At 44.0% G+C, this 71730-nt stretch overlaps 1 protein-coding gene across 9 annotated transcripts; it reads left to right on the top strand.

Annotated features, from left to right (window-relative positions):
* Positions 1-42660: 42660 nt before the first annotated feature.
* On the top strand, positions 42661-67170 carry ATP23 (ATP23 metallopeptidase and ATP synthase assembly factor homolog). 9 transcript variants are annotated; one of them, XM_060306348.1, is made up of 8 exons: positions 46102-46239; positions 46569-46835; positions 55283-55356; positions 57757-57802; positions 58508-58589; positions 62204-62341; positions 64277-64360; positions 66446-67170. In XM_060306348.1, exons 2-8 carry the CDS (start codon positions 46669-46671, stop codon positions 66647-66649), a joined length of 795 nt encoding a protein of 264 aa, XP_060162331.1. In that variant the 5' UTR covers positions 46102-46239; positions 46569-46668; the 3' UTR covers positions 66650-67170. The 9 variants fall into 9 exon arrangements, with proteins under 9 accessions (XP_060162332.1, XP_060162333.1, XP_069902550.1 ...); XM_070046447.1 differs by having other exon boundaries at positions 46226-46248; XM_060306349.1 differs by lacking the exons at positions 46102-46239; positions 46569-46835; positions 55283-55356 and adding an exon at positions 42661-42686.
* Positions 67171-71730: the final 4560 nt, after the last annotated feature.

The following is a 71730-nucleotide window of genomic DNA, read 5'->3' as shown; positions in this document are numbered from 1 at the left end:
CTTTTTTTAAAAAATAAATTTATTTATTTTTGGCTGCATTGGGTCTTCTTTGCTGCATGCGGGCTTTCTCTAGTTGCAGTGAGCAGGGGCTACTCTTTGTTGCAGTGCGCGGGCTTCTCATTGCGGTGGCTTCTCTTGTTGCGGAGCACGGGCTCTAGGCGCATGGGCTTCAGTAGTTGTGGCACGCAGGCTCTAGAGCGCAGGGTCAGTAGTTGTGGCGCACGGGCTTAGTTGCTCCATGGCATGTGCGATCTTCCCGGACCAGGGCTCAAACCTGTGTCCCCTGCATTGGCAGGCAGATTCTTAACCACTGCACCACCAGGGAAGCCCCAGACTTCTTTTTAAAAACAATGAAACCAGAAGTCAATGGAGCAACATAGTTAAAGTACTGAAAGAAGAAACTGTCACCCTTGAATTCTATACCCAACAAAAAATACCTTTCAGAAATTATGGTGAAATGAAAACTTTTTTAGACAAAATGTGAAAAAATTCATCATCAGCAGACCTGCACTATGAGAAATGTTGACATAAGTCCTTCAAGCAGAAGGAAACTTATACTGTTGGATTGGCCAAAAAGTTCATTTGGGTTTTTCTGTAAGATGGTATGGAAAAACCTGAATGAACTTTTTGGTCAACGCAATATATAGAAGTTTGGATGTAGATCCAGTTAAGAGCAGTAGAAATGAGATGTTCCAACTAATAAATGAAGAGGGAATGATATAACTAGAATATCACAATTTTAAAATTATTTATTTTTGGCTGCATCAGGTCTTAGTTGCAGTGGGCGGGCTCCAGAGCGGGTGGGCTCTGTAGTTGCGGCACTTGGGCTCTCTAGTTGTGGCTCAAGGGCTTAGTTGCCCCGTGGCATGTGGGATCTTAGTTCCCCAACCAGGGATTGAACCCGCATCCCCTGCATTAGAAGGCGGTTTCTTAACCACAGGACCACCAGGGAAATCCCAAGAACATCACAGTTTTGAAACCCCTACTGAATTAATGGATCTAGGCAATGAAGAACAATGGCTGATAGTATGACAAAGAGAGACAACCAGGTATTATACACGTTGTTAGAGGCACACTTCACCACCTATGTGCTATCAAAAAACAAAAACAAAAAGATAATACTAAACCTGAATCTAGCCTCGAGATCTAACTACCAATTTACAAGATATCTAAGGGGAAGAGAAACATGTTAAATGACGCCACTGTGTTTTAATTAAAAAAAAAAAATCTAGGGGCTTCCCTGGTGGCGCAGTGGTTGAGAGTCCGCCTGCCAATGCAGGGGACTCAGGTTCGTGCCCCGGTCCGGGAAGATCCCACATGCCGTGGAGCAGCTGGGCCCGTGAGCCGTGGCAGCTGAGCCTGCGCGTCCGGAGCCTGTGCTCCACAACAGGAGAAGCCACAACAGTGAGAGGCCCGCGTACCGCAAAAAAAAAAAAAAAAAAAAAATCTAGGCTTGGGCAATTCTGTAGGATAAACAATCAGATTGTTTTCATCAACAGAGAGATTGACATTTACACGGATGGGGAGCTACAGACTACAAGAGACTTAAGAGCCACGTAAGAGCCACGTCAACAATCCCAAGGTATGGACCTTTAGATTCCTAATTCAAACTAACGAAAAAGGGACAAAAAAAAAAGATAAGACATTTAGGGAAATGCGAACACTGACAGATACATTAAGGAATTACTGGAGGAAAAAAAAAGTTATCCAGGCCAAAGAGAGGAGGAAGATCCCTTCAGTGGGTGGGGACAGCACTGGCAAAGGCATGGCCTCTTAGGGAGAGGGGCGGAGTTGGCATTTACAGGAGAAAAGACTCCTGCTGCATATGCGTCGCGTCCTCTGACCTTGCCCCCGGGCTAGGGCTGGCTGGGGTGCTCTGGCTTCTGACAAAGGAAAATGCAGAATATTGATGTGGAGACTATTTCTGTTGACTTCTTCTGGCCTCCCTGGGTGTAGGGACCACCTGGGGGAAGAAATCTCGTTGAGGGCTTTCAAGGCCACCCTTAGCAACAGGGGACAAGCACCCAGCAGCCTGAGGGAGACAGAGGCTTTGAGCACTTCAGCCTCCTCCCACCTTCTCAGCTCTGCCTGGGGGTAGAAGACCAGGAGAGAGGAGAGAACTGGCCTGAAGGAGAGGGAAGGAGAAGAGGGAAGAGAACAAGGAGAGAGAGCTCAGCGTGCACTCAGATGCTTCCAAGTACCAACTGACTTCAGCCTCTAGACGTTAGGTGGAACACTCCCCTCCTCCCCTCGTGCTGCCTGCAGTTCAGTCCAGAGACAAAGCTGCTTGTGAGGAGGGATAAAGGGGCTGCTCCGGCCACAGAGATTAAGGAGTTTGCTCAGGTCGATGGGCAAGTTGAGATGACGAAAGGGCTGAAGGACAAGCCCGGGGCCCTGACCCCGTTTTATCCACGATCACTCAGGGCTGATCTTGTACTCTGTGGTGCCTCTGTCCTGTGGTCCCTTGCTGCACCAAGCGCCCAGTGACAAGTAACAACCAGACTCTTATTAGCCAACATTACTGAGTGCTCACTTTGCCAGGCCCTATTCTAACTGTTGTACATATTAATTCATTTCATCTTCTCAACAACCCTTTGAGGAAGGTACTGTTATTAAGCCCATCTAATAGATGAAGTAACTGAGCTCAGAGAGCGTAAGTTGCTTACTTGAGATCACGCAGAGAGTAAGTGGCCCCCCTGTAACTGAACCTAGGAGAGGTCTGGTTGCAGAGCTCGTGCTCTTCACAGCCACCCCAACAGCAGTGGGGACTTCGGCACACTCCCCCAGGGGCCCGTCCACGTGCCTCCTTTCCCCCCTGGGCAGCTGAGGCCCAGGGCTGGAATCAAGGCTTCCCGGGGCTCTGAAGGAGGCCTTGGGGCCACCCTGGAAAAGCCACCCTGTGCATAAAAGGCTGGGGGCCCCCAAAGCTGGGGAAGCTCTTGCCCAAAACAAACTGCATGCCTGCCCTAAACTGTTCTCAGCTGAACAGCCTGGATGCGGGGCTGCTCGGCCCGTGATGCTTATCAGCCGTCCAAGAGAGAAATCTGCGTCGTGACATTCTGATCCCAGGGTATGAAGGGGACCTGGGGAAGGGGGCGTGAGGCAGCGCCGTGTCGGGAGGGCTCGGGCCTGGAGGGCCGCCCAGCCCAGCTCTCGGTGGGCAGCTGGGTCTCCTCCCCACGTTCTGGCAGAACACCCTTGAACGATTTAGCCTGAAATAGCATAAGAACTTCTTTCCCATTTTTTCCAGGCTTTTGGATGAAATTATATTTTACAAATGACTCATTATTATATTTATAGCTTCTCTCCAAATGATTCAAATTGTGGTTTGTCGCCTCCCTGTCTCTCAGCTCCCCCCAGCTCGACAGGAAGAAGTGCTGTTTACTGTACGGCCAGGTGTGGCCCCGAGAGCTGCTGGGCCCCCTATAATTACGTGCCCTGAGCCCTGACAGGCACTCGGGCACATGGAGTCACGCGCAGCCTTTGTTGCAGCACGTCGTCGTGGTCGTGGTGGTGGTGGTGGTGGTGGTGGGAGCTCGGGCTCGGAATCCGCCGCTGTAGGAAGTGCCTGTGTGTGCCGGTGGTGCGGGGGGGGGGGCGGGGGGAGTGGGAAGGCTGTTCCCCGGAGGCTGTGACAGAGGGTGCCTTTGTGAGGGCAGAGGCTGGAGGAGCCAGAGCTGCACTTCCTCAGAGCACCCTGTGAGAAGGCTGGGGAGGGGGTGGGATCTGGGCCTAGGACCCCCCCCACGCCGGGCGCTATACTCCTTCCCGTCCCCCAGCCTCCACTGAGGAGCTGAGAGGGTGGCCGATGGAGGAGGTGGCGGCTCAGACATTTCAGGCTGTGCTAGTGTCTGCTTATTGACACTTGACGCTTTCTTGTGAGGAACCACTCTGGCTCTGTGTCAGGAAGGATGGGGGGTGTGCGTCTGGTGCTTGAGTCCCCTCCCCCTTCCAGGCTCCGCGCCCCCATCCCTACCCTCTTACCCTGGCTCCCCCCAGCTCCCAGGAAACTGTGGTCAGGTTAGTGTGAGAGCAAATTGCTCTTAAACAGGCCACCTTTGAAAGGAAGAGTGGCGAGAAGGCCCCATTTGCACTGACAGTTTATTCCACCAGGTGCCTGTGGGATCAACGTCCCCTTGGTCTGCTCTGCTGCGTACTTAGAAAAGTTGAAAGCCCACAGAACAGGACAGAAAGACATTCTGGAACTCACAGTGTTAGTCTCAGAGCCCTCACGACAACCCCCTGTCCCTGGGGTCCTTGGACCTGAGGCGTGGTGACCCACAGAGGCCTGTGGCTGGCTGTGGGGTGGGGGCCCTGGGGCCGCAGCAACGACAGGCCGCCCGGGCGCCCGGAAGGCCCAGAGTTGAGAAGGGAAACAGGCCACCCTAGAGGGAGCTGGCTTCTTGGGACACATCTGCAGACCCCTCCCTGTGCCTCAAGGGAAGAATTGGCTCCTTGATGTTACAGATTCTGCAGCTGAGGGGCAGCGCGGGGCAGGAGGCTGGGCCCCGACCAGGTCGGAGCTTGGAGTTGAACGCAGTCCAAGCCTCGGGCTCTGGTTGTGTCCCCAGCTCGTCCACCAGGGTTCCTTCGGGACTGCTTCCATTTTCACATCTTGGCACCGCCTGAGGGAGTGGGAAGGTGGCTCCGGAGGACGTGCTGTGGGAATGGGTGTGGACGAGCATAACGTAATTATTGGTGAAATCAGTGTGGAGCCTTAACCGGATGACTTCCATCTGGGCTGAGCTGGGTCCCTGTGAGGTGTGTGAGGCTGTCCTGAGGAGCGGCCAGGGCCCTAGACGTGGAGGCCTGGGAACCCCTGCCTCTGGGGTGTTCCATGCAGGGGGGAGGGGCCTTGACAAGCCCCTCCTCAGAGGGAAGGGAAGGGAAGGCTGGGAGAAGGACCAGAAGGGGTCCTGGTGAGGTAGGAGTGGCAGCAGGAGGAAAGGGAAGGGCCAGGTGTGGACTCACCTGGGCTGTGGGTGACCTGAACGTCCTCCTTGGGCCTGAGGGACAGAGGGACTCTTGTTGGAGAGAAGTGCTGCCTCCTGCGTCCCGTGTAGAGCCGGGGCTGGCGGGCTTCCGACAGCAGCAAAGCCAGCTGGTGGTCAGACTGAGGGGCAGCCAACTCAGCTAACTGAAGCCACCTTTGGACCACCTTCTTTGTGGGGTTTGTGGTCCTGTAGCCGCCCTACTTGTGCTGGCACCTTTTCACCAGTCAAATTTTGACAGTCATGTCAACGAATTAGAGTACCTTGAAGATCGTTAGGAGATGCCGTTTTTGAATATGTGCTCGAGGGGTTCAACTCTCCCTGGCCTTTCGCGTACCCCTCCCCCAACTCTGCCCCTGCTTGGAACCCCACTGCACGCCTGGTGGAGGTGATGCGATGGGCAGTCTGTGGGCAAAGCTGGATCCCAGCTCTGCATTAAGAGCGAATCGTGGAGAAGATGTGTCTTGACAAAATGGGCCTTCATGGCGGAGATCAGACTGGGAAGGACTCGGCTTCATTCCACCTCTGATGAGGGTGATGGTTTAGGGTGTTGGTGGAAGATCAAAGTTATTATCTTTAGGTCGTATTTATGGAGTGATTTACTGTCTACCTCCCTATTTTCAGGCAGCAACTTCCTTCTAATGTTTGAGATGTTTCTAGTTTGACAAAGTGAAATTAGAGATGATGAAACCAACTTGCATGCACTCCTCAAACTGTGTTCACATCCATTATCTCATGCGGGGCGGCCTGTTCCCTTCTCCATTTCCTTTATAAGGATACTGAGATACAGAGACTAGATAATTTGCCCAAGAGCACACAGCTAGTTACTGACTAGGTTTAGAGCCAAGGTCTGAATACTCCTTTTCCAGTGATGTCTCCTCTGTGGTCCTTCTGCTTTCCATCAATTTGAAAAGGGAGCAGAAGCCTACAGCCATGTAGGTGGGGTCAGCAGAGAGATGACTGAGAGCAGGTGAGGGTGCCCTCCTTAGCCTGGAACTCTGTGACAGGTGTTCACAGAGCTGCTGAGATCCAAGGTGGCAGAGGGAAGAGCCCCCATTTGTTGAATTAACTGCAAGTCTCTCTTAGGGTCAGAGTGAATGTTGCTGACACTACGTTTTTACTGTGGTAAAGTAGGCATCATATAAAATTTCCTACTTTTACCACTCTTAAGTTTACAGTGCAGTGACATTAAGTATATTTACACTGTTGGGCAACCATCACCACCATCCGTCTTCAAAAACTTTTCCATCTTCCCAGACTGAAACTCATACCCACTGAACAATAACTCCCCATTCTCCCCTCTCCCCAGACCCTGGCAGCCACTATTCTACTTTCTGTCTCTAGGAATTTGAGTACTCTAGGGACCTCGTGTAAGTGGAATCATACAGTATTTGTCCTTTTGTGTCTGTCTTACGTTGACTTATTTTTTATTGGATCATCATTTTTAACTACAACTGGGATACTGATTAGCAGTGCTCCATGCCCATAAAGGGGTAAAAAAAAAAAAAAGAGAGAGAGAAGAAGAGAGAGAGAGAGAACAAAAGTGATTTGGGGTGAATTTCTCAACTGGGAGGGGTACCAGATGTAAGGGGGCGGTGGTGGGGAGTGGAGAAGGAGAAAGTGTTACATAGAAAAAAATGGCGCGCTTTATCATTCCAGGGGAGGGGTGCATCCCCCCTGGAGATAGATGCCTCTTTTTTGAGGATTATGAACCCTGATGGAGAAGCCGCTTTGTCTGGTGAGAACAGTGTGCCCCTCTGGGCATGCTGAAGGCAAGACAAATTGTTGTGTGAGAGAAATCCACAGGAACTTGGAGTTTGGATAGAAGGGTCTAGAGGAGAAGAGAGAGGTTGGAGAAGATAGTATAAGTTGGGACTTAGGAAATAGTGAGAAATTTTTCAAGGCTGGGAGATGGTGGATCTGGAGAGTAATGTCTACTAGTAGATTTGAACGTGCTTACTGTGATTCCCCTCCATTTCCCCAAACTTTAAGTAAATGTCTACTACTGTGACCATTAGCCTGGTGGGAGTTGGAGGGGTGGCTGGTGGGGAAGTGGGAAGGGAGCATTGCACGGGTGATAGAGGGGTGCTGGGGGAGCACGGCAGCTACAGGAGGTGAGATGCAGAAGGAGGGGAGAGGCGGACAAGCAGGAAATAGAGCCAGAGGTCGCCAGAGGAAGCATTAACCTTCTGAGGGTCCTGCGCACACGGTCCGTGATGGAGGCAAGAGGCCAGAGGGACTGTGAGGCTGAGGGGGGCGACACAGTGATGGGGTCCCCATAGTTGGGATGGGGCTCAAGTCGTTTCTTGAATATTAGGGGCAGGCATTCCAGTTAGATAGCCTGAAGGAATGAGTGGCTGTGGATTTCTCTTCTTGGAGACCTTCTGGCAAAATCTAGACAGGGCACAGCCTGGTTCATTAGGAAGCAGAGGCTCTCTGTGGTCCCGTCAGCTAAGCTCACTGCCTCCAGGATGTCCAGATTCACGGGGAAGAGAACTGTTTTTCTGAGAGATGGAGATGGGGCTGGAGCCAAACCCAAGCCCAGAACATGTCTTGAGCTTTCAAAACACCCTTCTCTTTAAAATCGTCTGAAAGCACAGATCTGGGGCCGTGACTGTCTCTGATGGAGACAGATGTTTTTGGGAACTTCCAGACATAGCAGGAGCCCAATGAGAGGGTCTGGTTGCTCCCACCCAGAGATCCCAGAGGAATCTGGCATGGAAGGCGAGCTTCGTGTCACCGGGAACGTTGGAGATTCCCTCACCAGGTCCTGGGCTAAGTGTGGGCTGGGGATGGAGCCCTGCCTGGAATTACTGATGCATCCAGAGATCTCAGGACCAGCCTGCATGGTGGAGGTGGGGCCGACCGAGGACATTTCCCTCTGGTCCTCTCCAGCCTTGGCCCAGAGAACCAAGGCTCAGGGCTTGACTAGCTGGATCCCATTTTGGTCCCAGCCCAGCATCCCTTCGTTAGCTGGGTCCTGGGGAAAAGGGCCCGGCTTGGCTCACACTTGAGGAGGTTTGCCAAATGTGTTAGTTGCCACTAAAAGCTTGTAAACTGGGGTGCAGGGTGCTGAGGGGCCTGGGCTGGCCCGAGGATGTGCCGTTTAGAAGTTCCAGAAGTTCCCTGCAGGTTGGGAGGGAGGAATGTCGCTGCAGAATCACAGGCAAGCCTGTCCTGGGGCCAGGCCAGCTTTCCCTTTGATGGGCCCCTCTGCTCTGGGGGAGCTGTGTGTTCCCTTCTACTCAGGCAGCTTGGGAAAGACCAGAGGCCCTTTCAGGGAAAGGAGAAAGAGGGAAAACAGGCCTGAAAACACTGTAGTGAAAGCTTAATTCTGAGCTTCAGCTGCGGACCCAGGCCCAGGGCACAGATGCATTTTCTACTCCGTTAGGAGAATGTGGATGGGTTCTGAAATAGGTTGTTTAGGGGAACTGCAGAGCCTCAGAGCTTTGGTGCTAGAAGGATGTTGAAGACCAGCTAGTACAGCCCCCTCATTTTGCTGGGAGGCTAATTTGAAACAGAATGGAATTTGGCAGGGGCTGGGATGCCTTTTTTCTTCTGAGGCCCCGTTTCCTGAAAGAGACAGTGTCCGAGATGAGTTGATTTCACTCATTCACTCATTGGCCTCCTTGGTGCATTAAAAAAAACAAAAACAAACACAAACAAACAAACAAAACAGCCCTCAGAGGTCCAGATCTGGCTTCTTTGAAACTAACAGAGTTTGTGGCTTCCAGGGAGTTTTCAGTTTGGAGCCATCATTTCTGTTTGTTCATTAAATTGTTTGTTCACCACAGGCTTCTTGCCAGATCTCCTTTTGCACGTTATCAGGCTGTGCTTGTGAATGGCCCAGGGAAGCCAGAAACCGAACTCAGGAAAGGACTGGAATAAGGCAGGGGCTGGTATGGTCTGGGTGGGGGTTGGAAGATGGAGGTTGGCAGGCCTGTGGTTAAGGGTGGAGGTCTGAGCACCCTCAACGAGGAGCCTTACGGCAACAGAAGAGACCTTGGCGCCGCATCTGCGCAGGGCTGGACGCTGGGGCCGCCTGTGGAAGCAGAGAGGCTGCCTTAAGAAGATGGCACCTGGATTAATAAGGGAGGGCTCTGAGGATAGGCAGGCCTCTGGCACAGGAAGCTTAGGAAAGAGGAGACCTGGATGGGGGACAGCCGGCTCTATCAGAAAAAGAGCAAAGAAAGAGAGTAAGGGGCGCGGAATGAAGTGGGGCCTGAACTGATTATAAGTTGTGGGAGGGGCCCAGGAGGCTGCCAAATTTGATCTCACTTTCTGGACAGGCCTTTGGGTTATTTCTTATACCCACCACCCAGTCACCAGAGAGCTATCACCTTCTGATATAAGAAGCTCTTGGCAGACAAGTGAGACATATGCAGCTGGAATTGGGGGCAACAGAAGCTGGGTGTGGGCTGGGGAGGGGACATACACATGCTGGTGGAGGAGAGGAAAGTCTTTCAAAGGCTCCTGTCTGGGGAGGCCAGTGGGGGAGGAGAAAGTCAGGGCTCAGGGCAGGGGCATTGTGTGTGCTGTTCCCATGGTCCCCCTGTGCCCGGCTCAGGGCCAGGCACCCAGAAGCTGCTTACTGAATAACTGAATGAATGAAGTTGGTATCTGTCCGAACGCATGGAGTGCTGTTCTCTTGAATCCCTATGTCAACTACTATTTTTCTTCTTCAGGATTTAAAGAATAATCAAGAATATTTGCCTAACTTGAGCCTTCTGCTTCAGGAAGGATCTTACCATTGGTGTGACAGAGGGCATTAGGCACTGTTCTGGAAACTGTCTCAGCATAAAGACCCTCCATTTGGGGAGGGAGGGGAGACAGGAGGAGGGCCAGAATGACCTCTCAGGGCCCAGCTGGCTCTGTGGGATACAGAGGGTGGACTGAAATTCGCCAAGCTGTGCTGGTGATGCGGAGGTCATCGCACGATGATGCGTTAGCAACTTCGGTAATGGCATCATGTTTTTCTCCATGTGACAGCGCCTGGCTTGTGCCTCATCCCCAGCAGATAACCAGTGGGGGAAAATAAAATGGAACTCAAATCTTTTCTCTGACAAGGTTTAACTCCTGGAACTGGTTACTCTAAGAAACCATGGGTCACCTTCCTTGGACAATTTCAGGGCCCATTACTGTGGTTTAGGGAAAAGACACGGCAGTGAGAGAGATATTTCCTCCCCTCCCAGCTCTATGCCTTGTGGGAGGCTCTCATCCCCCAACTTCGCTTGGGCTTGGTTTTGGAAGTGATGGTTAATCGTCTCCTGCTGTAAGCATTTCCTGGAAGGGCTTGGTATAGTGTTCCTCCAGAGACAGGGGGATGGCTGAGATGACCTCTCCAAGTCTTGCCCACTCTACAGTTTCTGCATCTCAGGAGGATCTAAGCATTTCCTTTCCTTCATAAGTTGTCAGAGTTAACTCCACGTGGGCGTGGGCCTGGGCTCCTTGTAGCTACACCACCCTCCCTCTAATATTTAAAAGATCTGTGCTGGTTCTTAGGGCCTTAAAATCATCGATTTATTTTCCTTGGCTCTGCCTGAAAAGGCCACATCGGTCTTTTTTTTTTTTTCCTGAAAGCTAGGTCCTCTGGGCTAAACACAACCGCCTCTCAGCTCTAGAAATGGCTGGTTTTCATCATGCCCTTTCCCGATCAAGTTATTTCTTAAATTGCATTCCCCCCTGCTGGGTGTTCCGGGACACAGGAGCCAGTCCGTGGGGGCCCCTGGTGTTTCTTTCTCCCGGAGTACTTGAGGGAGAGCCTGTTTCTCTGTCGCACACTTTGGCCCGAACGGGGCAGGCGGCCCCCGGCCCTGGGCAGGGGATGCTCGGGCGGCGCGGTCGCGGGCAGCTGCGACCCGGGGCGCAGACCGCGGGGCCGGGTAGGGGCGTCTCCAGCGCTCCTGAACGTGACCCACCGCCAGAACGCTGGGGAGCAAACCGCTGTGCCCCGAGGCCGAACACCGCCCTCCGCCGGCGTCTGGGGCCACCGGGCAGCGCCGCAGGAATGAGGCACCGTGGACCGAGGCCCTTCTCGGTCACGGCCGCGCCCCGGCTCGCGGGGCTCCGGCGCTCAGAGAGGCTCGGGGCGCCCCCTGGCCCGCCCGCCTGGCCCCCTCCCCTCCAGCCCAGCCCGGCGGCCTGGGCCCCTATGGGAAGGGCTGGAGGCGACACCGGGAGGGGGCCGGTGGAGGAGGGAGCGTTCCTGCAAATCACATGATTTTCCCGCTTATATAAATCACAGCTTGTTTTTCTCAACTGGCTGCAGACTTAAAGGTGCAGTGTCTTCTTTCTCTCCCAAGGGCAGGGATGCCCCGGGGTGTTTCTGACGGCCCCGAGCTGGCTGGAGGTGGCTTCAGTAATGAGAGCGTCAGGGTTTAGGGAGCCCCCCACTCCCATCCCACCCCCACCCCATACTCGGGGATGTTTCCTTTTAGCTGGAGACCGGGGAAGGACATGGAAGTATGATCACCAAAGGAAGCAGAGTCAACCCGGGTTGGCGGCGTGGGTCAGAGACCTCTCTGGAGACCAGCTCCCCCTGAAAGCTGCTGGCGCCCTGGATGCCCCTGGGGAGCCCTCAGCTGAGGGGTCAACATGAAACTGTCCTGTGGGAGATCTGTTGTGGCCAAAATCAGGCTTCCAAGGCTGACGCTTGTTATTCTGACCAGTCCTGGCTATTTGTCTGAGGCCAATGTATGTGGGAAGAAAAAGGAGATCAACACGTGTTGAGCACCTACTATCTAAGTATTAGGCACCGCAGGGAGAAACCTACTAGACCCATTAGACGGTCTTCTTCAAGTGGTTTATACTGTTTGGGGGTGATGAGATAGAGACTTGTGAGAGATTACATAGCACTAGCATGTTTCAAAGCCTGTTCCAGGCTAAATAGAAGAGTTACAAGGCAGTACATAATTACTGCCTGATGAACAGTACAGATAATGAGTCTTGCAGGCTTTGAGGGGAGGGCTGGCAGGCCTGAACTGAGAGGTGGCGGGAGGGAGGAGGGGACAGTCTCCTGGGGGCACTGGGGCCACAAGTGGGGAGGAGAGGGGAGGAAAGGAGCTTGGTGTTGGAGGGGTGTGTGCAGCAAGCAATCCTTTGCTAAACTGTGGAACAGAGGAGTGGAGGATGGGGCTGGAGGCTGGAAAGACACGGGGCCAGATGCAGGCAGCCTAGGGAGCAGGGCTGAGCGCGGACTCGATTTGATGAAGGCAGCCTGGCATCCAGTGAAGGTGAAGGGCAGGTACGAGGTGTGATGTTTCTGGCGGCAGTGTACAGGTGAACTGAAAACCCTGAGGGAACCAGCTGGAGGCTTCTGCGGGGACCAGGCAGACGGAAGGTTCACAGTGCTAGGCTGTGAAGAGAAAAAGTAGAAACGAAAAGTGAAGGGTAAGAGAGATTTTGAAGAAAGAATTGAGATCATTGAGGGGTTGTGTATATGCAGGAGAAATGACCAAAAGTGATGGTGATTTTGAGCTTGGGATGCTGGGAGGAGCGGGTATGTGAGTGGTGAGGTGAAGAGCTCCTTTTAGAAATGTTGGGTTTGTAAGGGGAGTGGATCTTAACTGGGAACTGTCCAAGGGGCTGGAAATCAGAACAGAGGATCTGCACGGAGATGACCCAAGGGGTGAAATGACCCAAGATGTTTTTTTTAAATTAATTTATTTTATTTTTGCTGTGTTGGGTCTTCGTTTCTGTGCGAGGGCTTTCTCTAGTTGTGGCAAGCGGGGGCCACTCTTCATCGAGGTGCACGAGCCTCTCACTATCACGGCCTCTCTTGTTGCGGAGCACAGGCTCCAGACACGCAGGCTCAGTAGTTGTGGCTCACAGGCCTAGTGGCTCTGCAGCATGTGGGATCCTCCCAGACCAGGGCTCGAACCCGTGTCCCCTGCATTACCAGGCAGATTCTCAACCACTGCGCCACCAGGGAAGCCCTGACCCAAGATTTTAAAGGGAGATAACAGAAAGGGAGGAGACCCAGGGCCTGGGAACACCCACGTTTAGGGGGAGGAGCCAGTGGGGAGGCTGTGGAGGAACATGCAGCCTCAGTGAGTAGTGTCTCTGCCTGACCTTGGCTACGTTGTTGATTCTCTCTGATCTGTAAAATGGGAGAAGCACACCTGTTATCATATTCTGTGCAGATTACGGGAAACACATGAAGCCTGTTGCACACTGCACGGTGTTTGGCACATAGCGTGCGCTTAATCCCAGTGTCCTCCCTCTCTGCACTGCCCTTCCCACCTCACTCCCCGCACCCCCATTTCATTTAAGTGACTGGCACTCGAACAGAGCCTCTCCCTTCTTAAATCGTAACTGAACTGTTGTTGCTGTGGTTTTTCTTCTTACCCAAGTCGCCTTCATCTTCTTCTTCTAGAAGAAACAGTCTTTGCGTGACTGATTATTTGAACCGGAGATACCCTCCGTTATAAAGGAAGGAAATAATCCATTTGTTTCCTAAGGATCTCTTAGCTGAAGATGGCTGTTACCTCATTTGATCCTTCCAAGCTGCCCTGCAAGGTTCGGGAGGGCGGTTATTGTCAGACCTTTTTGTCCCCCTGAGAAATGGAAGAAAGCTTGTAAAAGGTTTGATTATTATGTTTGAGAACCAAGCACGTGTCTAGCGGTACCCTCGAGTTCAAAGATTTCCACACTTTGGAAATCTTTTCAGCCCTTTATTTTTTTGAAATAAATTTTACCAGGAGTCAAATCAGATACAGGCAACCGAGTTCTGGTTTCAGTGGAATCAGGAGGCTCGATCGCTCGATTCTCGATCGCTGGGCTCTGCTCCTACTGCTGGTCCCCAGGCCAGGCTGGGAAATGAGGCTGTGCTTCTGGGATGGCCCCGCACCCAGAGCCTCTGTCTCTACACTCAGCTTCTTTCCCCTCCTTTTCAGCCACAAACTTCCTGACTTTGAAGGCCTGGCTGGAGCCCAAGAAGGCTTCACAGACCCCCATCATGCAGGTTAAGTGTTGTCTCTGGTGATGCTGCTGCCTGGAGCATGAACCAGCTGAGCAGGACCAGCAGGCGCTCGGACACGGAAGGCCTGGGGTGCTGTCTCTGGTCAGACACGATCAACAGCCACTCCTGGTGTCCCTGGTCCCAGGAACCACCCCGGCTGGTATGCCGGGGTGCTCTGCATACTCACTGTGCTTTGAGTCCTTATTTCCTTTTTGAATGTGTTTCTTGAAAAACAAACCCTTTGAGGTCAGAAAACAGTTTATGGTTTTCAGAACGGTGATTGGAAGTAGACAAATCGTGTAACCTGTTCTGCAGATAGTTATATAAAGCTGTGAAAGAGCCACAATAATGTACTCTCACTGCCGTACTGTTCAGCATCCTGTTCAAAGCAGCCACCTGTAGGATTCATTTCTTTGAGTGCTATCATTTCCCCAAAGAGATAAGCATAAAAAATGATTCAAAGAATTACATGTGATTTTTGCTTTTAAAATAAAATCTTGGTAGGTTAGCATCCTAATCTTATAGCTGTTATTTATTTTTTTCCACTGATTTATTTATTTGCATTAGAAAGGTAATACACACTAATGGTAAAAACAGACATACAAATCTTTCTGAAGGGTGTAAAATGAAAAGTAGAAGTCCCCTCTCATTACCCAATCTTACTCCCCTGAGACGATCAAAGTTAATGGTTTCTTATGACCCAGAAAGTTTTTATGTTGTGTGTGTGTATATACATGTAATATTTTAACACAAATGGTCTAGTTCTGTGATGATTTTTCCCACTTAAATATATATCTTGGCATACAGGTCTATCAGTCTTTTAAATGATTGTCTAGCTCTGGCATTTCATTGAATATTTTATATAATATTCCCATATTTAGGTTGTTTCCAGTTTTTTCTTTCCCCTTAAAAACTGCTATAATAAGCATCTTTGTATAGATTGTTGCATACTTGTATATATGCTAGTGTGTATGTAAGATAAATTCCTAGCAGTGGAGTTAGGTGAAAGTACGTGTACATAAATTAAAAAAATGTTGTTCTGCACTCCTTAAGACATATGAAAAGACATAAAGCATAAAAACAGCTTAAAAACATTGTTAACACACATAAATTCTCCTTTGTACAAGCCTGATCGCCATCCCTCTTATTCTACCCCGAGGATGCCAGGATCCTAAATTTGGTATTTATTGTTCCCATGCAATGCTTTGAATGTTTTTATTTATTTATTTTTTAATTAATTAACTTATTCGGCTGCAGCGGGTCTTAGTTGCGGCACATGGGCTCTTCGTTGCCGTGTGCAGGCCTCAGATCACGCGGGTTCAGTAGTTGCGGTGTGTGGGCTCTAGAGCGCGTGGGCTCAGTAGTTGTGGCGTGCAGCTTAGTTGCCCCGCGGCATGTGGGATCTTAGTTCCCCAACCAGGGATCGAACCCGTGTCCCCTGCACTGGAAGGTGGATTCTTAACCACTGGACCACCAGGGATGTCCCTGAATGTTTTTACTTTTACCTAAGTAGTACTTTGCTGTATATATTCTTCTGATACTTGCATCTTTTCCTCAGTATTATATTTCTGGGAGTCTTTCATGCTGATACCATTTCAGTACTGAAGTTATTCAGTACTGAAAAGAATACCAAGTTATTCTTTTCAGTACCAAATAACTTCAAATTATATGAATACACCACAAATTATATATCCATTTCCTGGTTAATGGACATTAAAGGTGTACCAGTTTCTTTTCTGTTACAAACAGTGCAGCGGTGAACATTCTTGTGTATCTCTCTTGATTGTGTATGTCTGGGGATTTCTCTAGGGTATTTGCCTATGAGGGAACAGCTGTTCACAGAATATGAGAATCTTCAATGATATTAGACATTGTTCTCCAAAGTGGTTCTACACTCTCACTGCAGTCAGTTACTGGACATCCTCACCAATACACTTGGTATTGTCCAATCATTTAATTTTGCCAGTTTGATGTGAAATGCTTCTTGTGGTTTTCGTTCACATTTCTTGGATTACTCATGAGATTGGGTGTCTTTTCACGTATTTTGTGGCCATGCATGTTTCCTCTCGTGTGAATTGCCTTTGCCCATTTTTTTCCTGTTGGAGTGTTTGTCCTTTGTGATCTCCGGTGGCCTCGGCCTTTAGCGGCTTGAAGCAGGATTTCGGTTACTTACCCAGCCAGAGACTGAAGTCAGGCCGAGACAGTGAGAGCGCTGAATCCTAGTAACTAGATCAGTGGCCAGTGACAAGGCCCTGGCCCATCGCTTTTGTAGAGATGAATTTCCTCAAAGAGACGGAAAGTAGTGAAACAAGTAAAGTGTTTATTAGGAGGAAAAAGTGTACGTGTGGATACACAGGGGCGGGCTCAGAGAGAGAGTCACGCCCTCGTGCTAGTTTGAATCACTTGTACAGGGCATTTCTTCCGGGTTTCCTCTGGCCAATCATCTTGCTTTGCCTGGCGCTGAGTCCGTATTTGGTTTATCTTAGGGTCCTCCCCTGTGCGGGCGTGGGCATCTCTTAGCCAAGATGGATTCTAGCGAGGAGGCCTAGGGGTAGGTTGACATCGCCTACTATGGGGTGGTGCCCCCTCCCTTTTTGATCCCTGAGGAGCCTTTCTGCGCATGTGTAGTCGGTAAGGTCTCCTTGACCTCGAGAATGAGAAATATGTGGTCTCTTTATCCTTTATCTGGGCAGAGCTCTGCTCCTCTTTGCCTCTGCCTTTACTGTTATCTTAAAGTGTCCACCGGAAGCGAAGTCCAGTTACTTACCGTATTCCTGCTGTTGTTTTTATCAGGAAGTGTAAACAGGAGGCTGGCTGTAAATGTCTAACCTGGAGCCCATCTATCTCCTGCCTCACTTTCCTTATTGATTTACAGAATTTCATTATATTTCGTGCTTACTGGTCTGTTATGGGTTAAATAATATCTTCTCCCAATCTGTTGATTCTCTTTTCACTTTTTTTAAATTTTTATTTTTTATAATTAATTTTTATTGGAATATAGTTGATTTACAATGTTGTGTTTCTACTGTACAGCAAAGTGAGTCAGTTATACATATATCCACTTTTTTAGATTCTATTCCCATATAGGTCATTACTTAGCATTAAGTAGAGTACCCTGTGCTATACAATAGGCTCTTATTAGTCATCTATTTTATATATAGTACTGTGTATATGTCAATCCCAATCTCCCAATTTACCCCTCCTGCCCCCCACTTCCCTCTTGGTAACCATAAGTTTATTTTCTACATCTGTGACTCTATTTCTGTTTTGTAAATAGGTTCAAATGTACCATTGTTTTAGATTTCACATATAAGCGATTTCATATAATATTTGTCTTTGTCTGACTTACTTCACTCAGTATGACAGTCTCTAGGTCCATCCATGTTGCTGCAAATGGCATTATTTCATTCTTTCTGTGGCTGAATAATATTCCAATTTATATGTATACCACATCTTCTTTATCCATTCCGCCGTCGATGGACATTTAGGTTGCTTCCACGTCCTGGCTATTGTAAATAGTGCCGCAGTGAACATTGGGGTACATGTATCTTTTCAAATTATGGTTTTCTCCAGATGTATGCCCAGGAGTGGGATTGCTGGGTCATATGGTAGCTCAATTTTTAGTTTTTAAAGGAACCTCCATACTGTTCTCCACAGTGGCTGTACCAATTTACATTCCCACCAACAGTGTAGGAGGGTTCCTTTTTTTCCACACCCTCTCCAGCATTTACTGTTTGTAGATTTTAAAAAAAAATATTTATTTATTTAGCTGCACCATGTCTTAGTTGTGGCATGCGGGATCTAGTTCCCTGACCAGGGATCGAACCCAGGCCCCCTGCATTGGGAGCCTGGAGTCTTAACCACTGGACAACCAGGGAAGTCCCATATTGTTTGTAGAGATTTTGATGATGGCCATTCTGACCAGTGGAAGGTGATACCTCATTTGTATTTCTCTGATCATTAGTGATGTTGAGCATCTTTTCATGTGCCTCTTGGCCATGTGTATGTCTTCTTTGGAGAAATGTCTATTTCTTTTCACTTTTCAAATGGGTGACTGAATGAACAAAAGCTGAACTAATGTAGTTGTTTTGTATTTAAATTTTTGATAGTGTTAATTGCCCAGCTTAGACTTCGGTCAAAGGTGTATAAGAATGCCTGTTTCTCCACACTGCTGCCAACACTGGGCATTATCGGTTTTAATTTTTATTAATCTGATACCTGAAAAATGGTGCCTCATGGTTTTGATTTGTCTTAATTATGAGTAAGCCTGAACATATTTTCATAGGGTTCTTTTTCTGTTCTTATGCTTCATTTCTTCTATTGGGTAGTTTGCTTTTTCTTAATTGACTTTCCTAATGGATTTGTAAGCGTTTCTGAAAGTGAAAGAAATTTGCCTGTTCTGCCATGTGTGTGCCTATATGTTGTACCCATAGCCCTTCACTGCGGCCCACTGGATTAGGGAAACCTTAGCCTCTATAACACATTTACCCTCTTTGGCCCTTGAACACTTGGCCACATTGAGCAATAAAGTAAAAAGTTGCAGTCGGAGGCTGTGGGGACGGCAGAGGGAGGAGTGTTGTTCTGTGTAAGTGGGAGCAGCTGAGGTAGGGAGCGCGCGTGTGCGTTGTGGACGGACGGCCATCTGATATTGAGGCGGTTATAAAAATGGAGGCTGGGGAGAGAGTTTGAGTTGGGGTGACGGTGATGTGGCCTGCGTTCTTATTTCTTAAGAAGTAGAATGTTACTAATGCCTGGATGAGTAAGTCTGACGTGTCTTGGGTGTAAGGTCGGATCTTAACAAACGGCACCGCGAAACAGAGGAAAGCTTCGAGTGAGCTTTATTAGGGAGCGCTCCCGGGCGAGGTTCACTGGTCCGAGAGAAAGGGGCCCGAGAAGTCGCGCCCGGGCGAGGGTTTGGGCAGAATTTATAGGGGAAGAAGGGAAAGGGGTGTGGTGAATCTGGGAGGGCGCAGGGTATTCCTTATTTGGTGGTCTTTTCGGGTATCCTGGGGGACCGTTAGTCCCGCCCCTCGAAAGGCGGGAAGGCTGGGCCGGGTGCAAAGTCCCCAGGTCAGTTCCTGGAACTGGGTGGTCCGGAATGTCTCCAGGTCAGTGTCTGGAACTGGGTGGTCCGGAGAATTTCGGTCTGATGCAACCTGTGAATCTGATTGTGTTCCCCTGCCTCGGGCCAGTTGGCCTTACATTGGGTAGCTTGGCTACTCTTGGCTGGCAGTGAGAGTAGGGGATTGAATAGTTCTGAGGGTCCACATGTGCCAGGCACATAGCCTGATGGGAGGCGTTACTGGGTGGGGAGATGGAAGCTTGAGAAAGCTGATTTGCTCCAGGTCACTAGGCTGCAAGTGGCCAAGCTGGGTCTCAGCTCGGGACTAGCTCCCTCCCCAGGCCAGGTCTGTGCAGTAATACTAATGGTTCTGCCATGATTAGGCTCAATTAGGGGAGGACTCAGCTTTTATAAAGAGATTTGTCAGGAGAACCTTCTAACAAGAGCATAAAATTAGGACACATTTTAAATAGATTGCCATCTCAACAGTGAAATTTCACATTTCTATGTTTTAATGTTAGTAATTGGCTTAAGTAGTCCTTCCAGGAGAACACAGGTAAATGAACAGTAATTATAATTGGACTCTATTGAAAAAGATCAGTCATCTTAATAGTCCTGTTCACTCCTGAAAGGATGTTCAACACAGGAAACCAGCCATGAATCTATTTTCCCCTTCTTGCATTTGGTAGAATTGGATGACACTAGACTTTCTCTTCACTCATTTTTTCACTCAACAACTCTTCACTAAGTGCTCACTTTGTGCCGTTTTGCTGAGAGCTGAGAGAGTGGTGAACAGAACTGACTCAGGTCCTGCCCTCAGGGAGCCTAGAGTCTAGTGGAGAAGATAATAAACAAGTAAACAAACAAATGAAATACTTAACGGCTGTCATCAGTGCTGTGAAGCACATTTGCAGGTGCCGTGACAGAGAACAATATGGGGACCACCTTTAGATGGGGGGAGCCCGGGAATGTCACATACATTTTGTGGGTGATTGGGTACTAACATTTAATTTTTGGTTAAAAATCCCTCCTGTAATCAGCCTGCCTCTCAACAGTTTTCTTTTAGCACAGGAGAAACAGCAGCACTCTATGAAGATGAAAAGCAGGACATGGAATGATTTCTTTTGGGGGCTACAAAACTAAGACAGTGACGAGGCTCCCTGGACAGCCTCTCCTGCTTAGGTCTTCTGAAGGGAAGTACCATGCACCGCCCTAGCACAGTCTTTTCTTACTATCTGGGTGTGAATCGTGATTTTTAATGGAAATCTCTTCCTTGAGGTAAATAACTACCACCCATCTTTTTTTTTTTTTTTTTTTTTCCCCGGTACGCGGGCCTCTCACTGTTGTGGCCTCTCCCGTTGCGGAGCACAGGCTCCGGACGCGCAGGCTCAGCGGCCATGGCTCACGGGCCCAGCCGTTCCGCGGCATGTGGGATCTTCGCGGACCAGGGCACGAACCTGTGTCCTCTGCATCGGCAGGCGGGCTCTCAACCACTGAGCCACCAGGGAAGCCCACTACCACCCATCTTTAATGGGAGGACCTGAAAGCATCTAAGGAGAATACAAATTCTAGAGTCTGTCTAGAAATAACATGAAAAATTCCTCTCCTGAGTTTGCTGCCCTTCAATAAAGCCGCTTCCTCCAAGCGCATCTGGAAGGTTTGCTTTCTGCTCCCCACCCCTTGCTCCCCTTCCCACCTGCCAGCCCACCAGGGGCCAAGTAGCAGGACACGGCTTAACCGTCTTCTTGGCCCAGAAGTCTCTGCCAAGCAGAAGTTTCCTCAGTTCATAAACACGTTCATTTTGGTTGTTTGAGCCATGATGAGAGCACCAGGTTTTCAAGGATATAATTTGATGATTGTGATTAGGATTCACCACCCATCTCCCAGGACTTTCTTAGAGAATTTTAGTTGGTGTTTTCCCTTTAGTTATGTGTATGTAGAATTTGGATGACATTAAACTTCCTCTTCACTCACTCACTCAGCCACTGTTTACTAAACGCACACTTTGTGCCATTTTGGTAAGAGCTGAGAGAGTGGTGACCAGAAAAGACCCAGGTCCTGCCCTCATGGGCAAAACACCATTCATCAAACCACCACCCTTAAGCAAAACACCATTAATTAACACACCTAAACAAATTAACGATAATTCTTTGTATTCACCTAAATCCTCAGTCCACATTCAATTTTCTGGTCTTTTATTTGGCCTGGAAGAGGGCCTCTCTTTCTAGCCAATTTTTAAAAAATTCTTAGTGTTGCTTCGCTTTCTTCCTATTCCCTCTTCCTAAGCAAAGTAACGTATAGCTCTAGACGATTTCCAGGTATTTGGTCACCTGTGGGAGAGATTTCACTTTTCAGGGAGAGGGACTAAAAGTAACCTGAGTCGGCCGTGCACGCGATGGAAATCAAATCCTTGCCGCCATTAAACTGGTGTTTGGGGTCCATCTTGTGGCCAGAAGGTTTTTAACACAAACGTGGACTCCCGGTTGCCCTCTCGTGGCAATAGGCAGCATGACACCCTAGGAACCTTTCCCTGCCTTGTGTAGGATTACAGAAGTAAAGATACAGATGAGGAAGGCAGTTAAGAGTTAACTTTTAACTTAACACCCATAAAGCAGATAGGACTCAGAGATGAGCCAGGAGAGTGCCAACACTGGCATGGCATTTGCAATTGCTGCCTGCTGCCCTGCAGGATATTTAAGAAAACCTCAAATATGAACATCCAAATTTACAATTTTGTGTGGCTGTGGTATGAATATATGACATATTCTCAATTATTATTTTTTGATCATTATCCTGTGTCTGAATCACAGAATTTTAGAGCTGGAAAAGATCTTAGAAATTAGTCAACAAAACTGTGTTGAATTTTTACTATTAGCCTCTGTACTAAGTGCTGTTAGAGACCTAAGATGGTTTAGATACGTATAAACCCTCTCCTCAAGGAGTTAAATGTGTAGAGGTAAAGACAGATGAATGAACGGGTAAATGCCACGTAGTGTGCAGTGACAGTGGAAGCCCATGCTTGCTGTAGGACAGAGATGTGGAATGGCCACTTCTACCTGGAGGTCAGGGAAGCCTTGAAAGAGAGGAGGTAGCACCGGACTTGTGTCTTGCAGAAGAGGGAGTTTTCCAGGTGGGCTGGGTGAGGGTGGAGATAGAAGAGGGAGGCCTGGGCAGTTGGAAAGCACACGCAGGGAGGCGGGACGTTGCCTTGGGTGTCCAGGTACTGCAAATACGGCTGTAGCGTGGGGTGGGAGGTAGATAATAGATGCTCCATAAATCCTTGCTGAATGAATGAATGAGAGAATGATGATGACGGGAGTGGTGAGAGAGGAGGGTGAAGAGGTTATGTGGGGGACAGATCATATGAACATTATGGAATATGTTCCATAATTATGTTCCATAATTCATAAGGAATATGAACATTATGCTGGAAGAGGTGAGGGAGGGTGGGGCAGGGACCATTGAAGTGCTTAAGCAGTGCAGCTGCAGGATCAGATTGATGTTTTAAAACTAATTTGGCGAGGACTTCCCTGGTGACGCAGTGGTTAAGAATCTACCTGCCAATACAGGGGACATGGGTTCGAGCCCTGGTCCAGGAAGATCCCACGTGCCACAGAGCAACTTAGCCCGTGCACCACAACTACTGAAGCCTGCGCTCTAGAGCCCGGGAGCCACAACTGCTGAGCCCACGCGCCACAACTACTGAAGGCTGTGTGCCTAGAGCCCGTGCTCTGCAAGAGAGAAGCTACCGCAAGGAAGAGTAGCCCCGCTCGTGGCAGCTAGAGGAAACCCGAGCGCAGCAACGAAGGCCCAATGCAGCCATAAATAAATAAATAAATAAATAAATAAATAATTTGGCTAGAGAATTCCCTGGTGGTCCAGTGGTTAGGGCTCCGTGCTTCCCCTGCAGGGGGCACCAGTTTGATCCCTGGTCAGGGAACTAGAGCCCGCATGCCACAACTAAAGATCCTGCATGCTGCAATGAAGATCCCGCACGCAGCAACGAAGACCTGGTGCGGCCAAAAAAATAAATAAATATTAAAAAATAATAATTTGGTTAGCAGTGAGAAGGAAGCAGAGAACTAATTAGCAGGCTACTTTAATAATTCGGTGAATGATAAGGGCCTGAGATGGTGGAAATGGAACATTGAGGAAGGAATGGATTTAAGTACTATTTATTATTTTTATTTTAAATTTTTTCCAGCTTTATTGGAATATAATTGACATATAACTGTGTGTTAGTTTAAAGCATACAACATAATGATTCGATAATATATGTATATTCAAAATGGTTACCATGGTGTGTTTAGTTAACATTCACCACCACCCATAGTTACAAATTTTTTTCCTTGTGATGAGAACTTTTAAGATTTCCTCTCTTAACAACTTTAAAATATATAATATTGTTAACTACTACAGTCACCATGCTGTATGTTACATCCCCAGAACTTACCTTATAGCTGGAAGTTTGTACCTTTTGATCACCTTCACCTAATTCCCCCACCTCCCACCCACCCCCACCTCTGCTGACTACCAATCTGCCCACTGTTTCTATGAGTTTGGTTTTTTTAGATTCCACAAGTGAGATAATACGGTATTTGTCTTTCTCTGTCTGACTTATTTCACTTAGCATAATGCCCTCCAAGTCCATCCATATTGTCACAAATAAAAGGATTTCCTTCTTTGTTATGGCTGCATAATAGTCCACTGTGTGTGTGTGTGTGTGTGTGTGTGTGTGTGTATATATATATGTATGTGTGTATATATATATATATATATATATATATATATATACCATATTTTCTTTATCCACTCAACAGCACATAGGTTGTTTCCATGTCTTGGTTATTGTGAATAATGCTGCAATGAACATGGGAGTGCAGATATCTCTTTGAGATGATTTTGTTTCCTTCGGTATGTATACCCAGAAGTGGAATTACTGGATCACGTGGTAGTTCTATTTATAAATTTTTTAAGGAACCTCCATATTGCTTTCCATAGTGGCTCCACTTTACATTCCCACCAACAGTGCACGAGGGTTCCCTTTTCTCCACATCCTCACCAACACTTGTTATCTCTTGTCTTTTTTTTTTTATAAATTTATTTTATTTATTTACTTTTGGCTGCATTGGGTCTTTGTTGCTGTGTGTGGACTTTCTCTAGTTGCGGCGAGCAGGGGCTGCTCTTCATTGCAGTGTGCAGGCTTCTCATTGTGGTGGCTTCTCTTGTTGCGGAGCATGGGCTCTAGGTGCACGGGCTTCAGTAGTCGTGGCACGCAGGCTCAGTAGTTGTGCCTCATGGGCTGAGTTGCTCCGCAGCATGTGGGATCTTCCCAGACCAGGGATTGAACCCGTGTCCCCTGCACAGATAGGCAGATTCCTAACCACTGTGCCACCAGAGAAGTCCCTGCCCATCTTTTAATTGAATTGGGTTTTTTTTGGGTTTTTTTTTGCGGTACGCGGGCCTCTCACTGTTGTGGCCTCTCCCGTTGCGCAGAGCACAGGCTCCGGACGCGCAGGCTCAGTGGCCATGGCTCACGGGCCCAGCCGCTCTGCGGCATGTGGGATCCTCCCAGAACAGGGTACGAACCCACGTCCCCTGCATCGGCAGGTGGACTCTCAACCACTGCACCACCAGGGAAGCCCCAACACCATTTATTGAAGAGACTGTCATATCCCATTGTATATTCTTGGCTCCTTTGTTGTAATTAATTGGATATATGTGCATGGGGTTATTTGTGAGCTCTTTATTCTATTCCATTGATCTATGTGTCTGTTTTTATGCCATTACCATACTGTTCTAATTACTATAGCTTTGTAATGTAGTTTGAAATCAGGAAGTGTGATGCCTCTGGCTTTGTTCTTCTTTCTCAGTTTCTTTGGTTATTCAGGGTCTTTTGTGGTTCCCTACAAATTTTAGGATTTTTTTTTCTGTTCCTGTGAAAAATGCCATTGGAATTTTGATAGGGGTTACACTGAACCTGTAGATTGCTTTGGGTAATATGGGCTTTTTAACAATATTAATTCTTCTAATCTATGATCATGGAATATCTTTCCATTTATTTGAGTCTTTTATGTCTTATAGTTTTCAGCTTTATCTCTCAGGACTCCTCTGCTCACTTCCTCCAAGCCAGACCCTTAAACACATTGGAACACATTTCCCCTTCCTCTGCATTGCCACCAAAATTCTTTCCATCCTTTAAGGTCAAGATTAACCTGTCCTTCATTCAACATTCCCTGATTCTTCCAGCCCAGACTTTTTTTGTTTTTTACTTTTCTGAACTTCTATAGCACTTAACACATACTTTCCTCTTCTGTAGTAATTTTTTTTTTTTTTTTTTTTTTGCGGTACGCGGGCCTCTCACTGCTGTGGCCTCTCCCGTTGCGGAGCACAGGCTCTGGACGCGCAGGCTCAGCGGCCATGGCTCACGGGCCCAGCCGCTCTGCGGCATGTGGGATCCTCCCGGACTGGGGCACGAACCCGTGTCCCCTGCATCGGCAGGCGGACTCTCAACCACTGCGCCACCAGGGAAGCCCTTCTGTAGTAATTTTGAATCCATTTTATTCCCTCTAAGCCTGTTAAGGTAGAAAAGTTTTGTCTTATTTTTCTTGTTTTCTCCTAAGAGCCTAACAAAATGTCCTATATGCTGTATGCTTAGTGAATATTAGAGGAATAATTGATTATACAGAAATCCTTAGGAAGTAGCTTAAGGGGGTGTGTGCTATGGTCTGAATGTACCCCCCAAATTTGTATGTCAAAATCCTAATGCCTGGTGTGATGGTATCAGTATACTGTAGTAGGTAGAGACTTTGGGAGGTGCTTAAGCCATGAGGATGGAGCCCTCTTGAATGGGATTAGTGCCTTATTTTTTAAAAAAATTATTTAATTATTTATTTATTTTTGGCTGCATTGGGTCTTCGTTGCTGCGCACAGGCTTCCTCTAGGTGCGGCGAGCGGGGGCTACTCTTCGTTGGTGCACAGGCTTCTCATTGCGGTGGCTTCTTTTGTTGTGTAGCACAGGCTCTAGGCATGTGGGCTTCAATAGTTGTGGCACACGGGCTCAGTAGTTGTGGCTCACGGGCTTTAGAGCGCAGGTTCAGTAGATGTAGCACATGGGCTTAGTTGCTCTGTGCCATGTGGGATCTTCGCGGACCAGGGCTCGAACCCATGTCCCCTGCATTGGCAGGCAGATTCTTAACCACTGCGTCACCAGGGTAGCCCACAATAGGCACTTTTCATCCATTGTTTCTGATCCTCAAAAATAATACTTCAAAGTAGGTATTATTATTATCCACCTTTCACAGGTGAGGAATATGAAGCTCGATGAATTTAAACATCTCACTCAGGGCCACATAGCTAATAAGTGCTAGAAATAGTCTTTAAATTATTTTCTCACCCTTGCAGAGGGAGGGCGAGGTGGGGGTGAGGAATGAAGTATGACTGGTGGAGGCCTGGGGAGGCAGTGAGGGCCTGTGATGAGGTGAGCAGAAATAGAACCAGGTTTTGTGGGGCTGAAGTTTTTACAACTTGGGGGGCCCTTTAAGGAAAAGATGCAAAAGTATGCACAAAGTGGCCTATTTAGATACTTACTTAGGATGAAAAAATAAACCACAATGAATGACTGATGCTTTGGAGACTCAGCATACTTTCCTCTGATTCTTTTTTAAATTTATTAATTAATTTATTTTTGGCTGCATTGGGTCTTTCTTGCTACGCGTGGGCTTTCTCTAGTTGCGGCGAGCGGGGGCTACTCTTTGTTGTAGTGTGCCGGCTTCTCATTGCGGTGGCTTCTCTTGTTGCGGAGCGTGGGCTCTAGGCGCATGGGCTTCAGTAGTTGTGGCACGCGGGCTCAGTAGTTGTGGCTCCCGGGCTCTAGAGCGCAGGCTCAGTAGTTGTGGCACACGGGCTTAGTTGCTCTGAGGCATGTGGGATCCTCCCGGACCAGGGCTTGAACCCGTGTTCCCTGCATTGGCAGGTGGATTCTTAACCACTACGCCACCAGGGAAGTCCTTTTCTTCTGATTCTTTTTAGGCAATTCAGTAGAATTGCTCACAGAGAAATACCTTCTGATTGCTTGGCCTCCCCATCTAGACCCTTGACAACTCCAACATGCCCAGAGGCCTCACAGGTGAGTGCCCTGAGGCTGAAACTTCCTTAGCCTCACTGTGAATCACCTTTGGAGGTGACTAGGGTGTGGAGTGAGGGTTGAGGGAGAGATCAGAGATGGGCTGTAAGTATCAAGAGAAGGATGTGTATACTACATGTTACCTGATGATTCTACAAAGTGAAGGGTTGGGGAGAGAGTGCGAGGAGAAATGATGCTTTGTCTTTCAGACTTAAAAAAAAAATAACTCCACATCAGAACAGCCATGTTAAAATGTGAAGTCCCCCTTTCCACCCTGGTGAGCCCTCGCCATCTTGTCTGTTGCGTCAAGGAGATGGTTTAGTGTAAGGGACCTGGAAACAGAGTTATGAAAATGAAATCGTCCATCAGCAACAAATCATTTTTAATATTTTAGGGGTGTGTGTGTGTGTGAGTGCAGACACTTGTGAGAGAGGGAGAGAGGGAGAGGAGAGAGTTTTTAAGCAAACCAGACTTCAATCTCTGGTTTTTTTTCTTCATAACTTTTTAGATTGGCTGCTAAATCTTGTTTTAAACTAAATATAAAACACACCTTCACATCTATACTGTGAAGACAATTATTCCCAATACCTGTTTACATTGATTATTTCTAAAAAACAAGGATGCTATGAGGAAATATCTAGGGCAGATATAAAGGAGACAGTTGAAGGTGGTCTAGGCCAAGAAACCTGTTTTCCCCTGTAATGCAGACTCCTTGCCTCGTTGTCTGTAAGCTTAACGATAGGCAGACCCGTAATGTTCTCTTGGAGACCTGTGAGCTGAGCTGGGCCTGAAGGTCTGGCCCAAAAGATGAGACCTAGAAGGGAGAGGGATGAACGGTAGTCCCCAGGGTACAACCAAGTGAGTGGGGTTGATTGCTGATGATAAGAAGAAAACAAAGAGGATGTGGGTGAGCAGAAGTATTTAGTAAGCCCTGGACACAGCTTAACTGAAATTCACAGACATTCAGTAATAAATTGTCTACATGATTTAAACATTTTTGAAAATCTGTTTTTTTGCTCTATATTATTAGGGAAGAATTACTGCTTATTCGTCTTCAACAATTTAGAGGGACTTATTTTATTAGATCCTTTCCAGACAGTAAATGTCGCACTTTATTTTTTTTAAAGAGGAGAAAAGGTGGAGAGTTGGGGGTCTAGCCTGGTCTGAGGAGCAAGAGGAGTGGGGTGCTGTTGGGGCCTACGTGCATTGAATCTTTTGTGGGGGGGGGGGACTTAGGTGGTACTTCGCTAATTAGGAACTAAAAGAAGACTGTGGAAGCTGTTGAGGACAAACATTGCCTCATAAACTTTCTGCTGAAGGACACCTTGCATAGGAACTGGTCACCAACCCCACTTTCTCTGTGATTAGAATGGAACAAGTAGCACCAATGTGGGTGGAAAGGTGTGGTAGATAGAATAATGGCCCCCTAATTCCTGGTGTCTTTGAATATGCTAAATTATACGGTAAAAGAGACTTTGCAGAGGGAATTAAGGTGATGAACCTTAACATAGGAAGATTATTCTGGATTATCCAGATGGGCCTAATGTAATCACATCGTAATCACATGAGCCTTTAGAAGGGGGAGAGAAAGGCAGGAAAAGGAGTCAGAGGTATGAGACTGAAGAAGAGGCAGGAGAGACTTGAAGCTTAGAAAGGACTCAAACCCTGGCTTTGAAGATGGAGGAAGGGGGCCACATCCAAGAGGGCAGCCTCTAGAGCAGCAAGGTGACAGCCAGCAAGGAAGTGAGGACCTCAGTCCTACAACCACAAGGAACTGAATTCTGCCAACAACCTGAATGATCAAGCAAACAGATTCTCTCCTAGAGCTTCCAGAAAAGAATGCAGCCCTGCCAACACCTTGATTTTAACCTGGAGAGACCATGTCAGACTCCTGATCTACGGAACTGTAGGATAATAAATTAGTTTTATGTTTCTAAATTTATGGTGATTTGTTACTGAAGCAATAGAAAATTAATACAGCAGGTCAGGCACTTAGTTTCTTTCATATATGTGTATATATATGTGTATATATATATTTTTTTTTTTTTAAATTTTTTTTGTTTTTTGGCCACACCACGTGGCACATGGAATCTTAGTTCCCTGACCAGAGATTGAACCCACACCCCCTGCAGTGGAGGCATGGAGTCTTAACCACTGGACCACCAGGGAAATCCCACTACTTAATTTCTTATGTCAGTAGTCCTTCACTTTTTGAGAGTCATAGACACCTTTGAGAATGTGATGAAAGCTACGGGTCTTCTATCTAGAAGAATTCATATACACACAGAACTGAATATAATTTCAAGAGGTTCATGAACCCACCAAAGCACCTCTCATGGCTCAGGTTAAAAACCTTTGCAGATGGTAGTGTTTAGTGGAGACAAGCAGGGTACAAGTGGCTGCCTTGTAATCTCCCACCGAAGGCTGTCGCAGTACCCAGGAGAGCACTTAGCTGGGTTGCATTGAACTAATTCAGTTTCAATGAAATGAATTTCATAGCTAGTGAAGCTAAAAGGCCACCATCTCAGCCTGCTCTTTTACTGATGAGCTCCTTGGGGGGCACACTGTTGAGTGTGACAGTCAGTCTTCATCAGATAGCCACTGATATCTAGTGATTTGAGGATCATCCAAAGGTTTAGAGAATAATGAAGCATTGAAATCAAATTTTTGAGGTATAAACATTATTTAAGGACTCATATATACACATATATGAGAAGAGCCTCAACAGCCAAAGTACTTATATGTAGAGGAATGATTGTCACTTGCTGCTCCTTTGGGTCATATACACAGTGATACCACTGGCAAGAATGTATGAAGGAAGGAAAAAAATGAAAATCTAAAGATTGTTTTTTTCAGCAGATTTTAATTTAATCTGGTTCACCTGAAGAAATTTTATGTGACCTTCTTTGCACATAATAGGCCTTTAGTATACATCTGTTTAATTTTTGCCATTAAAACTAGAATTTTAATATTGGGACAGACCTTTAAAATAATTCCTTTTTAAAGTGAGGAAGCACAGAATAGAAGGTGGAAAGAAGAGAAAGTATGAAGATACCTTTCTGGCTTTCCTTCCGTGGGCTTTTTATGTAGGAAGCTGAAGTTCCTTCTCTCCTCCTTCCATGACCACAACCACTACCGGTTATTATTTATTGAGCTACTAATGTGTCAGATATCAAAACCATCATTATTAATCCTACAGCAATTCTACAAAGTAGATCTTACTATCCCCACGTGTAGATGACAAAAGTGAGACCTGGTGGGACTGTTATGATGTTTCCAAGTTCATAAAGCTCATTAATGCAGAGGCAAGAGTCAAACCTACCATTTTTTAGTCCAGAGCCTGTGCTGTTACCCATATGCCATGCAGCCTCTGTCAGGCTGGGAAGGAGATGACCACAGTGGGCTTGGTGAAGTACCAGCGGATGATTGGTGAAGTGGCCAAGGGAAGCCGGGGTGAAGCATGAGAGAGAAAGAGCAAAGGAAAGACAGAAGAGATGTGGCATATGCAGAGAAAGGTGGCTGGATGAAGGGTGGGAGTTAGCAGAGTGGTTTCTTCCACCAGCCGTGGTCGATGGCTTGGAGGCCCTTCCTTGACAGCCGGCCAGGCAAGTGGGCTTTGAGGAGGTGTAAGGGGAAGACATTGATGAGTTGCTTGACTCCTTCAAAAAGGAGCTGTGCCTTGTGACTGGTTCCAAAATCTTTGTCTATTGACAGATACGCTTTTCCCTGCCTGGGATTCTATGGTATGAACGGTACCATAGAATGGTAAGAACACAATGAGGGTTAAAGGCATGTACTTTCTATTCATTCTATTCACTCAGCATCCTTGAGCTTCTTGGGGTTTGCAGTGTGCTTTTAGTCAAACCCAGGAAACATCTGCAGTATGCTGGCTTCTCCTTGCATGTATCTCTTGGTGACATTTAGTTTCAAACCCATAGGTTTAGCATTTCCTTGTTTCTTTGTGCCAGAGTTTCCAAAAGTGGAAACTTATTTTCTTACAGGATGAAAATATGTAAAGGAAACTAAGATACACGTTGCAGAGAAGATAAACAATAGCACCTAGTCTTTGAGACAATGATAATGACAGGGATGGGTGGGTGTAAATTTGAGTGGTTGTCCTCAGGTTACATTTCTACTGTAGCCTGCTGCAGGCTGATAGCCAGACTGACTACAAGTTTCGGACATGCACCATGCCTTTTTCCAGGTTTTCAACCACATTGTTCCAAAGCATAGCTGCCAAAAAAAAAGGAAATCCAATAGAAAATTCACGTGGTTCCAAATCCACATAATGAAAACCATGAATGCGAGGGGTGCTTATAGGTCTATGGACTTCCACCTAAAATTCTTTTGGGAAAAGTATCAATTTTAGAATATAAAAATAGACATGAATGATGGTTATGGTTGTTGTATTTTTAAATTTTTAATTCCTTAATTAATTTAAAATCATCACTAATTATTTTTAATTTTTCTTCCAGTTTTATTGAGATATTATTGACATACAGCACTGTATATGTTTAAGGTAGAATGATTTGGCTTACGTATATCATGAAATGATGATCACAATATGTTTAGTGAACATCCATCATCTTATATAGGTACAAAATTAAAGACATTGGGGCTTCCCTGGTGGCGCAGTAGTGGAGAGTCCGCCTGCCGATGCAGGGGACGTGGGTTCATGCCCCAGTCTGGGAAGATCCCACATGCCGCGGAGCAGCTGGGCCTGTGAGCCATGGCCGCTGAGCCTGGGCGTCCGGAGCCTGTGCTCTGCAATGGGAGAGGCCGCAACAGTGAGAGGCCCGCGTACCACACACACAAAAAATCAAAGACATAGAAAAAAATGAAAAAAAATTTTTTTTTGTTAGGATAACTCAGGATTTACTCTCTTAACAATTTTCATATATAACATAGAGCAGTGCTAATTGTATTTATCATGGTGTACATTACATCCCTAGTTCTTGTTTATCTTATAACTGGGAGTTTGTACCTTTTGACTGCTTTCATCCAATTCCCCCTCCTTTCTCACCCACCTCTGGTAACTACAAATCTGATCTCTTTTTCTATAAGTTTGTATGTTTGTTTGCTTTTGAAGTATAATTGACCTACGACACTATGTTATTCCCTGTCACACAACATAGTGATTTTTTTCTCTGCATTTCAAAATGATCACCACAATAAGTCTAGTTATGATTTGTCACCATACAAAGATAATCCTTAGTTATTGACTATATTCCCCACATTGTACATTTCATACTCATGACTCATTTATTTTGCACTTGTAAGTTTGTACCTCTTAATCTCCCTCATCTATTTCTTTCTTCCCTCCACCGCCTTCTCCTCTGGTAACCACCTGTTTGTTCTCTGCATCTATGACTCTGTTTCTGTTTTGTTATGTGTGTTCATTTGTTTTGTTTTTTAGATTCCGCATATAAGTGAACTCATACAGTATTTGTCTTGAAGAGGGAATTTGGCAATATCTAAGAAAACTACATATGAATTTACCCTTTGACCCAATTCTGTAGGAATTTATCCTGAAGAACCATCTCCAACAATACAAAACTACATATGCATAAGATTATATGTCGCAGTGTACTTGTAATTGCAAAATGTTGGAGCTAACCTCAATATGTATACATAGGAGACAGACTGAATATACATACTAGAGTGCTATACCCATCATAGGCTACCAGGCAGCTTTTATGGAGTGATTTTCAGGATTTACTGTTCAGTGAAAAAAGCAAAGAACAAAAAAGAATAAATAGTATGCTACATTTGGGGTAAGAAATAAGGAGAAATAGGGCTTCCCTGGTGGTGCAGTGGTTAAGAATCCACCTGCCAGTGCAGGGGACACAGGTTTGAGCCCTGGTCTGGGAAGATCCCACATGCCGCAGAGCAGCTAAGCCCGTGCACCACAACTACTGAGCCTGTGTGCCATAGCTCCTCAAGCCCGGGCGCCTAGAGCCCGTGCTCTGCAACAAGAGAAGCCACCGCAATGAGAAGCCCGTGCACCACAACGAAGAATAGCCCCCGCTCCCCACCACTAGAGAAAGCCTGCACACAGCAACAAAGACCCAACGCAGCCAAAAATAAATAAATTAAATAAATAAATTAAAAAAAAAACCTTTACAAATAAGGGGAAATAATATACCTGTATCTGCTCATTTTTTACAAAATGATATATTGAAAGAATAAACCAGAAACGAATGAAATTTACCTATAGAGGGAGAGTGGGAACAGAGTGGAAGGAATATAAGAGATAATGACACTTCTCTGGATAAGCATTTGTGTACAGTTTTGACTTTAGAACCATGATTTTTTGGGTCTCCTTCTTTAGTTTGTTATAAGGGTAGCCAGACAGGTAAAATGTGCAAATGTATCTATTATGCTGTTTAGGCTAAAGGTCAAGGTCTACATCTTTCTTTAAGGAAGTGGGATATTTTCCAAGGTACTCACTTTTCCAAATTTAAGTAGAAATGTGTGGACCTTAGCTCCATTCTTGGCATTAATGTAATTGAGTGACACCTTGTACTTTTCTGTGTCCAACTTGTCAGCCTAGGGATTGACTACTCTTGAGTCAGAAATGTGCTTTATCAGTTGTGATGCTCTTGGCCAAAAGTAATAGAAAATCCAATTCAAATTTGTTTAAACATTTACTATCTTATATAACAATCTGGAGAAAGGGCATGTCCTCAGTGACCTCATCAAGGACCTACGTTCCTTCCATCTTTCTGTTTTTTTTTTGTCATCCTCAGCATGTTACCTTTTCCTCTGAAGCTGCCTTCTTTCATGATTCCAGGTTGTCTGCCACAGCTTCAGGGGTTGACAACACCAGGAAACAGGAAATAAACTGTGCCTATCATGTGTTCCTTTTAAAGAGCAACTTTCTTAGAAGGCCTCCAGCAGATTTCCCCTTGGCATCTCATTGGCAGAGTTGGCAAGGGAAATGGCAATTATCATGAATGACTTAGAATAATCAAGATTAATCCTCTTAGGCTGAGGAGGAAGTATAGTAATGCATTTGGACACTGATATCTAACAAATAAAACAAATACAATTTTCCACAAGAATGGAAGAAGGGAGAAGGGGGACTGATATTGGATATAGTGCCACATCCCCTCGCCCAATGAGTGATGGTGATGGTAGGTAGCTATATGGTGCGGTAAATGGTCCTTTAGGGAAAAAAAATCTGTGCACAAAGCAAGTTCGCTTAGAAGACGATGTGACCTGGCAGACAATTATCAGCACCTCTCATATATTATTATTATTATCATCATTATTATTATTATTTTGGCCGTACCTCGTGGCACGTGGGATCTTAGCTCCCCGACCAGGGATTCAACCCGCGCCCCCTGCAGTTGAAGTGCGGAGTCTTAACTGCTGGACCACCAGGGAAGTCCATCTCATATATTAACATTTGTTGCATCAATTAACTAGTGATGAATGTGATTATCTGATGGGAACATTATTTTTAAAATTTATTCCAAAATAACAACTTTTTGTTAAATCATATAAATATATAATCCTTGTAAAGAAGTTAAACCATAAACTAAGAAAATAATTGCAGTTGTAAAGAGGAAGGAGGAGTATGTTTATTTACTACAATGGAGTGATCTTCAGTTCTACTGGTAAGTTAAAAAGCAAGGAGGGATTTGAAATTAAGAAAAAAAATTCTGTTAAATTATATGAATCTTTGTAAAGGACAGTAATGAAGGCTGGAGGCCTAAGTAAGGAATGATGAAACACTGATACTAGACAGTTATAACATTGTATGAAAACAGTTATAAATGCATCTGTAATACCTCTTTTTTTAAAAAAAAAATTTATTTATTTATTTTTGGCTGTGTTGGGTCTTCGTTGCTGCACACGGGCTTTCTCTAGTTGCGGACAGCGGGGGCTACTCTTTGTTGCGGTGCGCTGGCTTCTCTTTGCCGTGGCTTCTTTTGTTGCGGAGCGCGGACTCTAGGCGCGTGCACTTCAGTAGTTGTGGCACACGGGCTCAGTAGCTGTGACGCGCGGGCTCTAGAGCGCAGGTTCAGTAGATGTAGCACATGGGCTTAGTTGCTCTGTGGCATGTGGGATCTTCCCAAACCAGGGCTCGAACCTGAGTTCCCTGCATTGGCAGGTGGATTCTTAACCACTGTGCCACCAGGGAAGGCCCTGTAATACCTCTTCAATTGATCTTGTACAGCAGATATTCCTTAACATTTATTTTCCTGCCATACTAATGCTATATTGTTCCCCTTCTCAGGATCATAATTTTTTTTTACTTTTTAATTGAAGTCTAGTTGATTTACAGCATTATATTAATTTCAGTGGTAAACATAGTGATTCAATATTTTTATGGATAGGATCATAGTTTTTATTTATTTCAATTTTGGAATTGACTTGAAAAGAGATAGTATGTATCCAAAATTCCAAAATAAATAGATCAAGTTTCTAAAATTGAAAAAAAAAAAAGAATACAATTCCCTTTGCAATAGCATCAAAAAGAATAAAATACTTAGGAATAAATTTAACATAAAGTGCAAAACTTATACTCTGAAAACTACAAAAATATATAAAATTAAAGAAGACATGAATAAATTGAAAGACATCAAATATTCATGGATTGGAAGACTTAATAATGCTAAGATGGATGGCAATACTTTCCAAATTTACCTACAAATTCAACACAATCCCTATCAAAATCCCAGTTGGCTTTTTTTTCCCAGAAATTTATAATTTATATGGAAATGCAAGGAATCAAGAATAACTAAACAATCTTCAAAAAGAAGAACATTGTTGAAGGACTACTCAGTTCCTGAGTTCAAATTTACTACAAAGTTACAGTAATCAAGACAGTGTGGCACTGGCATAAGGGTAGATATATAGATCAATGGAATAAAATTGAGAGTCCAGAAATAAACCATTACATTTATGGTCAACTGATTTTCAACAATGGTGCCAACACAATTAAATCAGGGAAAGAATAGAAAAGTCTTTTCAACAGGTGGTGCTAGGACAATTGAATATTCACATGCAAAGGAATGAAGTTAGACCCCTACCTCATGCCATACACAAAAATTAATTCATAACTATGAATCATAGATCGAAATGTAATAACTAAAACTATAAAACTTTTAGAATAAAACACCAGAGTAAATCTTTGTGACCTTGGGTTATGCAAAGCCTTCTTAGACATGATGCCCAAAATATAGCAACAAAAGAACAAGTAGATAAATTAGACTTCATCAAAATAACAACAATTAAAAAAACCTTTTGTGCTTCAAAGAACACCATCAAGAAAATGAAAAGACAACAGAATGGGAGAGAATATTTGTAAATCACACATTGATAAGGAACTTGTATCCAGAAGATATAAAGAACTCTTATAACAGCAATAGAAAGACAAATAACCCAATTGATAATTGGGTGAAGGATTTGAACTGACATTTCTCCAAAGAAGATATACAAATGGCCAATAAGCACATAAAAAGATGCTCTGCATCATTAGTATTAGAAAATGCAAATCAAAACCACAATGAGTGGGACTTCCCTGGTGGTGCAGTGGTTAAGAATCCACCTGCCAACACAGGGGACATGGGTTTGATCCCTGGTCCAGGAAGATCCCACATGCCGCAGAGCAACTAAGCCCGTGCGCCACAACTACTGAGCCTGCGTGCCACAACTACTGAAGCCCGCGTGCCTAGAGCCCGTGCTCCACGACAAGAGAAGCCACCGCAATGAGAAGCCCATGCGCTGCAACGAAGAGTAGCCTGCACTGGCTGCAACTAGAGAAAGCCCACACGCAGCAATGAAGACCCAATGCAGCCAAAAAATAAACAAAAACAAACAAACAAAAAAACCCCACAGTGAATTAACATCTCACTCCCACTAGGATGGCTATAATAAAAAAGATGGGTAAGAACAAATGTGGCAGGAATGTGGAGAAATTGGAACTCACATTGCTGGTGGGAATGTAAAATGGTACAGCTGCTTTGGAAAACAGTCTGGCAGTTCCTCTAAATGTTAAACATGGGGTTATCATATGACCCAGCAATTCTACTCAAGAGAAATGAAAACATAAGCTTACACTACACAGTAACTTGTACACAAATGTTCAGAGCAGCATTATTCACAATAGCCAAAAAGTGGAAACAACCCAAATGTCCATCAACTGATGAATAGATAAGTAACATGTGGTGTATCCATACGATGGAACATATTCCGCAATAAAAAAGGAACAAAGTACTGATACACATACAATATGGATGAACCTTGAAAACATTATGGTAAATTAAAAAAGCCAAACACAAAAGAACACATATTGTATGATTCCATTTATATGAAATATTCAGAATAAGCAAATCTGTAGAGATAGAAAGTATCAATAGATGAGTGGTTACTTAGGGCTAGGGAAGATGGGGGGATTGAGAGGGAATGACTAAGGCAGGCAGGGTGTCTTTTGGGGATAATTAAAATGTTCTAAAATTGTGGATTGTTGCATAACTTTGTGAATATACTAAAAACCATTAAATTGTACAGTTATTTTTATTTTTTATTGAAGTATAGTTGATTTACAATGTTATGTTAGTTTCATGTGTACAGCAAACTGATTCAGTTATACATATATATATATATATTTTTTTCCACAGATTCTTTTCCCTTATAAGTTATTACAGAATATTGAGTATAGTTCCCTGTGCTATACAGTAGGTCCTTGTTGGTTATCTACTTTATATATAGTAGTGTGTATATGTTAATCACAAACTCCTAATTTATCCCTCCCAACTTCTCCTTTGGTAACCATAAGTTTGTCTTCTATGTCTGTGGGTCTATTTCTGTTTTGTATATAAGTTCATTTGTATCATTTTTTTTTTTTTTTTGCGGTACACGAGCCTCTCACCGCTGTGGCCTCTCCCGTTGCGGAGCACAGGCTCCGGACGCGCAGGCTTAGCGGCCATGGCCCACGGGACCAGCCGCTCCGCGGCATGTGGGATCCTCCCCAACCGGGGCACGAACCCATGCCGCCTGCATTGGCAGGCGGACTCTCAACCACTGCGCCACCAGGGAAGCCCTGTGTCATTTTTTTTAGATTCCACATATAAGCGATATCATATGATATTGTCTTTCTCTGACTGGCTTACTTCACTTTGTATGATAATCTCTAGGTCCATCCATGATGCGGCAGATGACATTGTTTCATTCTTTTTTATGGCTGAGTAATATTCCATTGTATAATTATACCACGTCTTTTTTATCCATTCATCTGTCAATGGACATTTACATTTTAAATGAGTGAATTGACTGCACAGTAGCATACCATTTATTTTAAAAGAAAGAATATAATTGCTTATATATCTAAAAATAGAAGGATAACCAGTAAAATGAATGGTTGTTTATATGGCAAGGGAGGGATAAGCACAGAAAGGACAAGGGTAGAAGCTAGATTTTTTTCTAATAGCCTTTGTCCTATAAACTTGACTTTAGAACCATGTAAATATTTTATATAGTTAGAAACCAAAGTTAAGTTAAAAAATATAATGCCTGGGCTTCCCTGGTGGCGCAGTGGTTGAGAGTCCGCCTGCCGATGCAGGGGACACGTGTTCGTGCCCGGGTCCGGGGGGATCCCGTGTGCCGCGGAGCGGCTGGGCCTGTGGGCCATGGCCGCTGGGCCTGCGCGTCTGGAGCCTGTTGCTCCGCAGCGGGAGAGGCCGCAGCGGTGAGAGGCCCGCGTACCGCAAAAAAATAAAAATAAAAATAATAATAATGCCTAAAAATTGAAATCAAGAATAAACAAATTAACCTAACTATGTATTGAGTTGGTGGCATAATCACACGAGGAATCTAAGTGACTTTAAAACACTGTAATTGACTACACATCCCTATTAGAATATATCCTGATAACAAAAGGAGTTACAAAAAGCCCACCCCCGCCCCCAACAAATAACAGTTTTCAGTAATCATACTGTGGTGGTAGTGCCAAGACTGTTGCTCTGAGACTGTTGTTTGTACGTGGTGGGATAAAGCAAATGAGCAATTGTTGTAGTTTAGGCATGGGTAAAAGCAGACAGATTTGAGATTGATGCGGGTAGTCCTGATTTTGAATTGGACATATTAGTATAAACTCATGTTGCATTGTATCTTTAACCAACAAGGACACATTTCCTAGCTCCACTAACTGGAAAGGTCTAGAAACAATGAACCACTCAGTAGCAATAAATGTCTTTAGCACATTGTGGCCTCTAAAATAACCATTTCCCACTCAAAAGAACCAGGGTTCCTTGGAGACATGGCTGGTTCCATGTCTGGGGCAGGAAATGCTGAAGATGAGTCTGGAACATCTTGTCATTTAGAAGGCAAGGAAGCTATCAGAGACTTAGAGAGTTGTGTCAAAGGTCTCAGGAGCTAATCAGAAGAGATTCCCACTGGCTCCGCGGATGTGGGATCTTCCCGGATTAGGGCTCGAACCCGTGTCCCCTGCATTGGCAGACAGATTCTTAGCCACTGCGCCACCAGGGAAGCCCTACATCATCATTTTAAATGGTACAAAGCATCCCACTAACTGCGTATCAGGGTAGTCAGTCAGACTGCAACTCTACATTCCCTTCCTAGATAACCTGCAGATGCTCTTACTTAAACTAGTATGAGTGAACTTCTCTTATCTGCAACAATATTATCCAAGTCTAAGAAGTATGGGTGTAATATAATAACCTATCTTTTTTGGTGGACAGACTGAAATGAACTCCACCCAGCTTAACACACGTATGCAGTTTTGATTATTTCCTTTTGAGAACATCCTGGAAGTATAGTTGCTTAGTTAAAGTATATATTTTAAGGATTTTGATACATATTTCTAAAATGCCTGGGGAAGGGGGACATGTACGAATTTCTATCCCCACCTGCAATGCTTGTTTCACTGAACACTTGCCCAATGCATATACTAATTTCTTTTTCATCTTTGCCAATTTAATAGGCATTTAATATGCCATTTATATTTTTAGCTAATGTGGCTGAACATACCTATTTATTGGCCATTTTTATATATATCTTTTGACATATTTTTGTTACTCTTGCCGATTTTCAATAGTTTAAAAATTACTAACATCCATACCCACCTTGACATCCTCTTTCCTAGTTCTGCCTCCTATCTAAGCTAATTTATGTACCTGATCTATGGATCTCATCTCCTCTTTTTTTTTTTTTTTTACATCTTTATTGGGGTATAATTGCTTTACAATGGTGTGTTAGGTTCTGCTTTATAACAAAGTGAATCAGTTATACATATACATATGTTCCCATATCTCTTCCCTCTTGCACCTCCCTCCCTCCCACCCTCCCTATCCCACCCCTCCAGGCGGTCACAAAGCACCGAGCTGATCTCCCTGTCATCTCCTCTTTCTTTATGGAATCATTCAATCAGTTATTCTCTTTCTTGGCAGTATCTTTAACTACCAGGTTTTTTTCTCTTATACTAACAAACATCACTGTCTGTTCTCCTTACAGAGAAACTAACATTTTTCTTTCACTTGCCATTCTCCTCCGGCTACTGACCTTTCTCTTCTCCTTTACAGCCAAACTTCTTGAAAGAATTGTCTTCACATGCTGCGTCCACTTCATCCCTGTTTCTTCAACTCATTACAGATGATTTACATTAAGGTCTTCAATGCTGTCTTTGTTGCTAAGATTTTAGTAACAGAATTATATCATATACATGTGAAAAAGCAGGACTTAAAATGGTTTTCCCCAAATATACTCAACTATGCAAAAAATATTTATGCAGAGAAAATAACATGTAATATATGAAAATTTTAAGTTACTTCTGGATGACTGGTGAGTTTTATTTTCTTCTTTTAAAAAATATCCTCAGGGGCTTCCCTGGTGGCTCAGTGGTTAAGAATCTGCCTGACAATGCAGGGGACACGGGTTTGAGCCCTGGTCCGGGAAGATCCCACATGCCACGGAGCAACTAAGCCTGTGCGCCACAACTACTGAGCCTGTGCTCTAGAGCCCACGAGCCACAACTACTGAGCCCGTGAGCCACAACTACTGAAGCCCGTGCGCCTAGAGCCTGTGCTCCACAAGAGAAGCCACCACAATGAGAAGCCCGCACACCGCAACGAAGGGTAGCCCCCACTCTCCATAACTAGAGAAAGCCTGTGCGCAGCAACAAAGACCCAACAAAGCCAAAAAAATATATATATCCTCAGGACTTCCCTGGTGGTCCACAGTTAAGACTGTGCTCCCAATGCAGCGGGTCCGGGGCTTGATCCCTGGTCAGGGAACTAGATCCCGCATACCGCAGCTAAAGATCCCGCATGGGGCAACGAAGATCCCATGTGCTGCAACTAAGACCCCGCACAGCCAAAAAAAAAGTCCTCAATTTAATTAATTAATTAATTTATTTCAGTGGTTACCCTTGTTTATTTCATTTTAGTTCACATTCCTTTAGACTAGTTAACAAAGGTAGTTTACGTTTATCCAACAAATATCTGTTGAGAACCAAATGAGCCGAGCCTCAATGCAATTGAGATAAATATAAAATATGCCCTGCCCACAAGGAGGTCTCCAAAGTTGGAAGAACAGATGTCACTAAATGAATCATAATTACTATGATAAATATGCAAATGTTCATAAAGAAGAGCATATTCTATCTTGAATGGGAGGTGGACAAAAGTCCCAGGGAAGGACTGTAAAGGACATAATACCTAAATGAGGATTTGAACAAAGAAAATTAAGGCAAGGAAGAGCATTTTTACCATTTGCAAAAGGAGCAGACTTGAAAAAGCATAGTACTGCAGAAATTAAAAGTTAGCTGGAACATAAATGGGGGAGTTTAGCATGGAGAGGGAGGAGGGTGGTAATTAATGTCCCTTTGTGGCCAGAATTACACTGTGATCACTGTTACAAGTGATTAATCCCACACACTCTATTTTCTGTTCATTACATGGAAAAAAATATTCACATTATTTCCCTAACGGAATTCAAAAATTCCTTTTGGGGAAAGTAATTTCCCCAAAATTTCTTCATCTAAAATCCTTATGCCCTTACCATATCTCAAGGGGCAGTCTACAATTTGAGTGTGAATTTTAAGTTCTCAATTTGTGGCCCCATAAAATGTCCTTAAACAAGAATTTCACGTTGATATTAGAACACATTACAGTGTTAATCAGAAATTCTTAACTTACATTTTCTGAGAGGAGGCAGAAAAGTAAAGTAAAGAAATGACAGGAGCGTCTGGGCTACTTCATTTGGCCGAAAGGCTGAAAGAAGGAGGGGGTCGTGACCCAGATTCTCAGAGCTGGCGCTCCCGCCTAGGGCACGACTAGATAACCTGACAGGACAACTGTCTCCTGAAAGGGCCCTTCTTCCCTCTTCGCTCATCCCACATGGCCTCTGAGCGTCTCAGACTGTCCAGCTAACGGCGCCAAACCACGGATAACCGCCAAGCGCCTCTGGTTGCCCCGGTAACAGCCAGCCACACCAACCCGGCTCCTTTAAATCTTCCCAGAATGCTGCGTGCCTTCTCCCATTCACTTCCGGGTTCGGAGGGCTGACTCCTGCTTGAAGTAGGTGTGTTTGTTGGTGGGTTGCGTTTCCCAGCGGTGTGCGATTACCGGGCCGAGTGTGGCGTGTTCCCGCGGAGAGTGGTGGAGACTGTTTTGTTCTTTCCCTGTATTCAAAATGACTGGATCACTAAGGAAAGGCTATAATGTCCCCCAAGTTTTGGCGGCCCTGGAGAAGTGGATTTATTAGTTGCGAAAAAACAAAGCTAGAAAGCACTTTAAAGTTATATGCAACTTCATTTGTTGCTGTGATTTATTTAAGCAGCTTCAAACAACTTACTATAAAACAACTATTTTTGCTTTAGAGAATGAAGGCAAGCACACACAGGTGCAAACAAAACAAAACTCCCAAATTTCATCTTTCGCTCATGTGCCTGATGCACAGTGAGCCCAAACCAGAACGTGGGAGTTTGGAGCAGAGAAAGGTATGTTGCAGGGCCCAGCAAGGAGAAGGGACAGAGCTCCTGCTCAAAATACCCTGAACTCCTGGAAGGGTTTCAGCAAAGCATTTTTAAAAGCCAGGTGTGGGAGACTGGTTGCAGGGTATGTGATCAGGTCCTGCACAATTCTCTGGTTGATGTTGAGATAATAGGGCGGTTAACATTATCAATCCTTAGGGGCCTATAGGGTCTGGGGGCTCATCATCATCAAGTAATTTCTTCCATCTGGTGGTGGTTTTAGCATCTGTAACTCAGGAAGTGTGCATCAGATACTATTATCTAGGTATTTCAGAGGAGCTACAGCGAGGATATGGGGGAGGGGGTCCGTCCTGGGAAGGCCCCATAGGGTCCTGCTCGGTTACATATCCACCCAGAAACAACCACTAAAAACACTTTGCAGCAGTCTTCCAGACCCTCTCTGTGCATATAATAAACTTCCAGCTTGTACATGCTATTTTGTAACCTAAAAAGCTTTTATGAACATATTTCATTTAAAAAACAACATGGTTGTATGTTTTCCATTGCACTTTTTGTTAAAACAGTTTCTATCCTTTTTGTTCTTAATTAGTACTGCAATGGAGAAATGAAAATCCTTATAGCTAAGTCTTTGCCCATGTTCTCATTTCTTTGTGGTGATTATTTTTCTCTTTTTACCTTAGTAATTTGTATTTGCACTTCCCTCTCTCTCCCCTAATGCCGTCCCATTCCACTCCTATGTCTTTATAGTATAAATGGATGAAGTTAACATATATGCCATCCAAAGGCTACTCAATTTTTTAAAAGTATACCTTTCTGATTATAAAGGTAGTACATGCTTATTGTAGAATATTAGGAAAATTTGGAAAAATAATAAAAATATTCTGATACCTAGACAACTACTGATCATATCTTGGTGTACAATTTTCTAGTTTTCTCTCTGTTGCTTTCAGCAATGAACATTGAAAAAATGTTTGCTAATTTGGTGCGGGGAAATGAGAGCTTTGAATTTGCATTTTTTGCTTATTCATATAGCTGAATAGTATTTCAAATGTTTACAGTCTGTGGTCCATTTCAGGCCCCATCTTTTCTATCTAGCCTTCCCTGAGAATTCCAGACTAATTACACTAACTTGAAATGGTCTAGTTTTCCATATGTGTATATTTTAGTCCTCTAACTAGATTAAGAGCTAGTTGTGTGGTCCTGGATTATTCAGTTTCGCTGAGCCCACTTTCTTTATCTGAAAAATATAGTGATAACAATATTTATTTTGCAGGGTTGTGGTAGGGATTAGAAATAATGTATTGCAGGTGAGCTCAATAAAAAGTAGCTTTTTTTTGTTACAGCTTTAGTAGTCTATGTACATAGAAGGTGTTCATAATATTATTTTTCAAACGAGTAATCCTAGCATCTCACTCAATTTAGATATTTATTGAGCACCTATGACACATAGGTACTGTTCATAATCCTCAATGTCTCTTGAACCTTTATGAATTAGATACATTTCTTACATAAATCATATGCTCCTCTCAACCTTAGAAATTCTCTTACTATCCTGTTTCTGCTGCCATGCCTGGCCCATCATAGCAGGTACTGAATAAATGTGTGAGTTGAACTGAGTAAATTTACTGGGAAAAGAGAAACACAAATTAGTTAAAACCTGTCAGGCAGTGATGAAGCCATAATAGGTATGAAGTACTTTGTACATTGGGAGATCAGGAGAGATTAATTTTGATTAAGGTATCTGGGAAGGCCCTGTGGATTAGGAAGATTTGATCAGGACCTGGATCATAAGGACTGAGGATGGGGGCTTAAAGATGGAAATATGAGTTAAGGCTTGGAGTTATAAGTAAAAAGGTTGTATTTTGTTATGTTGATGAAAAAATTAATAGTCGATCTAAGAAAGAAATGGAAAATTTTATTTGAGCGAATCTGAGGATTATAACCTGGGAGACAGTCTTTCAGAAAGCTCTGAGCACTGTTTCACCCACTAGAAATCACAGCACAGTTAAAGAAGTTTTTGAGACAAAGTATTAGACGTCAAATGAATTATTGACAGAAGGAAGGTTATCTCCCAAGAAGTTATGGAGTAGTGGGTCATCCTGACCCTATACAAGATTAAGAAGGAATATCTTCTAAGGAGGTCTGGTTAATGCAGATGCACGATATACTCTAAGGGGGAGGGAGGAGGCCCAAACTGGCAGAGAAAAATTTTGTTTAAATTTTTCTTGCCTTGCCATAAAATATGAATTTTATTTCATCAATTATCAGAGAGTTATTTGCAGTGGCAAAAGAGTAGGGTGGGCGAATGGGCCTAGAAGAGGCAGAAAAAAAGTAGCTGGGTCTTATATTTTGAGGGTATTGACGCGACCATTCATTATAATTGCAGCTTTCAAACGTTTCTGAAAAACAGGGCTTTTAATATGGCTTGGGGCGTCAAGAGAGAGAGGTGGACCAGAGGCTGCAATTAGCCTGCTGGTGGACAAAACAGGGAGTGCGAAGATGGCAGAAACCTTCAGAGGGAGAAGGGTATTTAATGGCCAGTACTGGTCAGGAGGTAACGACGGAGTGTGCACGAGTAAGCAGGGCTGCGTAACAAGGCTTATGGGGACGGCACAAGCACGCTGAGCGGCGAAGGCCGAGCCCACATCAGGCGGGTTGCAGCCTGCGAGGGTACTCGCTAACCCCAGCTCAGCCAGCAGGCGCTTGGCCCCGCCCCTTGCCCGCCTAGCAGCCGTCGCCCCGCCCCGTTACCGTCTTCCCTCCTGGCGCCTGTGGCCCAGCGCTCCTTCGGTCTCCGGGCTTGTGGACCCCTGCGGCCGTCGCCCGGCTGGCGCCAGGTCGGCTCGGCGGAGGGAGGGCCTGGGCTGTGGGTAGGCGGGAGGGAGGTTGCCTTTCCCTGTCTCCCCCCGGGCCGCCTGAGGCGGGCGGAAGCAGCTGCAAAGTCCGTGGGCGGCATGGCAGGAGCTCCGGATGAACGCGGCCCGGGCCCCGCTGCGGGGGAGCAGCTGCAGCAGCAACACGTCGGGTGCCAGGTCTTCCCGGAGCGGTTGGCTCAGGGGAAGCCACAGCAAGGGTTCCTCTCCAGCTTCTTCACCAACAACCAGAAGTGCCAGCTTATGCTCTTGCAGACGTTGGAGACAAGTAGGAGCTGTGAGCCTGGGGGCTGGGCGTCTGCGGAGGGTGCGGTGGGGTGTGTCTGAGAGCCGGCGGGCAGGGTGGGGCCTTGGTGCCGCTCCGCTAGGGAGCTCCGGGTTCAGCCCAGGTCGGGGGCGGGGTTCAGGCACCAAGTGCAGAGTTAAAGGCAGATTCTTGTGAGGGCGGGTGTGGGGGTCTGAGCCTCAGTTTCCATCAGAGGAAGCGCTGAGGCCCCTTTCAGCACTACTTTTGCTTGCGGCGTGAGTGAGGAGTTGGGTTAGGAGTTTGCCCTTTCCGTCACGCGCACTGGTCTGACAGATCCTTTGATATTTTAGGTAAATTATGCAGTAATATGAGGAATTGAGAGTCCAGGTGAAGCAGAGTTTTAAAGAACCATGTTAATTAAGGCATACCTGCTGAAACTGCACAACTCAGATGGGATTTGAACCCCGCCAAAACTCAGCTTGGGACTTGAACCCGCAGGCTGGGACTCGAACCCACTGCCTTTTAATTGAAATTGCACTCCTGGTCTCAGGACTTAATGAAGCTCAGGTTCTTTATGTCTCACTGCAGAAGCAATTCGGCGAGAGGCAAAGTGATAGGTAAGAAGTAGATTTGTTGAGAGAGAGACACACACTCCATAGAGTGTGGGCCATCTCAGAAGGGGAGAGGCCCTGGGAGATACACATTCCGTAGACAGAATACAGTCTGTCTCAAAAGGTGAGAGCAGCCAGGAAATATGGGTGGTTAGTTTTTATGGGCTGGGTAATTTCATAGGCTAATGAGTGGGAGGATTATTCCAACTATTTTGGAGAAGGGGTGGGGATTTCCAGGATTTGGGCCACTGCCCACTTTTTGGCCTTTTATAGTTAGCCTTGGAACAGTCATGGTGCCCGTGGGTGTGTTATGTAGCATACGCTAATGTATTACAATGAGCGTATAATGAGGCTCAAGATCTACTGGAAGTTGAATCTTCTTCCATCTTGGGCCTAATCGGTTCTAACCAGGTTTTAACCAGTTTATGTCGTGTCCACAACAGCTCTGTCATTCTTTAAGGGTTGTGCCCTGCCCTCTTCCCTCCTGTTAAAAACAAGTTTTGCAATCCTACCCTTTGATGGAAAGGGTTCTTAACCTTCATACATGGGTGGACTTCAGAGTGTAGAAATTCCTGACATGGACTATGAAACCGTATGTGTATGCCCCTAAGTGCATTTTTCTGGGGAGAGAGTTCATAGCTCCATGATATTCTCAGAGAGACCCACGATCCCAAAAATGTTAAGAACCACTGTTGTGGGTTAAATAGGGACACCATCTGCTGACCAATTTTTCTCTAATCCCAGGGACATTGCACTAGAGATTTCTTAACTTTTTTACATTGCCATCTAAAGTTTACTTTAGATACATTTAGAAAATCAAAGACTTAAACTTATTGTTCCAAAGTAAGGTTACTGTTTCATAGCTGGCCAGTCACACTTCAAAAGTCAACCACCCAATTATTTTCCAGCCTTCTTGAGATTACCTGCATCTAGGGAGTCAAGGGAGGAGGAGGGGGAGTAGAGAAAATGATGTCATTGTATTTACTTTGCAAATAGGTATTGAATGCCTCCTAGGTTCTGGTTTGGGCAAATACAGAGAGGAGTTGGGACCCTGCCTTTAAGATGTTTCAAAGTGGAATGCAGTGGAAAGAACATAGGCTGCAGAATTAGACATGGGTTCAAATTTTGATCCCTTGTTACGTATGGAAGAGTGATTTAACTCTCTGATCCTCTCCATCTTTATCTGAGGGAAAAAAAAAAAGGGAGTGGGGGAGGGATAAAAATACCCCTTTTAGGGTTGTTGGTGAGGAATAGATTTTATGAGTGTAAAGGGCCAGCATATCAGGAGCTGAGTAAAGAAAAGGTAGCTGTTCTTACAGTGGCAGAGCCAAAAAGTGGAGGAAGAGTTGATATAGGCAGGATATGAGGAGGGTGAGGTGCTGAACTTGAGACCCAGTAGGAATTAACCTGCCTCAACCTTTCAAGGGGAAGGCTGCTGGGAGAACCTGTTGGTAGTATTAAAGCATCAACTTAAAGCTGTAAAATCCTATCCCTGGGGCGAGTGTGATGGGAGAAATCAGACCTCAAGGGCGACCTTTGTTTTCTTTTCTCCAAAGCAAATCCATTCCAAATACTGCAAGTCCTTTTTGAAGTACCAAACAAATGTGCTCCCAGAAATTTTTTTTTTAAGAGGACTGTAGGCTTTTGAATCCATTTCAACTTTGTAAAACTCTTAGTTGCTTGAATAATAATGCACTTAGTATGGTGCCTGATACCTGATATACACTAAATAATACTTATTATTAATAATAATTGTTTTATTGTTAACACTCTTAAGAGGGGTCAGGTTAGTAAAGCAGTAACCTATACCTAACTTTCTCATCCCACACTAATTTTACTCACCTGTTTTTGCTTTCAGCACTTAAAGACCTTGATTTTTTTCTCTCTTTTTTTTTTTGCTTATGTCACGTAATTTGCTGTGCATTTATACTCTCAGACAGGACATCTATGCGAAAAGTTGATATTAGAGGCACTTGGGTTCATAATACTTTGCTATAATTTTAGCAGGCACATAGATTCTTTTTTTTTTATAAATAACAACTTTTATTTGTATTTTTCTCTTCTTGCTTTTTTTTTAAGCATCTTTATTGGATTTTAATTGCTTTACAGTGTTGTGTTAGTTTCTGCTGTATAACAAAGTGAATCAGCTATATGCATATGTATATCCCCATATCCCCTCCGTCTTGTGTCTCCCTCCCACCCTCCTTATCCCACTCCTCTAGGTGGTTGCAAAGCACTGAGCTGATCTCCCTGTGCTGTGCAGCTGCTTCCCGCTAGCTATCTATTTCACGTTTGGTAGTGTATATATGTCAATGCTACTCTCTTACTATATCCCAGCTTACCCTTCCCCCTCCCCATGTCCTCAAGTCCATTCTCTACGTCTGTGTCTTTATTCCTGTCCTGCTCCTAGGTTCCACTTTTTTTTTTTTTTAGATTCCATATATATGTGTTAGCATACGGTATTTGTTTTTCTCCTTCTGACTTACTTCACTCTGTATGACAGACTCTAGGTCCATCCACCTCACTACAAATAACTCAGTTTCATTTCTTTTTTTTTTTTTTGCGGTACGCGGGCCCCTCACTGCTGTGGCCTCTCCCGTTGCGGAGCACAGGCTCCGGACGCGCAGGCTCAGCGGCCGTGGCTCACGGGCCCAGCCGCTCTGCGGCATGTGGGATCTTCCCGGAACGGGGCACGAACCCGTGTCCCCTGCATCGGCAGGCCGACTGTCAACCACTGCGCCACCAGGGAAGCCCTCATTTCTTTTTATGGCTGAGTAATATTCCGTTGTATGTATGTGCCACATCTGCTTTATCCATTCATCTGTCGATGGACACTTAGGTTGGTTCCATGTCCTGGCTGTTGTAAATAGTGCTGCAATGAACATTGTGGTACATGACTCTTTTTGAATTATGGTTTTCTCAGGGTATATGCCCAGTAGTGGGATTGCTGGGTCATATGGTAGTTCTATTTTTAGTTTTTTAAGGAACCTCCATACTGTTCTCCATAGTGGCTGTATCAATTTACATTCCCACCAACAGTGCAAGAGGGTTGCCTTTTCTCCACACCTTCTCCACCATTTATTGTTTGTAGATTTTTTGATGATGCCATTCTGACCAGTGTGAAGTGATACCTCATTGTAGTTTTGATTTGCATTTCTCTAATGATTAGTGATGTTGAGTGTCCTTTCAAGTGTTTGTTGGCAATCTGTATATCTTCTTTGCAGAAATGTCTATTTAGGTCTTCTGCCCATTTTTGGGTTGGGTTGTTTGTTTTTTGATATTGAGCTGCATGAGCTGCTTGTGTATTTTGGAGATTAATCCTTTGTCCATTTCTTCATTTGCAAATATTTTCTCCCATTCTGAGGGTTGTCTTTTCGTCTTGTTTATGGTTTCCTTTGCTGTGCAAAAGCTTTTAAGTTTCATTAGGTCCCATTTGTTTATTTATTTATTTATTAATTATTTTTTTTTAAAGAAGATGTTGGGGGTAGGAGTTTATTAATTTATTTAGTTTTGGCTGTGTTGGGTCTCCGTTTCTGTGCGAGGGCTTTCTCCGGTTGTGGCGAGTGGGGGCCACTCTTCATCGCGGTGCGCGGGCCTCTCACTGTCGCGGCCTCTCTTGTTGTGGGGCACAGGCTTTGGATGAGCAGGCTCAGTAGTTGTGGCTCGTGGGCCTAACTGCTCCACGGCATGTGGGATCCTCCCAGACCAGGGCTTGAACCCCTGTCCCCTGCATTAGCAGGCAGATTCTCAACCACTGCGCCACCAAGGAAGCCCCTATTTTTGTTTTTATTTCCATTTCTCTAGGAGGTGGGTCAAAAAGGATCTTGATGTGATTTATGTCATGGAGTGTTCTGCTTATGTTTTTCTCTAAGAGTTTGATAGTATCTGGCCTTACATTTAGGTCTGTAATCCATTTTGAGTTTATTTTTGTGTATGGTGTTAGGAAGTGTTCTAATATCATTCTTTTACATGTAGCTGTCTAGTTTTCCCAGCACCACTTATTGAAGAGGCTGTCTTTTCTCCATTGTATATTCTTGCCTCCTTTATCAAAGGTAAGGTGACCATATGTGAGTGGGTTTATCTCTGAGCTTTCTATCCTGTTCCTTTGATCTATATTTCTGGTTTTGTGCCAGTACCATACTGTCTTGATTAATGTAGCTTTGTAATATAGTCTGAAGTCAGGGAGCCTGATTCCTCCAGCTGTTTTTCTTTCTCAAGATTGCTTTGGCTATTTGGGGTCTTTTGTGTTTCTATACAAATTGTGTATTTTTTTGTTCTAGTTCTGTGAAAAATGCCATTGGTAGTTTGATAGGGATTGCATTGAATCTGTAGATTGCTTTGGGTAGTATAGTCATCTTCACAATGTTGATTCTTCCAATCCAAGAACATAGTATATCTCTCCATCTGTTTGTATCATCTTTAATTTCTTTCATCAGTGTCTTACCGTTTTCTGCATACAGGTCTTTTGTCTCCTTAGGTAGGTTTATTCCTAAGTATTTTATTCTTTTTGTTGCAGTGGTAAATGGGAGTGTTTCCTTAATTTCTTATTCAGATTTCTCATCATTAGTGTATAGGAATGCAAGAGATTTCTGTCCATTAATTTTGTACCGTTACTTTACCAGATTCGTTGATTAGGTCTAGTAGTTTTCTGGTAGCATCTTTAGGATTCTCTAGGTATAGTATCATGTCATCTGCAAACAGATGACTTCTTTTCTGATTTAGATTCGTTTTATTTCTTTTTCTTCGCTGACTGCTGTGGCTAAAACTTCTAAAACTATGTTGAATAATAGTGGTGAGAGTGGGCAACCTTGTCTTGTTCCTGATCTTAGAGGAAATGGTTTCAGTGTTTCACCATTGAGGACGATGTTGGCTGTGGGTTTGTCATATAGCCTTTATTATGTTGACATAGGTTTCTGCTATGCCTACTTTCTGGAGAGTTTTTATCATAAATGGGTTTCAATCTTGTCGAAAGCTTTTTCTGCATCTATTGAGATTATCATATGGTTTTTATCCTTCAGTTTGTTAGTATGATGTATCACATTGATTGATTTGCATATATTGAAGAATCCTTGCATTCCTGGGATAAACCCCACTTGATCATGGTGTATGATCCTTTTAATGTGCTGTTGGATTCTGTTTGCTAGTATTTTGTTGAGGACTTTTGCATCTAAGTACTTCAGAGATATTGGCCTGTAGTTTTCTTTTTTGTGACATCTTTGTCTGGTTTTGGTATCAGGGTGGTGGTGGCCTCGTAGAATGAGTTTGGGAGTGTTCCTCCCTCTGCTATATTTTGGAAGAGTTTGAGAAGGATTAGGTGCTAGCTCTTGTCTAAATGTTTGATAGAATTTGCCAGTGAAGCCATCTGGTCCTGGGCTTGTTTGTTGGAAGATTTTTAATCACACTTTCAATTTCGGTGCTTGTGATTGGTCTGTTTATATTTTCTATTTCTTCCTGATTCAGTCTCAGAAGATTGTGCTCTTCTAAGAATTTGTCCATTTCTTCCAGGTTGTCCATTTTATTGGCATATAGTTGCTTGTACTAATCTCTCATGATCCTTTGTATTTCTGCAGTGTCAGTTGTTACTTCTCCTTTTTCATTTCTAATTCTGTTGATTTGAGTCTTCTCCCTGTTTTTCTTGATGAGTCTGGCTGATGGTTTATCAATTTTGTTTATCTTCTCAAAGAGCCAGCTTTTAGTTTTATTGATCTTTGCTATTGTTTCCTTCATTTCTTTTCCATTTATTTCTGAGCTGATCTTTATGATTTCTTTCCTTCTGCTAACTTTGGGTTTTTTTTGTTGTTGTTGTTCTTTCTCTAATTGCTTTAGGTGTAAGTTTAGATTGTTTATTTGAGATTTTTCTTGTTTCTTGAGGTAGGTTTGTATTGCTATAAACTTCCCTCTTAGAACTGCTTTTGCTGCATTCCATAGGTTTTGGATCGCCATGTTTTCGTTGTAATTTGTCTCTAGGTATTTTTTGATTTCCTCTTTGATTTCTTCGGTGATCTCTTGGTTATTTAGTAACGTATTGTTTAGCCTCCATGTGTTTGTGTTTTTTACGTTTTTTCCCCTGTAATTGTTGATTTCTAATTTCATAGCACCGTGGTCGGAAAAGATGCTTGATATGATTTCAGTTTTCTTAAATTTACCAAGGCTTGATTTGTGACCCAAGATGTGATCTATCCTGGAGAATGTTCCGTGTGCACTTGAGAAGAAAGTGTAATCTGCTCTTTTTGGATGGAATGTCCTATAAATATCAATTAAATCTATCTGGTCTATTGTGTCATTTAAAGCTTGTGTTTCCTTATTAATATTCTGTTTGGATGATCCGTCCATTGGTGTAAGTGAGGTGTTAAAGTCCCCCACTATTATTGTGTTACTGTCGATTTCCTCTTTTATAGCTGTTAGCAGTTGGCTTATGTATTGAGGTGCTCCTATGTTGGGTGCATATATATTTATCATTCTTTTATCTTCTTCTTGGATTGATCCCTTTGATCATTATGTAGTGTCCTTCCTTGTCTCTTGTAATAGTCTTTATTTTAAAGTCTATTTTATCTCATATGAATATTGCTACTCCAGCTTTCTTTTGATTTCCATTTGCATGGAATATCTTTTTCCATCCCCTCACCTTCAGTCTGTATGTGTCCCTAGGTCTGAAGTGGGTCTCTTGTAGACAGCATATGTACAGGTCTTTTTTTGTATCCATTCAGCCAGTCTGTGTCTTTTGGTTGGGGCATTTAAGCATTTACATTTAATGTAATTATCGATATGTATGTTCCTATTAACATTTTCTTAATTGTTTTGGGTTTGTTTTTGTGGGTCTTTTCCTTCTCTTGTGTTTCCTGCCTAGAGAAGTTCCTTTAGCATTTTTAGTTTGGTGGTGCTGAATTCTCTTAACTTTTGCTTATCTGTAAAGGTTTTAATTTCTCCATTGAATCTGAATGAGTTGCTTGTTGGGTAGAGTAATCTTGGTTGTAGGTTTTTCCCTTTCAGCACTTTAAATATGTCCTGCCACTCCCTTGTGGCTTGCAGAGTTTCTGCTGAAAGATCAGCTGTTAACCTTATGGGGATTCCCTTGTATGTTATTTGTTGCTTTTCCCTTGCTGCTTTTAATATTTTTTCTTTGTATTTAATTTTTGATAGGTTGATTAATATGTGTCTCAGCATGTTTCTCTTTGGGTTGATCCTGTATGGGACTCTCTGCACTTCCTGGACTTGATTGACTATTACGTTTCCCATGTGAGGGAAGTTTTCAACTATAATCTCTTCAAATATTTTCTCAGACCCTTTCTTGTTCTCTTCTTCTTCTGGGAGCCCTATAATTCGAATGTTGGTGTGTTTAGTGTTGTCCCAGAGGTCTCTGAGACTGTCCTCAGTTCTTTTCATTCTTTTTTCTTTATTCTGCTCCCTGGCAGTTATTTCCACCATTGTATCTTCCAGCTCACTTATCTGTTCTTCTGCCTCAGTTATTCTGTTATTGATTCCTTCCAGAGTATTTTTAATTTCAGTAATTGTGTTGCTCATCACTGTTTGTTTGCTCTTTAGTTCTTCTAGATCCTTGTGAATGTTTCTTGTGTTTTCTCCATTCCGTTTCTGAGATTTTGGATCATCGTTACTCTCATTACTCTGAATTGTTTTTCAGGTAGTTTGTCTATTTCATCTTCCTTTATTTGGTCTTGTAGGTTTTTTATCTTGCTCCTTCCTCTGTAACATTTTTTTGTCGTTTCATTTTTTTTTTTTTTTTAATGGGTGGTGCTGTCTTCTTGTCTTACTGGTTGTTTGGCCTCAGGCCTCCAGCACTGGAGTTTGCAGGCAGTTGGATAGAGCTGGGTCTTGGTGCTGAGATGAGGACCTCCAGGAGGCCTCACTCTGGTTGATATTCCCTGGGGTCTGAGGTTCTCTGTTAGTCCAGCGGTTTGGACTCAGAGCTCCCACCACAGGAGCTTGGCCCGATCTCCCACCTGGGATCCAAGACCCCACAAGCTTTGTGGTGCATTAAGAAAAGAAAAAAAAAAGGGAAGAAAGAAAGAAAAAAGGAACAGTACAATATCAAAGAATAAAAAACAAAATAAAATTAGAAAGATAAAAAAAATATTAGGAAAAATAAAACTATAATTGAAACAACTGCAACAGGGTAAAATAAAACCACAAGAGAAAAAAGAAAAAAAAAGGGGGGGGTGAACAAGCCAAAAGAAGAGAACAATAACAAAGTATAAAGAATAAAATAAAATTAGAAAAATAAAAGATTAGAAAAAATAAAAATATAAAAGAATGAACAACAATGAATCAACGAGGTAACACAGAACTCTAATGTAAAAGTGGAAAAAAAAAAGGCCTTGGCTATGGGGGTGAAACTTAGACAGGGGCGGAACTCAGGCAGGGGTGGGGTTTAGGGTGGGGCAGGACCTAGGCAGGTTGGGGGTGATGTTTGAGCATGGTGTGGGGCCTCTGCTTAGGACCTGCCCACGGAAGGGGAGAGGCAGCACGTCAAAAGGATGGCCTCTGGAGTGTGGAGTTCCGGAGTTTGGAGGTAGGGCGCCGAGTGAGGGTGTGTGGGTGGGGTTTAGGTCTATTGCGTTGGAGGGGGTCTCAGAGGGTGTCTCCGAGTGTAGAGGTGGGGCCCTGGGTGTGGTTAGAGGGGTGGGCCTTGGGCTCTGTCGGGCACAAGGGAGGCTCCAATGGCAGAGAATTAGGCCTCCCGGTGCCTAAGTGGACAGGGAAGGCACTGGCCCCATTCCTTCGTGCCCCTCCCCCACCGTCTCCCGCAGGGTCTCCCCCATCGCCACTGGACACCTAACTTGGGGGGGTCCCGCTGGGTGTAGGAACTCCTCCCCTCCCCCAGCCACCCCTCTGGGGTGCTGGTCCCGGAGGTCCGGCCTTTACTTTTGCTCCCCCTTCCCTCCCTCCCACTCCCTCAGGACCCGTGTGGCTGGAGGGGGCCTAGGTGGGCAGAGGATCAGGCCTGGGATCTCAGCAGGTTCCTGGGGGCCCAAGTGGGCAGGGGAAGCATGGCAACTCTCCCTTTTGATACTCTGCCCTCCCAGTGGTTCCCCAATTTCCCCCTTCGGCCGTGGGAATCCCTTGCCCTCCCCCAGCCGCCCCTCAGGGGCGCCAGTCTTGTCCGGCCTCCGCTTCTCCTCCCCCTTCGCTCCCCCAATGCCCCACGTCCTACCCAGTTGCTGGGGGTTCCTCCCATCCCCTTAGGTGTCTGTGGTCCCCCACTGGTGCCTGGTAGGTGCCCTAATTGTGAGGAAGAGCGCATTCTGCATCCTCCTAGTATGCTGTCTTGACTCCGCCCCCCACTTTTTTTTATAAAGTTTTTTTTTTAAATTTTATTTATTTTTGGCTGCATTGGGTCTTCGTTGCTTTGTGCGGGCATTCTCTAGTTGTGGCGAGCAGGGGCTACTCTTTGTTGCAGTGCTTGAGCTCGTTGTGGTGGCTTCTCTTGTTGCAGAGCATGGGTTCTAGGCGCGCAGGCTTCAGTAGTTGCAGCACAGAGCTCAGTAGTTTTGGTGCACGGGCTTAGTTGCTCTGCGGCATGTGGTATCTTCCCGGACCAGGGATCGAACCCGTGTCCCCTGCATTGGTAGGCGGATTCTCAACCACTGTGCCACCAGGGAAGTCCCTCATAGATTCTTAGAAGTGGGGGGGGCCTCAGGAGTCATCTAGGCCTTTCCAACCCCCATCACTGACCGGAAACCTCTGTGCCATCAGTTGACCAGCGTGTTTATAGACCTCTGCTGGAACAGATTATCTTTGAGGCCCTTTGAGGCTATTGGGCTCTTGTATCGACAGCTTTGATTGTTGGAAAAATCCTTTCTTATACTGAGTTGAAATGTGCCCTTTGTAACTTCTGCCCTTTGGTCCTTGTGCTGCCCTCTGAAGAAATGTTGGCTGAATTTATTCCCACATGATGGCACCCCTTCAGGTACTTGAAGCTACTGTGGCCCTAGTTAAGCCTTTTTTCTCTTTTCCAAATCTACAGATCCCTTTCTTGCTTCCTGTGGAAAGTAGTCCTGCACTGTTCTAGTCACTTTCTCCCATGGAACAGCTTCGGTTGGCAGGTCCTGTTTAGAGTATGGTACTCAGAATGGGACACTATTCACAGACCAGGACAGACAATAGTGGGGCTACCTACTGCCTTCCTCTAACCTGGATACTATGCTGCTATTTGTTTCTATGGATATTGGTCCCAAATTTTCTCAGTCTTTTGGGGTGTGTGTGTGTGTGTGTGTGTGTATATATATATATATTTTTTAATTAATTTATTTTAAAAATAAATTTATTGATTTTATTTATTTATTTTTGGCTATGTTGGGTCTTCGTTGCTGCATGCAGGCTTTCTCTAGTTGCAGTAAGCAGGGGCTACTCTTCGTTGCGGTGCGTGGGCTTCTCATTGCGGTGACTTCTCATCGCAGAGCACGGGCTCTAGGCGTGCGGGCTTCAGTAGTTGTGGCATGCGGCTCAGTAGTTGTGTCTCTCGGGCTCTAGAGCACAGGCTCAGTAGTTGTGGCGCACAGGCTTAGATGCTCCGCATCATGTGGGATCTTCCCGGACCAGGGCTCGAACCCGTGTCCCCTTCATTGGCAGGTGGATTCTCAACCACTGCGCCACCAGGGAAGCCCCTTGGTATATATTTTAATACATTGTGTTCGATCATTTAACTGAAAAGCATATTTGATGTTATCTAAGATGTTTGGTACTACCCATTTTGGTATTTCTATCAGTGTTTCATTTCATTAAAGACTTGCTTTTATGTTAATTTAAGCTTATCTTTTTTATATTCATTTTTTTATCATTTTTAAGATGGTATTACTTTGCTAAGATTTGTGAGGTTTTGTTTGATAATATCTTACACTGCTATTTGGATCATTTAATTGGTGCTCTTTTTTTCCAATTACTATATGTAACTGAATCAATATCTTTCTAGATCCATATGTTAAACTGCTGCTTGATGCCATGAAGCATTCGGGTTGGTAAGTGAATCTTTTTGAAGTGCTGCTCTGTATTCTGGCTGCTGAAAACAAAAAATCCCCACCCAAACTGGAAGTACTTCAGATATTTCACTTCAGGCCACAAAGCCCTTTCCATATGGTAGGTGGTGGTGGTTGGCTGCACTCTCCCCAGGCAGGCCGTGTTCTCTCTGGACCTCTTCAGTCCTAACTCCACATCTCTGGCTCTACTGTTCACCTCAGGTATTTAGTAAAGACGATACTTAAAATCTTACTTGTAAGTAATCACCAAACCTGGTTTTTCCACTATGCCAGTCCCAGCATTCTCCTTAACGGAGAAGAAATCTCAGCTTGTTATGCACGTAGAAGCCTTCCAGGTGTTGTTAAACTTTGAGGAGATCGGAAGAAGTGATTTCTGAGGTCCACTTCTTAACATTCTGGCCCAAGGGCAGAAACTCCAGCATATTTCCAATATGGTCTTAATGAGTTGATCAAATTCTTTATGGAATCATAGCATAGAATTTGAACTGGGATAGATTTTGCAGAGACAGTTTCCTTATTTACAGATGAGAGAACTGAGTCCTGGTGTTGAGTTGCTTTCCCAAGGTGTCCTGTGTGATAGTGATGGAGAGATGTGTCATCTGGGTCTCCTGGCCCAGGGCTGTTTCCCCTGTGCCCCACGCACACTACTTCTGGACGTTGTCTTTTTAATCCATTCTTACCTTCCAGCGCTGTTAACAGAGAAAGACACTTTTCTTGTGAAGATTGTAATGGAAATGTCAGTGGAGGTTTTGATGCTTCAGTGTCTCAGGTAGGCGGTCTACCAAGGTGTCCTCTTTCCTCCAGTTCTCTCTCCTGATGTTTGCTGATTGCCTTCTATGTGCTGGGCATTCCATTTGGTAGACTTTGTGTAGAATTCAAAAAATGAGTTAACTGTGGTCCTTACTCTTAAGGTCCTTACTTCCCACAGGGGAGACAAGACAGGAACGCAGAGACAATGATAAAATTTGAGGCGGGTTAAACTCTTTGAGGTGGGTGTGGTTACCACAATGGGACAGTGATGTGATTGACTGAAAGATGCCAGCAGAGTCAGCTAGAGGATGTAAAGGCTCTTCAGGGGCAAAGAAGACAAAGACTGTTGCCAAAAGCAGGGGGAGCACGAGCAAAGGTGACGTGTTGAGAAAGCACAAGGTGTATTTGGGGAATGGCATGTTGTCTAGTTCAGCTGGAGGGCAGGAATGCATGGGGAATGAGGAGAAATAGGATTGGAAAGAAAGATAGGCTATATGGTGGGAGGCTTTGAGTGCCAAGATAGAGTTTCACCTTTACACGGTGAGAAGTGATAGATCTTTGAGAATTTTTGATGAGGAGAGTGAGTTTTCTCACCTGTAAAATATGGGTAATGATTGTATTTATCTTATAGAATGGTTATGAGAATTAAATGCGATTTCTCTTGTAAACTACTTATCATAGTAAGCAGAGCACTTAAGTCAATAAATGTTACAAGTTTTAAGTCAATGGGGGGTTTTGACAGTCTTGAGGTGGTAGATGGATGTGTCATGTGATATGAGGGTAGATAAAAGTGTTGTAAGTCACTGTTTCCATCATGAATATATGACACATTGAAGTACATTTAATTGTTTCCTGCTAGGGAATTTTATATGTATTTGAGTTATTTATAGCTGTTTCATGGTAATCATGGGAAAGAGCAACATAGCAGAGGGGTGAGGTGTCTGAGTTTTGGAGTCACATAGACTTTGAGTTCAAATCCTAGTTCCCCTGCTTATTAGCTGTGGGGCTTGGGCAAGTTATTCGTTTTATTCTCAGTTTCCTCATTTGTAAATTGATAATTGCCAACACCTGTAGCTCCCAAGATGGGTCTTGGTAAGCTCATCCTCTTTGGGGGTTAGAGTGCACGTTTTGAATCTTCATCTTATTTCTCAGCAGTGTTATACACAGTTGGGCACTCTTTTTTTTTTTTTAAATTAAAATTTTTGTTGTGAAGTATCTCATTCATATAGAAGAGTAAAATACCTGTATGTACACTTTCAGTCATAATAGTAAAATGAACATCTATATAACTACCACCCAGATTTGAGAAATAAAACACTGCCAGGACTTCAGAAGCCTGTGTGCCCCTCTTGGGTTACAACCCCCTCCCTTCCTTATTCTGACTTCCGTGATAACCATTCCCTGCTTGTCTGAATGGTTTTGCCATCTATGTGTACAGTCCAACAATGTGTTTAGTTTCCTCCTTTTAAGCTTTATACTTGGGGTCATGTGCAATACTTTGTCATTTTATGAAATCATACAGTCTTTGTAACTTAATTCTTTCGTTCAACATCGTGAGATTCTTCTGTGTTGTTGTGTGCACCTCTGGTTAATTTAGTTTGTGTTGTATATTATTGCATTATATGTCTGTACTAGCGTTCACCCTATCGAGTATCGATTGTTTCCCACTTTATTATTATTATAAACAATGCTGCTGTGAATGTTCTTCACCTTCTGTCCCAGTGCTCGTGGGCAAGAGTTACTCCAAGGTATCTGGCTAGAGTGGAGGTCCTATCACATGCACACACTTGCCGTTAACAGCTAATGCCACTTTCTTGCCATGGTTTCCAGTCTGCCACACTCTTGTGGTTGCTCCTTTGCTAACTTAGCTTCCTCTACCAGCCCTTAAATGAAGTCCCTTAATCCTTGGTGTTAGAGCCCCTTCTTTTCTACTCTGCATTCTACCGAGGGGATCTCATTTACTTTGCTGGGTCAGAGCTTTCTCTTGAACTCCACATCCATATCGCCAAGTGTTCACTGAACACCTACACTTGGGTGTCCTAAAGGCACCTCAGACGTGACATGTCCAAGTTCAAATTGATTTTTACGATCCTCCATCCCCACCCATCCTGGTCTTTTAGTTTTGCATATCTCGGTGAACGGTACCACCATCCGTCCTATTACCCATGCCAGAAATTTAGGGATCATCCTTGATACCTCTGATTCCCTTCCCATATTCTGTCCGACACCAAATTTTGTCCAGTCTCCCTCCTAAATACCTTTTTAGGCCCCCACCATCCTAGCTCTGGAACTATTATCTCTTGCCTAGAATACTTCATTTGCCTTCAACTAGTCTCTGTGTATCCAGTTTTGATCATCTTTTGTTTATTTTTCCAACTGTGGTCAAAAGGATAAAAACAAAATAAAACACCCCCCGTTTCACTACTCCCTTTCAGTGACTTCCCACTGTTGTCAGGATAAAGAGTGATTTGGCCCCTGCCGACCTCACCAGCCCTATCTCATGCCTGCCACCTCCAACTCTGTGCTTGGTACTACAGGCCTGCCGCCGTCAGCTTCTCCAACATTCTTTTCCTTCAACCCTCCCCCTACCCTTTGCCTATGTTGTTCTCTGTCTGGAATGCTCCCTTCCCCTCTCCTCGAATTTAACTCCTGTTCATCCATTAGATCCCAGTTTAAACATTCCTTCTGCAGAAAAGCCTTTCCCAACCCTGCAGACCAGGTCAGGCACTCTCATTGTATGTACTCGTGACAACCTGGGTTTTTCTTCATGACAACTGTCACTGCATGTGTTTAAACATTTTGGTAAATACTTGATTAATTTCTATCTCCATTAGTAGATTATAAATCTCTAGTAGGTCTTGATAAATATTAGTTGAATAAATGAATGTTGAATGAATGTACATAAAATACCTGGGACATGTCCCAGTGTCTGGCACACAGTAAGTACACAGTAAGTGGGGACTATTATTATTAGGAGCCCGCACGTCTTTATTATTCTTATAGGGTCCTGCTCAGTGTGCTGCTGGCTTTTTGCACTTCTTTCTGAAGCTCTTTCTGAGGACTTTTCCTGGCAATTCTAGTAGGATGGGACAGTGTGGTCATTCATTGTTGATTCATTGCTTATTGAGAAACTTGATAAGAAACATTTTACACATATTCTCATTTAATTCTCATAATTCTAAGAGGTAGGTACTCTAAGTCATCTCCTTTTTTATAGTTGAGGAAACTGCGGCACAGAAAGCTTAAGAAACTTGCCCAAGGTCACTGACTTAGTAAGGAGTGGGGCTGGAATTTGAATCTCCCTGCTTCATTCCAGAGTCCACTCTTAATACAAGACTGTGGAGTCTAAGATGGCTGGTACAGTCAACCCAGTGAGGGTGGTGTGTGAATAAATGTCCTTAAACTAAGTGCTATGTAGTCCAGAGAGAGGAGAAGGGAGAAGTTAGCCATTGGGAAGGCTTCATGGAGAATGTATGAAGACCGAGCCTTGATGGAGGGGTGGGTGTTGGGTGGATAGAGTGGGTGAGGTTTTCCAAGCAGTTGAGCCCACTCAGGTGAGAGAGAAGATGGAATCTACGAAGTGAGAGTAGATCTTAGAAATAACCGAACTCTCCTCATTTTGGTGCTTCTTAGATTGTTTTGTGCCAGAATAATATCTGTAATCAGGCGCATATGAACAGAGTGGTCACCCATGAGCTCATTCACGCATTCGATCATTGTCGAGCTCATGTCGACTGGTTCACCAACGTCAGGCACTTGGCTTGCTCTGAGGTAAGTTTTATTGTAGAAGATACTTTTTCCCCAAGGACACTGTTGTGCGTTTGAACATTTTATTCAAGGATGATTTATTTAAACGTATTCCTTTTCTTGTCATAATTCCACATTAGTCTTCAGTTTACATTTTTAACTATTGAATACAATTCTTTTAGATACAGCAGGTAGACATTTTTAAGTATCTTTTTAGAATTGTCTTAAATATAACCTTTAAATCCTAATAATAGTGATGACTTTTAATAATAAGCTATTTTTCCTATGGAATAAACTATATAATACAAAAACTTTATAGTTAACATTTACTGAGGGGCTGTGTGCCAAACCTAACCCTGTGCTGTTTGTGGACTCTTTTTTTTTTGCGGTACGCGGGCCTCTCACTGTTGTGGCCTCTCCCGTTGCGGAGCACAGGCTTCGGACGCGCAGGCTCAGCGGCCATGGCTTACGGGCCCAGCCACTCCACGGCATGTGGGATCTTCCCGGACCGGGGCACGAACCCGTGTCCCCTGCATCGGCAGGCGGACTCTCAACCACTGTGCCACCAGGGAAGCCCTGTGGACTCTTATTTAATATTCACAACAGCCCATTGAGGTAGATACTGTTACCCCATTTTATTTCTGTGAAAAGTGAGGCAGTTGTTCAGATACCATACATAGTAAGTGGCAGAGGCAGGATTACAGCCAAGGTTCTTGAGTGGTTTGCTGTGCTGCCTTCCATAGGTAAAGTTCCTAGCTTTCCCCAGAGTAAAACAGTTCGTTTCAAAAATACAACATAGGAAGATATTTATTATTAAGCATTTTGGATTGCTGTCAGAAATACACACATATATATGCTCCTAGAAAGACATTTGTATTTCATACTTGCATTTCATTAATTGAAGAGTGCAGTGTGCTGAGAAGCTAAAGAAAACTAATATAAATTTCAAGCTTATACTTTATAACTTAGATTATTTTCTCTTTCCCTTGAAATTAATAAGTAGCCTCACTGCATCTGATTATAACTCATATTATTTGGAAAGAAGACCGAAATCTGAGCTTTTAAATATTTCTCTCTCTTGGGTGTTATGAGAATTAATGCCTGTTAGCTAGTTAAAGTGTGTTAAGTGCTTTGAGCTCCTCAGAGGAATGAAGCCATGTTATTATAGAAGTAACAAGAAGTGGGCCATTCTGATTGCAGTGAATGAGCAAAAACGTGGCCAGGTTGGCTGTAGAATCCATGTGGGTGATTCCATGACTTTTTCACCTATTAAAGCTGCTTTTTACCTTAAAGATATAGAAAATACATACTAACTTCAGGCTGTCATGTTCATAGCATGCCCAGTTTGGAATGTTCTTGATTCTCTGTACCACTTAATTTTTCATAGGCCCATCAAGACCCTGGAGGAAGGGCATGAACTTACACGGGTTTAAGGGAAGGTCCGAGAGAGTTTCAGTGGTTTGGGCTAGGAGAGCTGGGAGGTTTGTGTGCCTAAAGTGTCTTAGGTACTGATGTATTCAGTTTTAAGCTCACACTGAAACTCAGTTTGTAGATCTTTGGAAGAATGCTTTCTTGAAGTCCTTTTGGTAATTTCTAGAAGTGTTTGTATTTTGTAGAGAGCATAATCTTTAACTTTGAGGTCCAACTCTTTGACTTTTGGTTCCAAAAGAAATTAGTTCTGTCTGTAAGACTCTGGTGGAAAGTTTTGAAAATTCCCTTTGAATAGGTGATTGCCCACAGTGTATCTGGCGCTGCCTAGTGTAGCTCACGGATATCTGCTCTTTTTCTTAAGAACTTCTTAAGTCAATAGAGTTAAAAAAAAAAAAAATCTTACAGGTACTCTGTTCTCAGAAAAATATACCAATTTTATATTTTACAATTAAAAAAATCAGTTGATATAAAGGTATATAGAGCCCAAGTGCTTATTTTCTTTTTGTTTGCCTTCTGTCTTTGTGATAGGTTCGAGCTGCTAACCTTAGTGGAGACTGCTCACTTTTAAATGAAATATTCAGGTTACATTTTGGATTAAAACGACACCATCAGGTAAAAACTAACATATGAAATCATTTACTGTTAAGAGTGCTATGAGTGGAAATAATGAATAGAAAAATGAGGAGTATATTTAGTATTTGAAATTTGAAAGCACTACTTATATGAAAGAATACAAAATGTGTGTCCCTGAAGCCAAATAGATGGAATTCAGTTCTAGTTTATAATTATGGGCAAGCTGTGTGACTAAGTGAGAGATTTTCACAGTGAAAAGCACTACGGTCTCACACGTGGGATGCTTTTGGATGGGGGTAGATAAGGACTGGAAGTGAAATCACAGCCTGTCTTACTTTTATCCTACCAGTACTGGACTTGTGTTTTGAAACCATCACAGTATTCTCTAGACACAAAAGTAATACCTGTCAGCACAGAGACTGCACTGCAGCGCACTGTGTATTAGCACACCTTTTTTTTTTTTTTTTAAATTATTTATTTGGCTGCACCGGGTCCAAGTTGGGGCACGGGGGATCTTTAGTTGTGGCATGTGGGATCTAGTTCCCTGACCAGGGATCGAACCCGGGCCCCCGGCACTAGGAGCACAGAGTCTTAACCACTGGACCACCAGGGAAGTCCCTAGCACACCTTTAAAGGCTGTATGATGTGACAGCAAAGCTTCGGATCAGCACAGACTTGATCATGATGAGCTGAGCTGAGAGATTTTGTAAGCAAAACAAAATGAAAACTGTAGGCAAGACCATCCTGCTAGAAAGCTTTTTTGTTGTTTTTGTCTAAAAGAAACACTTTATATTTTTTTATTGGGGTATAGTTGTTTTACAATGTTGTGTTAGTTTCTACTGTACTAGAAAGCTTTTAAGGTCCACGATAGATGGGCATGGGGAGAGGAAGTTTAGAACTGATGGACTGGTAAAGAATGTGAGCAGTTCTGCCCATAGCAACCAAGGGGCTCTGTGTCCACATTTAGGAGAAAGGCTGGTCAGAGCTCTTCTATGGGGAGAGGTTACTGGGCCAATTTGTCAGGTACATGGGCGTCAGGATAGCAGTTTTAACCAGATGCAAAAAGGACAGGCTTGGAACAACAGCAGGAAGGCCCTTGGCTCTCCAGAGAAAAGAGTAACTCAACTCTGGGGAGGAAGGTAGAAGGTCACAGAGAACTACGAAGAGAAATTTTGAACTCAGTGAATGGGAGTTAGTTAGACAGCAAACCTGGGGCCTGGGAAGGGTGCCTACTCTGATAGGGCTGTTACGCTTTCAGCCTGTGCCAAGTCCGCTTAGTGATGTGCCACTGACCTGTGCTGCATGTCTTCCGTGCCCTCCAATCCCTGCTTATCTGGTGAATTCAGCTCAGGCAGCCTTCGAATGGGCGGTGTGTTCTGGCTCTCAGTGGAAGTAGGGTGCACATCAGAACATCCCAGAGAAGAGGCTAACGCAGTTAAGGCATGTCATCCGGAGTCCAGAGTCTTTGAAAGAGAAATCTCTCCTCTTTTTAACTTGGGTAGCAGCAGCAGAAAATGAATAGAACTAGCAATAGGATGGAAAATACGTGGAGGTAGTGGGAGAAGACTCCTAGAGAACAGAGTCCTTGCTTTTGTACAGTATGTACCCAAGAAAAAAGTTTTTTTTTTCCCCCTGAAAAATTAGGATGCCTTCAAATTTTGTGTGTATGTATGTGTGGTTTCCTGTTGCCTCCAGGGGAGATGCCCCTCTCGAAGGAAAAGTTATCTAGCATTGGTCACCTGAAAAGCTAAGGGAGAGAGAGGAACAGGAGTATATTTCATATTTATTCAAATTAAAAAGCTCAACCAGAACCTTATAGACTTTTTTATGATTTTGCAAAGTTGGAGTTATTGTTTAGCAGATACTGCCTAGAAATTATCATCATTAGGAAAGATGAGAAGAAGGGAGGAGGGGAAGGAGATCTTACTTATACCTAAATAATTTTAGGTTGAGCTAAACACGTTCCATAATTTAATCTTTCTTCTTTGGACTGACAGAAATTAATAAAATAACATGAGAGGAAATTAATTTTGACTGTGGTTCACACATTGTATAAAATGTTACTATTTCATGACAAAATTTTCATATATTAATAAAATTAAAGCCACATACTTTTCTCCTTAGACGTGTGTGCGAGACAGAGCCATTCGTTCTATCCTGGCTGTTAGGAACATCAGCAAAGAAGTAGCTCAGAAGGCTGTTGATGAAGTTTTTGAATCTTGTTTCAATGACCATGAACCTTTTGGAAGGATCCCTCATAATAAGACCTATGCAAGATATGCTCATAGAGACTTTCAAAACCGGGATCGGTACTACTCAAACATATGACGATGATGACATTTTATATGGCAGAGCTTCAGTGATCATGAAGAAAGTATGGTTCCCAAGTGGACAAACATAAAACGTAAATGATCAATTAAATACAGAGAAGACACAGAAGATTCTAGCACAGAAGATTCTAGCATCAGAAAAAGTAACTGTGGTAAGAAATGAAACTGCCTTAAACTCCAAGGCAAAAATTGTATCTTTGTAGCTAACCATTTGGTAAATAAGGCAAATAAATAGCATTTTTAAATTTTCTACAATGTACTTATTACTTGTGTTTTATTTTTTATGATTGTGATTTGCTTTTATTACATTTTAAAACTTGATTATGAAACCTGTGAAGTATGCCCTTTATGATGTGTATGTCTTCTTTGGAAAAATGTCTGTTCAAATCCTCTGCCCATTTTAAAATCAGGTTGTTTATTTTGATATTGAGTTGTATGAGTTCTTTGTATATTTTGGATGGTAACCCCTTATCAGATATTGTTTGCAAATATCTTCTCCCATTCAGTAGGTGGCCTTTTCATTTTGTTGATGGTTTCTTTTTTTTTTTTTTTTTTTGCGGTACGTGGACCTCTCACCGTTGTGGCCTCTCCCGTTGCGGAGCGCAGGCTCAGCGGCCATGGCTCACGGGCCCAGCCGCTCCGCGGCATGTGGGATCGTCCCGGACCGGGGCACGAACCCATGTCCCCTGCATCGGCAGGCGGACTCTCAACCACTGCGCCACCAGGGAAGCCCATCACCTGCATTTTTTTCTCACATTATTTTCTTCTTTCTCTTCCCTGCTGATTTCTGCTTCTAACTTAGATAATGCAAGTGTTAGAGTTCCCAAGAGCAGAATTTGGTTCTACAGAAATTACCAAGTAGAATATCTGGGATTTTATGAGGATAATATTTTTTCAGCAGGTACCAAGGCTAAGTTAAAAGGGAAAAATTAATCACGTGACATCCGAAGTGTCAAGTGGCAGCTTCTCTGAGTGCTAACTGCGTTCATACCGCCTCACATCCAAGGTGGTAAAATAAGGGGGAAAAAAACTGGGTCAAGGAAATTCTCCTAACATAATGACTCTTTTTCTGAAGATTAATAAGTCCCAGAGTCCCACAGCAAAGACCAAAGCTATATGTACGTACCTTTCAAATCTGGATCTGCTGGGTCAAAGCCCGACATGTCTGCAGGGGCCAGGCTGGCCCCTAGAGTGCTCACTTATTAGTAGGAGGCCCTGGGGAGCCTTGTAAGCGTCAAGTGGCTGGACTCAGCATTCAGTAATGGAACCACAGCTCCCCCTCATTCTCCCAACCACAGCATAAGGAGGAGAATCAATCAGAGGGAAAAAATAGACATTGCATTAATTCAATAAATATTTATTAAGCTCTATCTACTATGTACTGATGTAGGCACTAGGGATACTGAAGTGTCCAACATGGGTTGGATCTTTGTCATCGTGTGGAACAGCTGCACCAGAGAGGAAGTGTGGAGTTGTTTGGGGATATAAAATTTGGCACCTAACCTAGAGAAGTGATATTTAAACTCGAGACCTGAGGGGCTTCCCTGGTGGCACAGTGGTTAAGAATCCGCCTGCCAATGCAGGGGACACGGGTCCAAACCTTCGTCCGGGAAGATCCCACATGCTGCAGAGCAGCTAAGCCCGTGCGCCACGACTGTTGAGCCTGCGCTCTAGAGCGTGCGTGCCACAACTACTGAAGCCCGTGTGCCTAGAGCACATGCTCTGCAACAAGAGAAGCCACCGCAATAAGACCGTGCACTGCAACGAAGAGTAGCCCCCGCTCACCGCAGCTAAAGACCGCGCAGCTACGAAGACCCAGCGCAGCCAAAAAAAAAAAACAACAACAACTTGAGATCTGAGTATGAGAAGGAGTTAGCAAGTCAAGGGGGTGGGGAAGGAGACTTCCAGACAAGAGGAAACCCTTTGTGTGAAGGCCTTAGAAGGGGGCAGGGACAGTGAGAGAAGGGTTGTGGAAGGGATAATGTGGAACAAAGTACCTGGTTCCCAAGGAAGCTGGTACCCAATTCCCAGGGAGAGGAGAAGCTCTGTGACCTGAGTGTCAAATAAAAAAGGTAAGCAGTGGGAAAGAATGAAGTATTCTGTAAATGGTTTGGAGAAAACTGGAGACCTGGAAAAAATTAAGTTAAATGCCTCATTCATTTATACCACAGTAAGTCCCAGAGATATCAAAGATGTTAATAGTAAAGAAAGCCATAAAAATACCAGAACATGGGAGAATTTTTAACATAATCTTAGAATGGGAATGCCTAAAGTGGCATAAAAATTGCAAAACCATAAAACAAGTTATTGATATACTTAACAGCATTTTTTAATCTTCAAAAAATTTAAATAAAATATTTTCAACACGGTATCCTGAAAGATGTTATTCATAATAAAGTGATGACTATTTACATCTATATTAAAAAAAAAACAAAAATGAGGAAATAACATGAACAGAAAATGCAAGTAGGTGCCTCTTTAAGCATACGACTTATGTGACCTTACCTATAATAAGAAATGTGTAAACTGTGGCATACTGTTTTCACCGAAGAGGTTTACAAGGGTCAAATATACGATATACATCAAACTAAAGAGCTTCTGCACAGCAAAGGGAACCATTAACAAAATGAAAGGCAACTTACTGAGTGGGAGAAAATATTTGCAAATCATATACCTGATAAGGGGTTAATACCCCAAATATATCAAGAACTCATATAATTCAATAGTAAAACCCCGCAAACAACCTGATTAAAAAAATGGGCAGAGGATCTGAATAGACATTTTTCCAAAGAAGACATATAGATGGCCAACAGGAACATGAAAAGATGCTCTGCGTCACTCATCATCATGGAAATGCAAATCAAAACCACAATGAAATTATCACCTTACACCTGTTAAAATGACTATTATAAAAAAGACGAGAAATAATGTGTTGGCGAGCATGTGGAGAAAAAGGAATCCTCATGCTCTGTCGGTGCAGCCACTGTGGAAAACAGTATGGAGGTTTCTCAAAAAATTAAAAATAGAACTACCATATGATCCAGCAATTCCAATTCTGGGTATTAACCTGAAGAAAACTAAAAGACTAACTTGAAAAGCAGAAACTAACACAACATTGTAAAGCAACTATACTCCAATTAAAAAAAAAAAAGTTAAAAAGACACATGCACCCCTACGTTCATTGCAGTATTATTTACAATAGCCAAGATATGGAAACAACCTAAGTGTCCATCGCTGGATGTGGGTGAATGGACAAAGACATTGTGAACAGGTTGATGGCTGCCTGAGGCAGGGGGTGGAGGTGTGGGAGAATGGGTTAAGGGGGTCAAAGAGTGCAAACTTTCAGTTATGAAATAAGTCACGTGGATGTGACGTACAGGATGGTGACTATAGTTAATAATACTGTATTGCATACAGTAGTCCTCTCTTACCTGTGGGGGATATGGTCCAAGACCACCCCCCCCATGGATGCCTGAAAACTTCTATAGTACAGAATCCTATATATACTATGTCTTTTCCTATGCATACAGACCTATGATAAAGTTCAATTTATAAACTAGGCACAGTAAAAGGTGAACAATAATAGTAAAATAGAACAATTATAACAATACACTATAATAAACGTTATGCAAATGTGGTTTCCCTCTCAAAATATCGTATTGTATTGATACAAATGTAATGCCTTTCCCATCATAATCAAGCACTTACACCTTGTGGCCATAACTTTTGCAGTTTGAGGCATGACAGCAAAACTAGCACCATTTTTTTTTCCTTTTTTCACAATTTAATGGATAGAAGATTTGTTCTCTACAGTGAATCTTAGCAACCTCAACATATGATTTTTTTTCTTTCCTAATTAAGTTGAAAACTTTCACCTATTCACTTAAAGAAAGTACTGTATGGCTTCAGTCTGGTGGATCTGAATTGCCAGTATCACTACTCTTGCACTTTGGGGCATTATTAAGTAAAAGAAGGGTTATTGAACACAAGCTCTGAGATACCATGATGGTTGACCTGTTAACCAAGTTAGCTAATAAGTGACTAATGGGTGGGATATGATGAGCAAAGGGATGATTCATGCCCCAGACGAATGGATTGGGACAGTGTGAAATTTTGTCACGCTAGTTGTGTCAGTGCACAATTTAAAACTTATGAATTGTTTATTTCTGGAATTTTCCATTTAATATTTTTGGACCATGGTTGACCGCAGGTAACTGAACCACGGATAAGGGGGGACTACTGTATTTGAAAGTTGCTAAGAGAGTAAATCTTTTTTTAAAAAAATATATTTTTTATTTTTTTGGCTGTTGGCTCTTCGTTGCGGTGCATGGGCTTCTCTCTAGTTCTGGTACGTGGGCTTCTCTCTAGTTGTGGCATGCGTATTTTGTCTCTCTAGTTGTGGTGCTTGGGCTCCAGGGCACACAGACTTAGTTGCTCCATGGCATGTGGGATCTTAGTTCCCCAACCAGGGATAGAACCCACGTCCCCTGCATTGGAAGGCGGATTCTTTACCACTGGACCACCAGGGGAGTCCCAGAGAGTAAATCTTAAAAGTTTTCATCACGGGCTTCCCTGGTGGCGCAGTGGTTGAGAGTCCGCCTGCCAATGCAGGGGACACGGGTTCGTGCCGCGGTCCGGGAGGATCCCACATGCCGCGGAGCGGCTGGGTCCGTGAGCCATGGCCGCTGAGCCTGCGCGTCCGGAGCCTGTGCTCCGCAACGGGAGAGGCCACAGCAGTGGGAGGCCCACGTACCGAAAAAAAAAAAAAAAAAAAAGTTTTCATCACAAGAAAAATCTTTTTGGTAACTATGTAAGGTGATGGATGTTAACTAGACTTATTGTGTTGATCATTTTGCAATGTATACAAATGTCAAATTATTATGTTGTACACCTGAAACTGATTAAAAAGTAAATTAAAAAAATATACTCTCAGACATTATTAGGGAGTCATTGACTGCAACCTCTAAGGAGAATAATTTGACAGGTATTATTTAAATACACATACTCTTGATATGGAAAGCTCTCCATGATATATTAAGTGAAAACAGCAGGGCATTGGACAAGGAAAGGAGGAAAAAG

This window comes from Globicephala melas, chromosome 10 (assembly GCF_963455315.2).
Source record: "Globicephala melas chromosome 10, mGloMel1.2, whole genome shotgun sequence".
In the NCBI taxonomy this organism is placed as follows: domain Eukaryota; kingdom Metazoa; phylum Chordata; class Mammalia; order Artiodactyla; family Delphinidae; genus Globicephala; species Globicephala melas.
This window is presented reverse-complemented; position numbering and strand designations above follow the sequence as displayed.

Bases quoted from the DNA above. Each gene is read 5' to 3' on its own strand.
- ATP23 (XM_060306348.1), top strand. From the start codon at position 46,669: ATGGGATTTGAACCCCGCCAAAACTCAGCTTGGGACTTGAACCCGCAG. The intron at 57,803-58,507 runs GTAAGTGAATCT...CTTACCTTCCAG, and splicing joins GCCATGAAGCATTCGGGTTG to CGCTGTTAACAGAGAAAGAC. The intron at 58,590-62,203 runs GTAGGCGGTCTA...GGTGCTTCTTAG, and splicing joins TTGATGCTTCAGTGTCTCAG to ATTGTTTTGTGCCAGAATAA.